We start from the raw sequence: 53,692 nt of genomic DNA on the forward strand, positions 1-53,692 counted from the left end.
ATGAAGAGTTTTTTAAAAAAGGTTGTGGTTGAGTCTTATGCAGTGTTGAGTTATGTGAAAAACACAGGGGTTCTTTTACTTCCTGGAATGTAGTGGTTTTGTAGATAAAGGTTTTTGCCTGATGGTGACAATATCCAACTTTATAAAAGTGTTCTAAACCTTTTCATGAAAAAGAACATACACAAATCATGATAATTCAAATGCAAACCATGATGTTTCAGGTCAGCTTTCATTGCCACAGTAGCAGCCTCTTGCACAATTTTCCAACGAAAGAAGGAGGTTGATATTATCGCTCGTCATCACCCCGCTTTTCTTGAGAAATAGAGATGGTCCGTAGTGACTAAACCTCCACGTGCTGCTTAAAATGTTCATATTTTTGTCTTTGTATTTTTCTGTTTTTCCTCCTTACTAAAAACAGGCAGGGAACCAAGTCGATCATAACATTAATAATCAAGTATGAGTTGTGTCAGGTGTTTAAGTCATTCAAAGATCTCCAGGTTTCTGGTTTTGAGTGCTCTACTATGAGAACTGAATTCCATAGATGGTGGTGTACTCAGGTGTCGTCTATGGGCTCAGTTCTTTTGGTATGGTACAGCTGCACAGCACAGGACAGCTTGAAACATGGACGACAGATTACATTAAGACGCTAAAGCTTTTTTGTGAAATATGTATTAAGTTAATTTTTCTGCTCTGCTGTTACTTTCTTTAAGTGGTGAACAAGGTGTTCATCCAAAATAACAAATTATATTCTGAACTAAATAACCATATTTGATCAAAGCTGGTGTTAAGTGTAATGTAAAATTCTTAATAAAGTAACTCAAACTGAATTATTTCCCTCTGCAACTTCTTCATTCTCTTCACATTATATTTGACGTTTCAAAATGTGGCTTCATTATACTTCATTTCCTGAAAAAGAGTGAGAGCATTCAAGGTCAATGATTTTCAGAAACACAATAAACGACATATTTTATACACACGTGAGCTCTTTTTTTCAGATCTTATCTCAGCTTTAGTGCCGTAAAATATGCGGCCATATTGTTGGCAGTTAGCTAGATTTAACAATGAGAGTAGGCGTAGCTGCCCACATCCTTTACAACTACAGTATAATGGGAATCTCACAAAATGAATCTTTTGAAGTATTAAGTAATCAGCGCATTGTGATATGAGCTGTTAGGAAAGCTGGACTCAGTCACTGATAGATTTAGTACACCATTCAGGGACACCAGCAGGGATTAGTCTGTCCCTTTTCTTGTTTAAAGCAGTCTCTTATGAATAACTGTGTCTTTTGTGAATAGAAATAGATCCTAATTTTTCCAAAATGGATCGAGCAATGTAACAGGAGAAGGTCCCTGAAAGGTTTTTTTAAAATCACCATCCTGGTGTAGTTGCGCCTGGTCAGGCTGCACGTACAGTAGTGCTGTGTTTACTTTGTGATGGTGATTTTGTTTAACTGTGTGCAGGGTGAGGTCTTTTGTAGCCCATAAAGAGTTTTTAAGTAGAAAGTCAAGAACAGCTGGCTCTGATACCTGACAGACCGGCAGGTTTAATCTATCTTTGTCTATACTGTAAAACTTGGTCCCTGCTCTGGTGTGGAGAATTATAGAATATATTAAATACTCTGTCTTATCCTTGAAATACAACAATGAAACAACCATAGTTCCTCACCTCAACTTATTTTTGTGTTTTTCTCATACGTGTTCTGTCATGTACATTTGTATGTTTATGAAAATAAATCATTAGTCCTCAACAAACTGGCAGTTTCTTGTTCTCATTCATTCAGGATATGATGAGGCCTCTGGTACGCGACCCAAGAGCAACAATTTGAAGGTATTGAAGTGGTAGAAAGTATGGTAAAGAGTCCTCATATAAGTATCTCCCACAGATACGTACTAAACTGCAAACATCTGAGATGTTGAATGTTCTAGTTTTTCAAGATCATCTGAAACACGAACTCTGCACTACATACATACTTCACACAGGGATAAGCAATCTGTTGGCTGCACAGTCATTATGAAACTGTCGGACCCCAGCCCTACCACATCCCCCTATGTAAAGGTGGTGTCACCGTGACTTCCTTTGAACAACATCCTCAAAGTGAGAATGTGCTCTCTTGACTGAACTCTGACTCATCAAGAACGGTTAAAAACTCTCATTGAGTCATCTCTGACTGATAGACCCCATCACCTTATCTGTTCTTTCAAATAAAAACTCCACTGGAAAACAACTTTGTATTTTCTATTATTTTTGGACCAAGAGATGATGAAACCACATCAAATTAAATAAAAAAAACATAAATACATACTTATATGGTTATAAATGTAATAATAGATGTTTAAACTATGAAATGTACTCTTACTTTACATAACAGTTTTGGGAGGATTTTGCAATTCATTTGTTTATTCTCTATGTTTTGCTAACTTTAACCAAACATTTTAAAATAAACTGTTTTACTTTCACTTTGTTTGTAGTTGCAGTTAATGCACCAGATTGTAAAATGTGATGCACTGATTTAGTTTTTGCCCTCTATCCACATACAGTCAATGCCTAAAGAAAACATTACCTCCTCTTCAACCAAACCACAGCATGTGAAACTCAACTCAACTCAACTTTATTCATATAGAACCTTTCATACATTAAAACATGCAGCCCAAAGTACTTCACAGAATAACAGAGACAGAAAACAACAGTAATGGTAAAACTATAAAAGGCATGATTAATAAAGACTATCTTATCTTATCTTATAAATGAAATACTTAAAAATACAATAAAATCAATACAGTAAAATTAATAAAATAAGTTATAGTGGAAAGAAAAGTTAAAAATAAGGTAGTGTTAACAATATCAGATGAAAACAAGAAATAAATAGATACATAAATAATTAAGTAAGATAAATATATGTTGAAGCAATGATTAAAATAATAATAATAATAATAATAATAATAATAATAATAATAATAATAATAATAATAATAATAAAAGACACTAAATGTCATTACATACATTAGTATTTACAGCCATGGGGAATATTACAGAAGCCATTTTTTGGTGATGAATAATAACATTTGTCTGGTAATATTTCTGTTACTGTATCCCAGTTGTATTCAGGACTGAAATTAGACATGTTTGAATTTTAATATTGCTATTTTCCCTTTAATACATATTCTGATTAATTCTTCATCCACTTCTTACCTTTCTTGGAGGAGACATTCCCAAATATTCACCATTTGGCCCTTGAAAACTTTTAGTCTCCTTACTTTTTAACAGACAGAGTATCAGCCAATAGAAATCCCTACTTACCAGAAATCTTGTCCCTCATTGGGCACTGATAGCTGTCAATCACTGACGTCATCACGCTATCCAACCAATCGGAAGGCCGTTTTTTTTCCTGCAGAGGGATGCGCAACAGGCTATGTCCCTGCTGAGTGTAGCACAACGAACTGGGTTTAAAAACCTCTATTTCTTCACTCAGGAGGACCATAGGAAAACTTTTATGATATAAGAGTTTCACCTTTTTTGTTCAACTGTGTGTGAACAGAAGAAGACAACTTCACAGCCGTTGTCTTTGACACAATAACCGGGTTTGTTCGAGGCCTGCTTCGCATGGATGAGGTGCGGCCTACCAGTGGAGCTCCAGCCCACGGGCTGGTGCCGCTGTTTCCCCCTGGACTGCAGGCTATCTACGGGGAATGCCGGCGACTTTACCCCGAACAGGCCAACCCGCTTCAAGTCACAGCCATTGTGAAATACTGGTAGGTTGCCCCATGTTTCTATTGTGGGTCTGACACATCTGCATGCACTGAACTTGTGTTGACTAAGTTTGTGAAGTGATGTTAGCTAACAGTTTAGCTAACTTCATACAGAGTGTAACTAGCTCTTGTAATGTCTTATGGGACTTTTGAGGACTCAGTATCAACTATTAAAGCATAACTAACAGTGATATACTTCTAATAATGTCTTCCTCATACACTGTAATGTGTTGTGCTGCTGTATATAAGTCCAGACCTCCAAGCTAAGCTATCAGTCCTGCATGGGTGTGATGGGAGTAAACAAAGTTCAGTGTTTTTTGACATTGTGCATGTTTTTATTTCATGTATCCTTCAGGTTAGGTGGACCAGACCCGTTAGACTACATCAGCATGTACAGGAGTTCTGGCTGTCCAGCTCAGGACGTCCAGGAGCATTGGCACTATGTCAGCTTTGGACTGAGTGATTTATATGGGGATAATAGAGTTCATGAGTAAGTACAATGTAACAGCTATATGAACCATATAATATGTTTTTCATTGACTACATTTTAAATACAACAACAACAACAACAGGGGGTTATTTAAACCACCAAAAGCCCTTTAGGTATGCAACATATTCGCTTAACAAAGAGTAGACCACCTACCGACTCCTCTGTTAGTTTACTCCCTCCTGTTTATTTTGATAAGCGCTCATTCTCACATCCCTCATGTGTATTACAAATGACATCCAGCTGATGCTCTGTTCACCTGATTTCTGACTGTATGTGTCTGTGTGTTAGATTCACAGGGGCGGATGGACCCAGTGGGTTTGGCTTTGAGCTCACCTTTAGACTTAAAAGAGAGGTTGGGGAGACGGCACCACCGACCTGGCCGGCTGAGCTCATGCAAGGCTTGGCTCGCTATGTGTTCCAGTCAGGTAAGAGTTGGGACTAATTAGTATTTCTGTTTTTCCTCTCTGAATGGAGTAATCTGCACAGTTTAAAGTTATATTTTTGGGGCATTTTTTGCCTTTATGGATAGGACAGCTGAAGAGAGACAGGAAATGTGGGGAGTAGAGAGAGGGGGAGGACATGCAGTAAATGGTTGAGGCTGGAATCGAACCTGCGATCTCTGTGACAGGGACTATAGCCTCTGTATGTGGGGCGCTTAGACCACTAGGCCACCAGTGCCCCACAATCTGTTGTAAAGAAATGTGAATTAGGTTGATCATCTATTTAAGTGATGTTTTGGGGCATGTTTGGCTTTATTGGATAGGAAAGCTGGAGAGAGACAGGAAATGTGGGGAGTAGAGAGAGGGGGAAGACCATAGACTGTATAGAATATGGACGTAGTATCCGTGACGTCACCCATCTGTTTCTGAAGCGCTGTTTTGAGGCAAATTGTTGGTGGCAGCCATATTGCTGCTGTCGAGCGATTGTGACGTAAAGAGGCGGGCTTTGAGTCTCCTAGCCAACAGCTACAGTGTTCCTGCCTGTCAATCAAGTTAGCTGTGCCTCTCATTGGAAGACTCGTAATCTCAATATCTTTGAAATTGCTGCGTTAGAAAAAAAATCACTCCCCTGTACAGTGTGTGCCGATCGAGAAATGAGCTATCCAGACTACACTCGTCTTTTGTACCTGGCTGTAAACATGTTTATTTCTGCTGTAAAGATCATCTTTTTTGAATTGGTGTGTATGTGGTTTCCGGTACTTCCGGAGCCTGCCTCAAGCGGATCCTCGATGAACTGCAGTTTTAGCATTTCTGAATTGGACCGGTTTTTGGTTTTTAGACCGGAGGTTGCCGCTTGGGGAAGACATGCTGCAAATGGTAGACGCCGGGAGTCGAACCCGGAGCACTGAAACTAGCTATAGCCTCTGTATATTAGATTGGTAGCCACAGGATGAAGCAATTTTTGATGATAATATTGAGAGAAGGGGATTAGTGATAAGGGAGCTATTTAGATATAAGTTATCTTCTTCAATCAGAAACTATTTCAGATTTTTTAAAATATAATTGAAGTATAATTTTATTTGCTATCAGTGCGATACAGGAAACTGGTCTTCATGAAGGTTGGGTGTTATTTGTAGTTAAGTTTTTTTGTTGGTCTGACTGAGACATTGAAAATGTAATTTATGATATTGCGGACAAACCAAAGAGGAACCGATTGTTTGAGAAACTTTTATTAAAAAGTCCATGTTTTGTTTGCATTCAGTCCCAGTGTGTTAGTAGTTCAGTTCCTGATTTATCCTCCTGGGCTTTGATTGAACAGCTCCCTGTTGGCTGCATTCGCCATGCTGCCTCTTTCTAAAAGTGAATAATGTGTTCTTTCTAAAGGTGGCTTGATATTGCAGTCATCTATTTATACATGTGAGATAGAGGAGTTGCTTCAGGCAGCAGTTTTCAGTTAAGCGTACATTGTTTGTGCTTGTTGGAGCTCTGGGTATTGACAGGAAGTCTAATTTCCCCTTTCTTACCCTTTGCAGTGAAAACACTCTTTTAAAATGGTAAACAAGAGCATTGCTGTAATGTGGTACTGTTTGCTCTGTGGGTATATTCTCTCCGGTGCTCGGTCTTTTAAATCATTCAGCCATGTGTGCAGAGTGCATAAGAAAGGGTGGTTGGGAAGGGAGGAGGTATTTAAAAGCCATGAGGAAAGAGAAGAAGGCTGCTCTCCCCTCCTCACTAACCAGCCCTTCTCTGCTATCCAGCTGGGGTCAATTTGCGCGTGGGTGGGCTGGGCTCCTGAGCGGAGTCGATGCTGATTCTTGGCCATCTCCCCCCCCCCCTCGCTTTTCTCCTACAGCAAATCTGGATTCAGTACATGTTACCTCCCAAGCAGACACATTCCTTAAATGGAAATGTAGTATTAATGTTTCTCATGTCACAATTCGGTCTCTCTTTTCTCTCTCTTACTCAGTCTGGTGGATTGTTCCCCCTCTTTTCCTGTTGATGCAACTTTGCTTCAGAATTTCTGCTCTGACAGAACAATGGAAAGAGAGGCTGCCTTCCTCTGGTGGATGGAAATGCCCTCTGCAGACGAACACTCGTGACAAACAAAATTCTTGGCATATTCTGTAATACTTAAAAATAAATGTGTCCTTTCTGTTCTCTGGTACAGAAAATACATTTTGTAGTGGTGACCATGTGTCGTGGCACAGTCCACTGGACAACAGTGAATCCCGCATCCAGCATATGTTGCTCACAGAGGACCCACAGATGATACCGATTCAGACGCCGTTTGGCACAGTGAGCTTCCTCCAGGTGAGTCCAACTGTGGAATATTCATGTGGTGTTTGTTATTTCTGAGCAAGCACGTTTGGGACATTTCGCTTCTTTAACCACTTAAGAGTATTTTGAATTTGAATTGATGATTTAGACAAAACATGGACCAGCATCAATTAATCAAGCTTTACTTACATAGCATCTTTCATAGAAGTCAAATGCAACCCAAAGTGCCTTACAGCAGTCGAAAACAAGAAAGAAGCAGAAATAAAATAATGGCAAGAGATATTAAAAAACAAAAAATATTTTTTTTCCCCAACATTGTTTTTTATTGATTTTCAACAATTTTAGACACACATTTATAAACATTCATACACATAGCTTCACATATATGTGCATAAATACAATACAGAACACACACAAAAACCTCAGGTGCATTAAGAAAGGACATAATATATATGTATATACACACACACATTATTTACATACATACATACATACATACATACATACATACATACATACATACATACATACATACATACATACATACACACATACACACATACACACATACACATAAACAAACAAACAAGTAAATACATAAAATAAAGGATAACAATAAATAAATATAAGTAAGTAATAAAAATAATAATGTTTAAAATAGAAATAAAATAGAATAAATAAATAAAAGAGGGGAAGCATTTCTTGTACTATGTCAGTAGTAGGTGTTGAAGGTGATATAATTTTTCAAATAGAGATTAAAATAGAGACTAATGCTTACCAAAAACAATAAAATATATGGAATTAAAGTAAGTTTAAAGCATTAAATTAATATTAGGAATATAGAGAATTAAAATTTAATACATTAAAAAGGGTAAGGATAAGAGGTAAAATTAAGGCTAAAAAATATCAATAAAACTGAGTAGATGAATACAAAATAAATAAATAAAAATAAAATAAGCAGTACAATTTAATAAAATAATAAAACAACATTCAAATCAATATAATGGTAAAAAGTAAGTAATAAAATAAAATTGTTAAACCCTAAATAAAAGCCAGACTGAATAAATATGTTTTTAGTTTACGTTTAAAAGTCTCAGTATCTCCAGCATGAGAAGAGATCATGTTGAAAGGAGCTCTGCAAATTAATATCAATAAAAATCAGACAACATTCAAGTGACATATTTTAATTAACATTTGCAAATTGAATCAGTAGAATTAAGAGAATTATTACTATCTGTCTTTTATACAAATAACAGCATCAATAGTGGAAAGAGATTCACAGACATGAGTGAGATTGGAGAGCAAACCTTCTCACGCGCTGCACCCTTCTCTCTTAGATCGTAGGTGTGTGTACAGAAGAGCTACAGGCGGCCCAGCAGTGGAATGGCCAGGGCATCCTGGAGCTGATGCGTGGAGTCAAAGTGTAAGTATAAAAAACGGCGTTGCTTTGAGTTATCGTTGGTCTTGTATTGGTGTATCTGTGTGAATTTGTTGATGAGATTTTTTCCCTAATCCACCATAACAAGACAAAGACCAGATCTCTTTCCATTGGTAGAAAATCAGATAAAGATGACTTCATCATTACTGTAACTCAGTGTTTACTTTCCCCTGGACTGAGTGGAGACAGAGACCAGAGTCACAGTGATACTACTTCAGTGTAAAATGTATCCAGTTCCAGTTAAACAGATGTGTTGTGTAGCCGTCAGTAAAGAGTTAATTATTTCTTTATTAACCTGGTGTGTGTTTTGCTGAAGTGTAGCGCTGTGTGGGAGTAATGCTGATGATTTTCTGTGCACAGAGCCGGTGGCCCCTGGCTAATCACAGACATGAGGAGAGGGGAGACCATTTTCGACATTGATCCACACCTACAAGTAAGGCTTTATTAAGTTCTGCACTGGGAACTATATTTTATTTGCACCTAAAACTCATCAGCTACTAGATTTTACAGCTTCAGACATATTAAGCCATATTTAGATACTTGTTTGTTTGATATTATCACAATCAGACATCATCCAGTAAATCCTTATGCCTCTCAGAAGAGAGAAGAGGGTAAAAATGTTGAGCTGAACTCTGAAGAGTTAAGCAACTATGAGCTGAGGCAAACTGATTTTCCACATATAAAAGATATAAATAGATAAAAAGGCTCCATAATATTCACTTAGCACCCCCTGTTGGCTCATAAATTGTGTTTCAGCATCTCCTCACATCAGAAAATGTAAAACATGTGTGGGTTTTCTGTGAGCTAGTGTTAATGATTGCGTACATTTCTTGCTCATCCAAGCAGGAGAGAGTGGATCAGGGAATCGAGACAGAGGGCTCCAACCTGAGTGGGGTCAGCGCTAAGTGTGTGTGGGACGATCTGAGTCGACCGCCAGAGGATGAGGAGGACAGCCGATCCATCTGCATAGGATCACAGCCACGCAGGCTCTCAGACAAAGGTACGCCAAGTCCAGAGTAGATCTTAAAATAAAGACGTAGCACGTCCAAGAATGCTTAACCGATCTTCACGGAGGAGTTCTGGTTTCATGCTGTCAGCAGTGCATGATGGGATAATTCCGCGCTGATCTTTGTCTGTGTGTTGACAGACACGGAGCAGATCAGGGAGACTCTGAGGAAAGGACTGGAGTTTAACAGCAAGGCAGCACTACCACCCATCAACAGCCAGAGACAGAGCCATGAGAGACCTCAGTGAGTGTTCCTCCCACACACCAGCACACACTTTAACACGGGTTCAGCTCAGCACAGGGTTTTCACGAGGATAACTCCCTCCAACATGTGCAGTGACTCACAGTGAAACTGACATCTGAACCGCTATCACCAGTGTCATAGCTACCAGCATAAAACAGAGGTGTGTCACTAATCTGGAGCTTTTTCTGGGGAACTTCCTGCTTCTCCCACTGATATAGCTAACAGAGTTGTGAAATCTGGATATATTTTTAGAGCTGAACTTTTCTTTTACATGAGGGTTGTTTCACACACAGCCTTTTACATACTGTTGGCTTTACCATGTATTCAAGGATTCCAGGTTTTTTTATTGTGATACCAACACAAGATATCCATGATATGGAATGAAATTTCAATTCTAAGGTCCCGTATGAAGCCACAAAGAACACACAATTTAAAAAGGAAGACAACAGTAATACATTTAAAAATATATATATATATATAAATACAAATATAAATATTGTGCATGGACTGATAATAATAATGCATTATATTTATAGCTGCCTTTCTTGACACTCAAGGTCATTATACAATATTAAAACAAACAGAGTTTAAATAACAAACAGTAAATAAAATACAATTTAAAAAGTTTTAAGTGAATGGACAGTGGAGTTGTGGTCCGATGGAGTAAGCCAGTTTAAACAGATGAGTTTTGAGTTTGGATTTAAAAGGTGGGAGTCAGTCAGTGTTACGGAGGTCAGGATTGGAGAGATTGATTGATTGAGTTGTTATGTCATGTGCAATTGAATGTGCAAGAATCAGGTGTACAGAGTGTCTAAGGATGTAAAACAGCAGTACTCTTACTGTAAAGAAACTGACTAAGAATAAAATAAACTACTAAACATAAATAATGGCAGTGGAGGAGCTGTGCAGATGTGCAGGAAAGCACAAGACAGCACTGAGAGACCCAAAATATACACAGCTGCCTCAACATTTATATATTATAATGATTTAATTTTTTGGCTAGTAGCCTTTATTGAAGGGACAGTGGAAGAGCGACAGGAAACGTGGGCAGAGAGAGTCAGGGATGTCACGCACCAGAAGTGGAACCTGCAGCTAGTGCAACAATGACCGTAGCCTCTGTGCTAAACCAGCACTGATCTAAAACACAATACTTTTCCAGTCTTTCATGTAATTTGAGATAAATATGTTCATAAAGAAGTTATTATTAGCCAAAGAAAGGGCTTGTTTCTGCCGTGACTGTGTCCTGAAGAAATCCATAATTTCTGTATCTGCACTTCTGTGAAGATAAATCCATGTGTACTTTTCCATGAACTGCTTTTCATTCATGCTCTGATACAAATACCATACCCACCAGTACACAAGGCCTTACATACTAATGTGTACTTACCTTCACTGGTTTGACTCATAGATTCCCCTTGTGAACACCTTCAGATTTATTTATTCATTTATTTATTTATTTTTTAAACTTTGTTTATTGATTTTCACACAGAAAAACAATCATATCCTAAATTAGAGGTTGGTACATTTTCCTTTCCTTTTTTTTTTTAGGAACAAAGAAACACACAGACGACATATGAAATACAAAACAACAAATAACCCCCCCACCCGAGACATACTCCCTCCAGATTAACTACATAGAACTCTAAAAATAGAGAACATAAGACAAAAAGCAAGTATATTAAAAATAAACAGATGAAAGCAATAATCTAAACATGGTAAGACACACAATGGTGATGCTCAATCTAAAGATATACAGCAAGCTGAGCTGTTCACATGAGATGTTAAAGGATCCCATATTTTCTTAAAAGATATGAGCTTTGCCACTCAGGGTCGGCCTCATCTTTTTGAGTTTCAGCAAATAAAGCACACTCTTAATCCAGCTCGAATGGGTTGGTGGGACAGAGGACTTCCAATTCAACAATATCAACCTTCTGGCCAACAGAGTCGTACAGGCTAACATGTCCTTCTTGGCTGGAGAAAGAATAGACAAAGAAGGAGACACACCAAACAAACCAGTACAAGCATTAGTGACCAGTCTTACCCCAGTTACATTAGACAATGTTCCAAACAGTGTTGCCAACTTGGCGCCTTTGTTGCTATATTTAGCGAGTTTTCAGACCCCTCTCGCAGCTCTTTTTCAAAAAAGCAACTAGCGACAAATATAGTGACTTTTTCTGGTGTTAAATGGAGACTTTTGGAGACTGACGTGAAAGCATGTATCGTTCTGACTCTACTCATCGAGCAGTGGATGCTGCTGTGAGTCCCTCCTTCCTGCATTCCCAGCAGGACGCGTTCACCCCTCAGCATCCACACTGTAAATGTATTACGCATGCATGAAGACACCTCTGGCCGATCCCGCCTACTGTCTCTTTTTGGTCCTTTTAGATTGTTAATGTAGATTATATACAAGAAATATCTTGCACATGTTCTGGTTGAAAAATGTCATGTTTTACTTTGATTTGTTGTAGGTTCCTAAGTGGAATTATAAACATATTTAGGGTGTTTTTTAACCTCTTTTTGTCTTTCTCTCAACGTTACACATCTCTCCTACAGCGTCTATAACAATTCGATTATGCAAATTAAGTGGTGACGTCACTTAGCGACTTCTGGCGACTTTTAGGACAGCCAATAGCTACTTTCCTTACTAAGGAGTTGGTGACACTGGTTCCAAATACCTCAGACCAGAACACATTTATAGAGGGACAGCTCCAGTACATGTGTGTAATGTACTGATGCATGTTGACATTGATCACACAAAGAAGATACAGTTTCAAATATCTTTGCCAGATAAGTTTTAGTGTAGTGAGCACAGTTTAAAATCCTACACACACCTTCAGATTTAAAAATGTACAGTAAAGCTAAGGGAGTGAACATTTCTACAATAACCTTCAAAACTGGGATTAGGGCTGTGAATGAATCTGTTTCTTCCAAATGTTTCTTTTTGTATTCTGAGAAAGTAAGTCAACTTTTCCAGTCTCAGCTGATGTCTGTTCAACATGAGTATGATATTTCTTCTGAGGTTTCTACTTAATCAGAAGAAGTTGTTCTTGGTGCTGGTTTGGCTCATTTGGCAGGGCAGGCACACCATGAACAGAGGCTACAGTCCTCCAGGTCCTGTCAGTGTTGGTTGCTAGTCATCCCTCACTCCCTCCCCACATCTCTTTAGAGCTGTCTCACCATGTAAAGAAAAAAAACAACCAAATAATTCTAAGAAAAGGAAGTTTTTCCTTCACACTGTTGCTAAATGCTGTCAGGTGCTTGATCATTCTGAACTCATGATGAGTCTGGTCCTGCTCTTTTGTTAACTTTTGTTATGATTTGACACTATATAAATAAAACTGAGCGACTGACTCTACTTTTTAAGTATGTCTAAAATGATTCCACTCTTTTTCTCCTCTTCTTTGTTTCTCAGGAGTCGGAAAGACAGTTTGGAGAGTGAGAGCTCAGCAGCCATCGTTCCTCACGAGCTGGTCCGAACACGACAGCTAGAGAGCGTCCATCTCAAGTTCAACCAGGAGTCGGGCACACTGCTGCCCCTCTGTCTGAGGTACCACCCACTCTCCTTCTCCCACACACCATGTTCACTCTTTAGGAATGTCCCTACGGCGGACAGATAAAGAGTAATCCAAACACTTGTGTTCGCTGGGTGTGGCAGAATGTCTTTATAAATCTTCAGAGCAAAAATGAAGATGACTGAATTCGTAGAGGTTTAAAAGGCGCTTTTGGCAAGTCAGCCCCAAAGCTTGATTTTACTCCTCCTACTTTCACTTTGATGCAACTTCAAAGTGATAGATAAATGAAAAGTCAGCCAGATTTTCATGGCCAGGAGCTTTTCAGAGTGTGCAGGATGGCTTCTAAGTAATGATTAAAGTAACATGAGTGGTCACCTGAAACGTGTATATTATACTCTCATGTATATGTCTGCATGTTTTCTACCACTTTCAGTTCCCTGACCAGTAAAAGAAGTCAACAATGGTTATTACTGTGTGAAGTTACCGTAAATGAGCTGTTGGGTTAACAAAGTTCACTTGCAATGACTGGCTTTCTTTACTGTTTGCCTCCTGAATCAGAAGTGTGTCAAACTACAGGAAGTAGCTTGTGAGGGCAAAGGTCACTATGTACCAGATTAAAACATAGTCTCTCAAAGGTCATTCATTTGATGATTTGTTAGCTTAATCATAATCAAATGATCCTCAACATGTCATACAGCTTATGTCGATGTTTCAAAGTTAAGTAAGGACATTTAAATATACGGGCAAGAGACAAGACTAACTTTACTTTATGTCATATCTAGGGATGCTCCGATCAGGTTTTATGCTGCCGATTCCTATACCGATCAGCCACAAGTGCCGATCACTGCCGATCACTGATACCGATCACATGGACTTTCTGTAAATGTTTCTATTTAGTTATGGTGAGTGCTACATCATCTGGGAAAAAAGGAACCATAAAATCACCTTAATTTAGAAAAAAAACATGTTTTTTCTTACTTCTTCAAGAGAAAAAATACAAAAACGTTGCAGGCACAATGTAGCAACTATTCAATTAAAAGGACAACTGAAAAACACTAAAACGTACCTGCTATCAGTAACACAATCTTTAACAGATTGGAAACATTAAGGCTCTCAACAGGCTAAATAGTGCAGAAAGTCTAATAAAAAAAAGACTAAGTCTCACAAGTTTGTCTTTCTGAATATGCCATGTTTGAAACTCGTGAAACTTATAGAGAATGGGATTCCTTCTTTAGGGAGATGTTTGATGTGAGATTACACTGCCTGGTGGAGCTCTTACAGCGCTATGTCTGTGAATTAATTACGTCCCGGTGGCACGTAGCGGGGCTCCAAGTGAGAGAGCAGTCGGCGGAACCCGGTGTCTTCCACCACTGAGAGAGGCTCATCTAGCCCGATGAATTCAATTATTTTTCGGGTTATTTGCTTAGCCTTCTGACTGTCACGCTCATACGGGTGACTGTTGCCACCGTGGGCTGTGTTAGCTGCCGTCTGACCGTCTGCTCCAGCTGTCTTCTTTTCATTCACTGCCGTGAGCCTCAAAAACTCACCATACTCCACCAAGTGTTTGCTCTTTAAATGTCTTATTAAATTGGTTGTGTTGAGGCTTTTTTAACGTGCTTCCCCTGTGAGGTATTTTTTCGTCGCATGTGTTGCAGGATGCAAACTTTACATCACTCTCACAGACCGTATAAAAGTTCCACACAGCAGACATGTTTGTTGTGGTTTGCCGCTGCACGCCTGCGCAGTGTGAAGGAAAGGGGGAGGGGGCACTCTACACACAGGTCCTCTTCAGGCTGCAAAGTATGAGCTACAGGTGATGTTTTTTTGTGATCGGCAATGAGAGGCATTGATCGATCGGAGCATCCCTAGTTGTATGAGTAGCGAACTAAAACATAGGGAGTGTACAGTGAGACCTTCGTGAGAAACGATTGTGAAAGAGTAAATCCTTCTATTATTCTTTAGAAGCTGCTGCGTCAGCCTGATCACTGATAACTAATAAGGGTCACTGGCCTGTGATCGTTTGAGTTTGTTGTCCTGAAGCCTCTAAGGAAATGTCTGTGTGGCAATAAAGAAGATTTTTAAGTCATAGCAGTAATTCTTGATAAATCCAATAATATCAGAAATACAGAAATACTTTATTTATCCCGGGGAGGGAAATTCGGTAAAGAAGTATTTCTGTATTTCTGTTTTTTTTCTATGACCTATGTTTTATTGGATTTTAAATTTTCAACAGCACATATCCACAACATACAGGACCAAATAGTGCCAGGCCGAAGAGTGAAAAAAAATAAAAATAAGAATAAAATGTGTGAGTTTGACCTGCATGAAAAAAACAAACAAACAAACAGACAAATAGACAAAACAACAAACAGAGAAGACAAATACTGTATCAGGCAATAAAAAGAAATAACAATAATGCACAAATAATGAGAATAACAAAATACCAGTAGTAACAAGACATTTTGGGCGAGTTAAAAAGATGTCCATTGTACCACTGTCAAATGCCCTCCACTCATACTTCACATATAAATATTTAATCAATGTCCATCCAACAGTGTCCACACTGCTTTCTTTCACCGTGCCATCACCACACCTCCTGCATTCAGTTCAGAGACCAAACAACCGCACCGCAAAGAAAATGTCTCTATATGTTTACAAATACAAACAACTTGTTGTACAATGTATACAAGATATAGTCTGGCATTCAACAAAAACAGTCAGCTGGTGCCCAGAAGGTTCCCCTGTGGTGAGTGAAACCCCAGAAACTTTCCCCATTTATCATTATACTTTCCTACCTCATTCATTAGGCTGTAGGATGTTCTCTCAAAAGCTACCACCTTGCCCAGTTCTGAGATCCATTCCCGAAATGATGGGCCTTCTACCTCTTTCCATTTTCTCGTTACGTATTTCTGATATTATTGGATTTATTTATTAAAAAATACTACTATGACTGAAACATCTTCTTTATTGCCACACAGACAATTCCTAAGAGGCTTCAGGACAACAAAAGCTTCTATAAAATCTATATAAATATTAAACTTAGCCTAAATATGAAACCTGCACAAGGTGTGATTTTGCAATTTTATTGGATAGGACAGCTGAAGAGAGACAGGAAACGCAGGGAGCAGAGAGTGGGGGGAAGACATGCAGTGAGTGGTCGACCGGCCGGAAGTCGAACCGGCGACCTCTGCGACGAAGACTATAGCCTCTATACATGGGACGCTTAGACCGCTAGGCCACCTGCGCCCCTATTTTCAGCAATTTAGGAAGAACTTGCTCTTTGACTTTACTGCAAAGACACCATGTACTGTCAGTAGTTTTTTTTCTTTTGCCACTTACACATAGCAGTTCCCCAACAGTGCCGTAACAAGTTCCCCTTCCCTCTTTTGCACTTACACATTGGACCACACAGTGGCGTAAGACCGATGTCCCAGTGTGGGATTTCACATTGCATTACAGCACGACAGGCACGCCATGTAAAAGCTCACTCAGACATGCACATACATACAGCACACAACACTATACATAACCAACGTTACGTGTCTTTTACTCCCTCCGACGATGCATCAGAGACGAAGAGACTTAGCTCGACTAAGTAAGAGCCTTATTGAACTGAGGTTAACTGATAACTGGGACTGGCAATACATCAAAAAAACTCCTCCAGTAGTATCACTCAAGGAAACTAGCACAACTTCCAAATGTCAAATAAATCAACGTGCATCATTAGGTTTCCCTTTCAGAATAACGTTCTGAAACATTCAGTGTTTGATACTTTTTCTTTTCAAGGATGAATCTATGAATCTCTTGTGTTTGGTGCTGAACATTCAACCCTCGTCTCTAACATTAACATGATTTTTAAAGGTAAAATCAGAGAGCTGGCCTTCTTCAGTCATCACCAAAAGTGTCAAGACTTCAGCACTGAGTTTAGTCTTCTTAAGTTTCCTGTTACTGGCTCATGAGAGGACTAACTATTCTCTTATATTTAGTACAACTAAAAAGCACACTCTCATGCACTTGTGTTCATACTGTACTGTACTTAATGTGTTACAGGGGCCGGCTGCTTCACGGGAGACACTTCACTTACAAAAGTATCAATGGAGACACAGCCATTACCTTTGTGTCTACAGGAGTTGAAGGAGCTTTTGCTACTGAAGAGCATCCATATGCAGCTCACGGCCCCTGGCTTCAGGTAAACACACAGGCGCACATATAGCGTCAAAGCTTTATGTGGTGATTTCATATTTAATGCATTTATTTGACCTTCTTTTCTCCCTGTTTAGATATTGTTGACTGAAGAGTTTGTGGAGCAGATGCTCGGGGATTTACAGGAGCTTAACACCCGTGAGGAGGTTAGTAAAACTTGTATTTTAATGTTTTTAAGTTTGTTCACCTGCGTGCCTGTTTGACTTTATACTTCTCTTTATTATTCAGACAAAGTTACCAAAGGAGTACAGCTGGCCGGAAAAGAAGCTGAAGATCTCTGTACTACCAGACTCTGTGTTTGATAATCCGTTACAATGAAACAGAGACACCTTATCTCTAGAAATGACCCACCAGCTGCAGACACACTTCCAGAGTGGACCACCATGAACAGGAGACCTCCCTGGACCCTGAGCTGTCAGATATGTTGCTCCTGCTGCGGATGGCCTGAGACTGTTTCACTATGTAAATGATCTGAGGGATGATCTAAACACTTCTGACTGTTACTGCATTCTAAGACAAGCCCAACTGTTTACAACATTTCTCTTAAGGCCTGAATGCTTTTGAGAACGCCGAATCGGCCTGAAAACCAGCCTGTCCAGATGCTCGACCTGTAAGAACAGTCATTACAGGTAACACATTAGCTGAAGGGCAAAGTAGGATGTTGTCATTCCTCTAGTAAGGCCTGCCAAAGTCTGAGGTTCAAAATATATGTCACTAAAATACAGGCGAGAATGCATCCGAGCAAAGTGCCCCAAAAGGTTGCTGGGTTGGATGGTTCCTGTAATAGCTCTATTTATTCCATTGGCCTTAGAAAGGACAGAAGAGTCAAGTTTTACCTTTTTATTTGTGCGTTTCTTCAGTTGGAGCTCCTGTGTTTATTATTAACAAATGCTGGACATTTTTCTTTTGTGTGTTTGTGGTCATACCAAAGTTTTAGATGTTGGCTGTCTACTGCCAGAGCTGTCTGCGTCACTAATGTGTCATGGTTTTGTAATAACGACATGACAGGATGATTACTGTTCCCCTCCGCCTGTTTGTCTGAGAGAGTCAGCCAAACATTCAAACTGCTTTTGAAGTCATCTGGAAAATGCTGCAGGTGTAACCTCCTCTTCTCCGCTGTGCCAAGGACATGACTCCTCTCTTAAGTAATAATTTTTGAATGTGACTGCTCAGTTTTCTCACGCATTTCAAAGTCATGAAATGAAATCAAGTCCGTTATAAACATTCAAAGGAAGGAAAACTTTATATCACTCTCTGTCAAATGTTGTCTCCGGTGGCCACATAAATCAGATGTTTCTTCTTTTATCAGTAGGACCTGCTTGAACATGTGTTGGAGTAGAATTCCTCAGTGCCTTGAGTTGAAAAGGACCACATATTCTGCTCACTCTCAGTGTGACAGCTTCTCGATGGTTAAGAGGTATCATTTCTAATCCAGGCTGCTGCATTAATTGTTTCTGATTCTGTCATTCCATATTAACACCAAACAGAGAGCAGACTCCCTTTACTACAGTGTCTTCTGACAAATGTGTTCTTATACTTTATGTGAACGTGTCTTATCTTTGTTTGTCTTTTTTATTCAGTGACATGTAAAGTTTAGTCAACCTTTATGTGATTTTTTTTTTTTGTAATTACTATCTTATTGACTGAACTGGCTGATTGTAATCCCAAGTGCATTAAAGAGTGTAGATATTTACACAAATAAAGCTGCAAAAGGAACCCAGAGTTACAGATTCTTTGACGGTTGTTGTATGTTGTGAGGAGCTGCATAGTTTGCACAAGGACTCTGGAACATGTGGACAGGAGGTGCTAGATGGGCAGGTGCTCAAACCAACAAACCTGTGATTACTGGACAAATTGTTCTACCGGCTGAGCCACAACTGCTCCTTAGAGTTTACCATAAACTGAGGTGAGTGTAATGTGTTTTTTATTTGTTTAAATGAATGCAAACATCATGCTGTCATATATTTCAGTCATTGTCCTTAATAAGGAGATACTTTTATAAGGATAAATGGTTCATATGATTCCATATGAATCATAGGCACATGTTTTAAAGAGGCTAAAAGCAGTAATCAGTTGCATTATTAATCATAGATATATACCAATGCTTTATAGAATCTAGTATAAGCCATGTGTATGAATACATTTAATCTGCTGGCTGTAAATTAACCTTATTGTTAGTTTTGACCCATGCCGATATGGTAATAAAGTACTGATTTATGTTAGTCATATATTATTCATACTCATGGATTCCCCTTTGTAAGGATCATCACATGCAGTTGTAAAAAAAAAAAAAAAAAAAGTAGGTCATCAATAATGGTCATGAGTCTCAATTTCTGGGAATCCACGTAGTCTGAAATTTAAAAGAATACTAACAATGCTGGTAATAACCTAATTTATAGGTCAATCTTTGTGGGAAGATGGAGCTAAAGGTGCGCGAAAGGAAGCATCATTTTTGGTTGATTTGCTCCACAAACCCCTTGGATAAGTAAGTGGTTAAAAAAATATATTTAATTTGTCTTCTTTGGGCTGAAGACCAATGCCTGGAGCCCTTTTCACAGCTTATTTTTTGTTATTGAAGTCTGAAATGTTTATTAGACTTTGGACTATTTAAGTATCAAGATAAGTCTCTATAATAACAATAATAGTAATAGTAATAACAATAATCATAATCATACTCATAATAATGATAATAATAACAAAAATAATAATAATAATTGTTATTATTTATTAATAATAATAAGAATTGTTATTATTATTATTATTATTATAATGCATGTTATTTATAATGCACTTTAAATTAAGAGCAAATCGAAAAGTGCTACAAAACAACAAAGGTAAAAACAAACAAAGTACCCTACTACATTACATTAACTCCTGTTGTCATTGTTTTGTTTTTCATAGGGGGAAACAGCCTACTTGATATTGTGCTCACAAGGTCAGGGGTGTCTAGTGGGGGGAAAAGTAGGACTGACTACCTAGGGCCCATGTGGGAATGGGGGTCCCTTAATGGGCCTGAAATAAAATTTGTTTTCTACTACACTTTTCTTTTGTTTTGTTATAGCTGCAATAAGATAACTAAAATTGTGTGAATAAATAAACAAACATTCAGAATTCCATGGCTCCGTGAGATGCGTGTCTCATGCCTAAAGTGGGAAATTGTCATGTTCATAACATCAAGTGTGGCTGAATCTAATTGAAAGTAAACTGTAGGTTTTTAGACTTTTATTTGACTTCATGAGGTTAGATGATACCAAATAATGCCCCCTTGTTGTTATTCAACAAGCCACTTGGCTTGAAATAGTCTTGTTTAAAGATGTGGACAGTCTGAAGGGCAATATTGTGCAGTTACATTTGGAGAAATTGATATGTAGCTTCGTTTTGAGTCAGTTAACCAGGATAGAGTTAAGCAAATATGTTTTGTTTATTGCAATAAACCAGTATTATAGCAGCAATGTTACATTTTGTAGGGTTTGCTGTAGGGATGGGGTCCACTGAGTCATCTTTTCAGGGGGGGCAGAATTCCTGGTGACGCCCCTGCACATGGTGCATTTTCCATTTTCACTTGTTCACTTGTAATGACCTCATTTCTTTTTGTGTTGTTATTATTGTGTGTGCTCGCGGCTGCATCTTTACATAAATGAAACAGTACAAATAGAGTTATTATTGTTATTATCATTCACAGGCAGGTATTCTTACTGCCTTATATTTCCTCCATGTGTGATTCACTGTTTTAATGTTTCTCCTCGCACTGACCCTCTCATGGGCCCCCGAGGGCCTCTTATACCCAGCCAGCTAGGACTCCACTTTATGGGAACTAGTGGTGCAAAGGATGACAGGTCACACAAATGTCTCTCGGTCATTTACAATCTCTCCGGTAGAGTTTGCTGTGGCCTGCTCCCAGCCTTACTCCTCCTCCTCCTCCTCTTCCTCCTCCTCCTCCTCCCTTCTTTGCTCCTCCCCGTCTATTTATCATCTCTATGACGGGTCACGTTGTCGGAGGGGGGCTGTTGGTGTGAAAGCACTGAGCTCCCTGCTGACGAGTCAGTCTGCCCGCACTTACATTAAATATTAGTCAAAGAGTTGACGGGAAAGAGAAAGCAGCTGGAGAACAGCCGGTGAGAAGAAAAGCACGCGCTCGGCTGGATCGTTACGTCGGTACCGAAATCTAATCGCACGAGCTGGATTCGCTCGCGGAGCTCCTCGGCTTCACAGCGCTCCGGAGTCCGCAGACCAAATGGAGAATAAATAGTTGGTAATGTTGTTTTCCTGCTATAAGAATCCGCCTATTGTGTTCCCTTGAGCTAGTTTAACGCGTATTAACAGCAGGCTGTGGTGTCTTTAGAATAAAGCCTCAGCGCAGCTCAGGCAGTGACATTTGATTAGTCCAGTTTCCAGTCTTATTTATTCTGAAGCAAGTTGTCACTTGCTTTTTAAACGCCACAGCTTGTATTGAATTACTAAGCGTTAATTGGCCGGATAACTATTAGAAAGTCATTGCGAATTGTTGGATTTATAATAGTTTGGGATGTGTTGTTGAAGTTTCGATTTAGTTGCGTATAATAATAATCTTACCTTTTGAAGTTAACCCTCCTGGTATGTTCCTTTCTTAACCCTCCTGTTATGTTCCTTTCTCTGGAGCAGCAATAATGTTCCTGGGTCAATTTGACCCGGGGCATATTCAATTATCCAAAAGTGTCAGAACCCCCCAAAAAAACCAATACACATTTTTAAATCTAATTTTTAACTCCATTACTAACCATTTAAATTAAAATTTAATCCATTGCTGTTCTTTAATTCTCACAGATCATGGTTCAATGAGAAGGGTTAACCCTCCTCAAATTGACCCTTTTTAAAGTCTATTTTAGGCAGTATATGCCTTCAAACCAGCTAAATGCAGCAGAAAAATCTGGACAGCATGTGACAGAAGATGTGTCGTGTTAATTTATCAACATCACTTCATAAAAAAATATATTTCAAAATGTAAGATTAAATAAACAGAAATCTAAGTCATCTAAAACTATTGTATTTATATTTAGGGCTTTCCAATGTACATTAAAAAAGTTTTTACAGACATTTTAATGAAAAACGAGTGAGTTATCCTCATTGAGCAATGATCTGTGAGAATTAAAGAACATTAATGGACTAAATCTGGATTTAACCCTCCTGTTATGTTCCTTTCTCTTGAAAAGCAATAATGTTCCTGGGTCATTTGACCCGGGGCATATTCCATTAACCAAAAGTGTCAGAACCCCAAAAAATCCCAATACACATTTCTTTTTAATCTGATTTTTAACTCCATTACTAACCATTTAAATCAAGAATTAGTCCATTGGTGTTCTTTAAGTCTCAAAGATCATGGTTCAAAGAGGATAACTCACTCGTTTTACATGAAAATTCATGTTAAAACGTTTTTAAATGTACATTGGAAAGCCCTAAAGACAAATACAATGGTTTTACATGACATAGATTTTTGTTTATTTTATTTTAAATTTTATATTTTTTATGAAGTGATGTTGATAAATTAGCATGACACCTCTTCTGTTACATGCTGCCCAGATTTTTATACTGCATTTAGCTGGTTTGGAAGGCATATATTGCCTAAAATAGACTTTAAAAAGGGTCAATTTGACCCGCAACATAACAGGAGGGTTAAGGACAACAATAATCTTCCCCGGTCAACTTAACCCGGGGCATATTTAACCCTCCTGTTATGTTGCGGGTCAAATTAACCCATTTCAAAGTTAAAAAATCTTTCACTATGAAACTTCTTCTGCTTGGCTTAATTAGCATATATAACATATACAATGAAAATGCCTTGCCCGAGGACTCTTTAACATTTGACTGCAGGAGCTGGGATCAAATAGAAACAAGCTGGCAGCCATTGGTACAGTGAGGGACAAGTGGGTAGAGCAACTTCCACTACTCTATAACCCAGGCCTTAATGTCATAGTGGATGAAAGGCTAGAGGTATTCAGAGGTTCCTTCCATTGTAGTAATATATGCCTCCCAAACCAGCTAAATACAGCTTCAAAACCTGGGCAGCATGTGACAGAAGAGGTATCTCTTGTTAATGTATCAACATCACTTCATAAAAAAACTATAATTAAAAAAATAAATAAATAAAATCTAAGTCATGTAAAACTATTTATATTTAGGGCTTTCCAATGTACATTAAAAAAGTTTTAACATGACTTTTCGTGAAAACAAGGGAGTTATCCTCATTGAACCATGATCTGTGAGAGTTAAAGAACACCATTGCACCCGATATTATATTGATTTACATGACACATGGTCATGAGGTATTGCACCAGAAATCAAAGTATTGCACATGTATGTGAGGTATCACAGGAGTCTTTAGTGGTTTACAGTGTAATTTAGTGCATTGGTATTCTTTAACTCTCACAGATCATAGCTTAACAAGGATAATTCACTTGTTTTTTTTAATGAAAATTCATGTTAAAACTTTTTTTATGTACATTATAAAGTGATTGGGGTAAACTATGTCACACAGTTGCAAAGAAACATTTAGTATTTGACACTTCTGACTCCTGTTAGCCTCCACTTTGACTGCCAGGTCAAATTTCATTTCATATGTTGTTCACATTAACATTTTTACTTTTGTATTTTTGAACTTTAAAATGGGTCAATTTGACCCACAACATAACAGGAGGGTAAACCTGCCAATACTCAATCTGTTAATTGTTGTGTTATTGTAATTAACTCTTTAAAAACCTTTTATTTTAAGATTTTCTCCTTTAGGCTTGTATGGCTACATCTCTTTGTGCTACTTTCACCAGATTTGAGGGAAGTAAAAAAAAGACTGAGGTTGGATTTAGTTTCATAGACTATTCTTTTATTTAAAAAGTAGTTGTTTCCAGAATATTTAACTCTTTTTATCTGACTCCTGACTTCAAATGATCCGTTTGAACGATTGTGTTATTGTAGTTAACTCTTTATAAACCATACCTCTAAGACTTTCTCCATTAGACGTGTGTGGCTACATCTCTATGTGCTACTTTCACCAGATTTGAGGGAAGTCAAAAAAAGTCTGAGGTTGGATTTAGTTTCATAGACTATTCCTTTTATTTAAAAGGTAGTTGTCTCCAGAATATTTAACTCTTTTTATCTGACTCCTGAGTTCAAATGATCAGTTTCTCTTCAAGGCATTTGTCTCCTGCTGTATATCAACTAGCTTATGAAATGCCCCTTTAATAAATCTTCACCTGAAAGGATTATTTTCACCTTTAGTTCTTATTAGCTGTCACATTTCGTGCCATTTGAAAAAGTAAAGTTGGAGTCAGGCTTGATTGTCAAAATGGTGTTTCCTTTTAAAGTAATGGTTTAGTTTTATAGGGTTTCTTTGATTCTTGAGTTATTCTTACACGTTTCTCGTCAGGTCCGCCTGCTAACGCTCCATTTCACTTTGTTTTGGACTCTTCATAAGCTTTCAACATAAGATTTTCTCCACCTGTGATTTTGCTTGGCTCACATCCGTGACTCATTCCGTGACATTTTTGACAGTGGAGTTAAAATAAATATCTGGTTGGTTAAATTTTTATGGGGTTTTTCTTCCAAAAAGTAATACTCTATTTATCTATTCCTGTTTTTCTCTTACTCTTGAGTTATTCTCTGAGGGGAGCCCACTGGTACTCCATTTGCTGTTGCAACATACTCTTAAGCCTTCACTTAAGAAGAGTTTATAGCCTTTCCTGAGATTGAGAAAGATTTAAGCAAAGAAAAGGTAGGACTGTGTTTATCAGTTTAGTTTCTCACTTTGCTCTTTCTTCCAGTTGTCATCAGTTTGGATCCATCTGAAGTCATGGATGAAAGTTGGAAAAACTGTTTCGAAGAGGAGCTTCTGTGTCCCATCTGCCTAAATGTTTTCGATGAACCCATCCAGCTGCCATGCAAGCACAACTTCTGCAAGAGTTGCATCTCCGAGGCATGGGCCAAAGACACCGCAGGGGTCCGCTGTCCCGAGTGCAACCACGAGTACGACCAGAAACCAGCGCTGGAGAAGAACTTCAAGCTGGCTAACATAGTGAAGCAGTTTAACGCGTTGAACTCTGAGAAAGTCCCCACCGTGCTGCACTGTGTCCTCTGCAGACGAGGCCCACCGCTGCCTGTGAGGAAGGTCTGTCTGCGCTGTAAGGAGCCCTGCTGCCAAACGCACATCCAGACTCACCTGCAGCAGCCATGTGCCGCTCCGGGACACCTGTTAGTGGACGCTGAGGAGCTGAGCGCTTGGACCTGTCCCAGTCATGAGGAGTACAGGCTGCTCCACTGTGAGGAGGAGCAGGTGGCTCTGTGTCCGTTCTGCTGCATCTCTCACTGCACTAACCAAAGACACACAGTCTGCGATGTGGACACGCAGCGCATACAAATGCAGGTATATAAATCACACCCACACACACTCTCCTACTCACACATTCACTTCCAACTATTAGCTGGCAGGATGGTGACTGTCAAAACATTTAAAGGATTCACTTCTTCCTGGATTTTTTTTTTCAGCCAACACTTCTTTGAGCTCAGCAGTCTTTAGAGGCTTCCTCTCTTTTTCTTTCCCTTTATCTGATGTGAAAGGACCGGACAGGTGAAAGCCAGCCCTCAGGGTAGATAATAGCACGCACACACATGCGTGCACACACATGCAGACATTCGTCACACATTGCTTTTAACCTTGATCAGACCAGCCGTTCTTCACAGCCACGCCTTCACATTAGCCGCCCTGTGCCCCCGGGTAAGTGCTGTGATGCAATCTGCAACCACCGGAAATGATGACCCCTGTGTGAAGGGGGAGGATCCGCATGTAGTTTGTTTATCTTAGCCAGAGTTGTTCAAGACCAAGCAGACACTGGCAATCGCTTTTTGGCTGACATACTTTTTTTGAGACTGAAATGTGATTTGTTTACAAGTTCATAAGCAAATAAGATTTGAAATTCAAATCCCAGGAAACCCTAAAGTAGTCAATACATTCCTGTGACATTTCACTCAGATAGATACTCAAAGAAAGAAGAAATATGCTGTATTAGTTTGTTTATCTTAGCTAAACTGATCGCTTCTAGGAGTTGCTCATGAGGAAATGAACTTTGGTAGTCCTTACTCAAGCTGATAAATTAGTTGGCATGCTGTTTTTAAAAAGACAATTTGTTGATATTGGGAGCGAGCAAGTTTCTTTTGTTGCATTCAAACAATTTCCAGAAGGAGGAAGAAGATGAATCTTGTAACAAATGTCATGTAGACAGCTTTGAAAAGAAGGGAGGATTAGTATAGATTCACAGATATTCAGCAACACGTCGTTTATTTGAGTTAGCTTGATCAGTTACAGAAGTTGTTTCAGAAAGAAATGCAAAGCAGCGATTATTTTCAGGCTGATTAATTGCTTGACATTCTGTTTTTGAGAAGACGATGTTGTGTTTGTGGAGGAGTTCAGATAGTGGTTAGTTTATGTTGCATTTTCAGGATTTTGGATAGATTGTTGCAGTGGAAGCTTCAGAAAGGCAAAACTTAAAACCACAAAGTGAATATAGATTTAGAGAGGGCTGTAGCAGTTTGTGTATTTTATCTTGGTTGATACATTTCAGGAGTTAAAGCGAAGAAATCAACACTAGAAATGCTTTTCGGACTGATCATCGTGCAGACATTGTTTTCATTATGTTGAAATGTGGTTCTTTTTGAAGCAGGAAACTGTATAATGTTTCATTTCAACCATCTCCAGGAATAGGAAGGGGATCTTGTGAAGTTCTTAAGAAGACAAAGCTAGAAACGAAGGGACGAATAAAGATTCACGAGTTGTTTTCTAAAGAATGAAACACGAGCAGTCCATTGGAGACTCATAAAAAGGTTTGTAATATTCAGTTTAATGATTATAGGAGCAAGTCAGTCTGACAGAGTTAAAACCAGAGAAATATAGACCCATTAAAGACACTGTGAGGAACTTTCACGTTGTGTTGATTCTGGATGAAGACTCCATTTCCCATGAGCACTTTCACCCACTGTGGAAAATATGTGGCTCTTACCAAAGCTTGTATTTGTTGTGGAAGCAAATGAAAGGACTACAGGTCTTCTTTTTAAAACAGCTTTTCTTTGTTCAAGACAACTTGAAACAGGATGCAGTGATGAGGTCTTGTTTTGATTTATAGACACGTTAAATGATCAACTGTAACGGAACAACAAATCTTTGTAAACTTAGGCCAATTGTCGGCGGCAGCCATATTGCTGCTATCAAGTGATTGTGACGTAAAGAGGCGGCCTTTGAGCCTCCTAGCCAACAGCTACAGTGTTCCCGCCTGTCAATCAAGTCAGCTGTGCCTCTCATTGGAAGACTTGTAATCTCAATATCTTCGAAATTGCCACGTTAGAAAAAATTCACCCCCGTCACAGTGTGTGCCGATCGAGAAATGAGCTATCCAGACTACACTCGTTTTTTGTACCACGCTGTAAACATGTTTATTTCTGCTGTAAAGATCGGCTTTTTTGAATTGGTGTGTATGTGGTTTCCGGTACTTCCAGAGCCAGCCTCGAGTGGATCCTCGATGAACTGCAGTTTTTAGCACTTCTGCATTGGACTCATATTTTTAGACCGGAGGTTGCTGGTTGGTATCAGCCAACAGGGATAAACTGTGTGTGAAAATGCATCTAACGAAGGAAACTCCTGCTTGCTAGCTTACTTCTCACTAGCAAACGTTACCAGCTGAGTTGTAAACAAAGACACTTCTGGGTGAGTGTTGAATATCAGCTGAGCTTTTTTCCAACCTGGATACATGCAATATTTTGTATGAGGGAACAACCAATCCTGTGATAGTCTTGTTTTACAATGAAGCTTATGAAGAAGCATCAGCATAAGAGTGAGACTATTTCAAAACCAGTTGGAAATCACTTACAGTGCCTTTAATTTGAAGTAGTAGTGTGTTTTACTTAGCTGGACTGATCAGATTTAGAAGTTGTTTCATAAGGACATGCACACCGACAAAATCATTTTGGGCGTGTAAAAGAGCTGAGTTACACATTTAGGAAGGAAATGTGAAGATTTTGGAAGGGTTCACAATCGAGCAAGATTTCCGCATTTTACATTTTAACATGAAAGGAGGAAAAAAGATTTAGAGGCATGTTTGTGTTATGAGCAGACTTCTGTGTTGTGTTTGTTAACAAGGAGGGACGTTGTGGTACTGGTTACTCTTTATGGTTAACCACTGTTTCATTTGATTAGCACAGTGAGCAGAACCTCCATGTTGATTTTACTGCCCCATCCAGCTTTTACACAAAACATGAATACTGAATAAACAATACTGAATAGCTAGCTTAGTTAGCTGTAGCAGCATCCCTCTGAAAACGACCTTTATTCAGTGCCAGTTGTGATTTTGTGGGGATAGACATATTAACATAGAGGTATAATAAATAACAGAATAGATAAGGGTAATAATTGAGCTAAAATAAATGACTTACCTCTCTGACCAAGGGGGGTCGAGTTTCAATTTCCTCAGAAGAAGAAGTGAATAAAGGGAGGGTCTAAAGTTCCCAGATTTCAGAGATCCTCCTCATCAAATATTAACTTTAAATAGATCAATTTGGTTTACTTATAGCAACAGGAAAAGAAAAAGGCACATATGACCCTGTTACATGTGTTTCTAAATTGACATAATGTGAGTAATCAGTCTTGCCTCGGTTGGACTGATGTGTCATGGCGGTGTTCACTTCCATCTCTCCGCTCAGTTTTAGACTTGATTACAGTCCGCTCTTTCTTCACAAGTCTAATAAAAGTGGCAGGGTGTTAAAAACAGCCTCCCACACTGCCTTATAAACATTTCTTCCCTATCTGTGAAGGGGCAGGAGTGAGAATCAGATTAGTTTTAGCATCTGCCATGTTCTGCTCTTGTTGACAAGTTTCTTTTGATTGAATCTTTCCCGTCGTGAAAGTTAGAGATGCATTTTTTCTCCAGCGTGTGGATCCCAAACTTCTAACTCTGCAAACTGTTGCTCTGGTCCAGAGCTATTATTGGGACAAAAGATGTCTGTTCAGCCTTTTCCACAGCTGCCCTCTACACACACATGCACACGCCCACCCATCTTTCTTTTTTTCACAGCTGTATGTTCGCAGGCTAAGTGGCGTTACCCAGGAGTCAGAGGTCCTGGCTTCTCTCAGATTAACACCCCCCATGCCTGCGCCTACAATGCACTGAACTCTAATGTTGATAAATGTAGCAGTAGCCAAAACTTCTAATTCAAGGCTGCAGTGGCTTCTCAGCTTTACTTACTGAGAGGTCGTTCTCCTTGACAGAGCAGCGGCCTATTTTGGTAAAGGATTTTTAAATTCCCCTGGCAGCACTCTTGTTGCTTTTGGGATAAACAAAGAGGGAAAAACCAATGCAGCTCTGTTCATATCTTTTAGTTATCTTTGGCCCTCGAAGGAGACTTTCACAGTAACCTTTTGCAGGCGTGCTGGTAATTTCAAGACGAGAAAGGAAGGGTAATATAATAGTAATGTTGTCCCTGGGACAGGCGAAGGGGGAGGAGGGGCCCTCCCACACAGCCTCACCTTGGTTTTCTCTGCCACCTTAGCAGGAAACTATGGTTGTGGAGGCTCTGTCGTTTGCATTTTCTTGTCTCTGGGCTTGAGTGAGTCAGTTCCCCCAGAATGCTGAGGGCAGTCCATTGACATCAGTCGTGGGGAATAGTTGTCAGTTGATTGTGAAAGAGGCTCTCTGTTCATTGAGCCCGAGGCTCCTCATTTAAACATGAGCTTCCTGGCAACCCGCGGGTGTCTGGATGCCTAAATAGGACAGTGGGGAAAGTGATCATTGGCGGGGTTTAATCTTGATAAAGGTAGGCTTTCACGCTGCTGCAGAGAGATCAGCAATCAGACTGTTCCCTCCTGTCCCACTCTGCTATTTCAAGCACAAAAAGGACAAAAGGGAACAAAAGGAAACAGAAAAAATGAGAGAGACATACAAGGCAGAGAAAATGAGTGTCCATAAAGCAGTTCATACAACATTCACTATAGAAGTAACCCAACAAAGTCTTATTTCCTGTTCTAGTCAACACAACAGTCACACAGAAGGTTTGAGCAACCCTCGAGCTCTAGTGGACTGAGATAACACAGCCCTAGTTAGGATTGAGAATCACAGAGTAAGTCCACGTTAGCAGTGACATCATATCACTGTGATTCTGGGATAATCAATAAACTGCAAGACAGTCATACAATGACACATCATGATGAATACAACAGAAGATATCGTGTCCCTCCCCGAGCCACACTACAGTTTGTGCAGATGTGCAGTCTGCACTTTGTCCACACAGCACATTCAAAACAAGACGTGACTAACTTGGTAAAAGGCAGAGGCAGTTTGTTACCCATCAAATCAGACTGAAACTGTTTGCGTGTGAGATGTAGAGTAGAGATGTGGTACAGGTGTGGGATGTGGGATGTTTAATAAGTACATGACCTAGAAGTAAAGACCACTTAGTTGATTTCAGATATGAAAAACGGTTTCATGTAAGAGGACAGGAAAATACAAATATGTATTAAAAATATTCAGTACTACAAATAACACTTCACTCCAGTGTACTAGTTCTTCATTGGTACTTTATTTTAACAAAACTACATTATAATAAACCAGAAAAAGACAGTTACTTTCTCAGGGTGGTAAATAAAAGCCTTGGGGCTTGTAAAAGGAACCCAGCTAACACTAAAATTAAAGCATCCGCTGAGGTGTTTCACAGATTTATAAGAAGAGTCCAGTGATTTTAGAGTCTCTAAAAGAGGAAGAGAAAACACTTACTCACAAACTACTACAGACAAATCGATTTTTTTGTACTGTAACGTACATATTGTCACATTTGCTGTCAAAGTTAGCGAGTTATCAGACTTAGTTTAGATGTTTACTTCACCTCTTATAAACCTTGGGGTCAATTGGACCCCATTCAATGTTTAACGTCTCTAATATTTCATGACCTTTCCTAATTGAATGGGGACAACTGGGAAAACAAAAATTAAAATGTTGATATGTTCCAATTTCCTGTAAAGAAAAATTACGCATCTGTGTTCCTTGGGGTCAGTTTAGTAGCTGTATATAACATAAGAAATATCAACATTTTACACACATTTGTTTTGGTTGTTTTGGATGATATTGAGGTCACTATAACCAAGGACACTTCCGCATGTGACTGCAGGAGCTGGGATCGAACCGCCAACCTTTAGATTGAGATATAATATTTCCAGCCACCATGTCTCTAAAGACATTCACTGATGTGTCCTGTGTCAGACGTTTTGATAACATAGAAACAAGGCAGGGCCGACGAGAGCAAGACAAACTCACAGCAGTTTGATGTTCTGTTTTACAAATACAGTCCCTCTGAATGCTTTAAATTGTGTTTATGCTTGAAATATATTTTAATTAAAGGGCTATTTAGGTAGGCAACAAAGAAACATAAAGTACTTGACACATAAACCTGGGTAACAATCAGTTTCTGGAGGGTCAAATTGACCCCAAGGATAAAAGATGTTAGTAAATTTGAGGATAACAGGAGTTTTAAAGGCTGGCAAACATAGTAAGTCCATGTATATGATGACCACGTTACTTGCACTAAATGCAATGTTTTCAATGAATCACTGAAAGCTTTACTAATCAGTGTCTTTAAATGAACAACACATCAAACACCTGACTGTTTGGGACATAAACACAGAGCGATCACTGAACTCTGCAGTCATCCTCTGCTCTATCACACTGTTTGGAGGTTTTCATTGAATCCTTTTGGTTTCATTTCAGCCTGCAGTGATGTGCAGAAACACTGCAATGAGGATCTGACTGAATACATAAATACAACTGAAACATGCACACTAGCTTTAACTTCCAGTTCCTGCCTCTCTCTGCTGTTCTAATGTGTTAAACAGTTCAGGCATGTGCAGGCGTCAACTTCTCTCCAAATAGTGCCGAACAGCAAACTGCTCTACAGTTTCCCCACAAGGTCTTTATCAACCACATTTCCATCACTGTTCTCTTCATCCTCATCCATCTTGCAAGCTAACACCAAGCTAGCATTAGCTGACACAAACTAGCTACATGGAACAGTAAACTTTGGCTTCATGAGAGCTCCAGAGAGTATGAATGCATGGTGTATGACATTAAAGTGCTTCTTCTTCTCACTCCCTACTTTCAGTCAGGTTTCTTTTTATCTCCTGCACATGTTTTATGAACATGCCGGCACATGAAAAGGCAGTTTATTATGCAGCTCTAGTTTTAGGGCAACTTAACTCAGTCTCAACTCTCTTTAGCATTATTATCTGCCACACCTGACAGCGAGACAAAAGCACTGATTATCCAGAAACATGACTCCACATGGATCTCAGTGCTGGCCCTGTTCTGTTGGGTGTGTTGTTGGGTTGTTCTGTTGCTCCTAAGTGACTAGATAAACTGTTTATGATGCCTTAAAAGTTTGACAACCTTTACATTAGCTTTTCCTCCTTTAGTCCTAAATGTGTCTCAAATATTAACATTCACAAAGCAGAAGAAGAGCATTTAAAGGCCAGGGCTTGATGTCATTTGTTGTCCGTTTTGCTGTGCTGCTGCAGAAACTAAATGCACTGGTGAAAGTGTTCATTGTGGTGTAGTTTAATGGCCAGCCAGTTGTTGAGCATAAGACTTCATGAGTGTTGTAAGCAGCTGAAGAGGCCGGTTGCTGTGATACCACAATGTAGCTACCCTGAAACTCACTCACTAGAGACCACAGGAATGTCCTCTTTCTCCCTATCTCTCTCTTTTTCTGCTTCAAACTTTCTCTCTGTTGGTTTCAATCTCTTTTTTTTGTACGCTTCCTTTCTGTCCGTTCTTGGCATGTGCAAGCAGAGAGCCCCCACAGCACTTTGCCTTTCCTGCCGTTCCCCTTTTTTCTCCCATGCACACTCATGCGGAGGGAGAGAGCCGACCCCGGCGTTGTGCACACAGACGTGACAATCTGTCACTGACACAGAGGCCAATGCAAACAATGGGAGCGATGCATGTGGCAAAATGAGAAAGCAGAGAGGGGTAGTGAGACTCCCCCTTTACGCAGCTTTTGCTCCCTCACATACACATTAGCTCTCACATATAAATACATACACAAGGCTTTGTTGCCATGACAGCGGGTTCTCTTATTTGGGCATGGTGCCTTTCCCATGCAGAAACAGTTCATTAAAAAGCGTACCTGCCCTCCCCTGCTCCTAGTTAGCTGTCAGCCTGTGACTGCAGATTGATTTCCGTCTCCTGCAGTAAATGGAGAGGGATTGTGTTTACCGGCTCTTTTTGCACTCCGATTCAGCCCACAGAGGAAGTAGGCAGGTCCCAACAATGGACTTCACTTGATGTAGCACAGTCCCTGATAAACTTAGGAGCAATCACAGATGGATTTGTGCAGTTGTGTTTGCCTAATGGACAAATGCATGTGGTCGTAGCTAGCAGCTGTTGTTTCCTCCGTCTCATCAGGGTTGTGGAGGAGGTTGTCTTAGGGACTAATGAACAGCACCCAGGTCTGCTGAGGTCACAGCAGAGGCCTGAATATTAAGACAGACTCTATGTGTGTGTTTATTATTTCCATTTTCAGTGTACCTCATTGAGGTTCATCTGTCTAATCCATCTCTCAATATGTCATCTCTCCACAGGCCATGCTAATGAGGCAGCAGGACAGACTGGAGGGTCGTGTTCAGAACATCGATGAGCAGCTAACCAAGCTGGAGTCAGACAAGACGCTGATGAAGGTACAGTACGACACACACGTTTGGTACAATCACAGAAACACAACCCAGAACACTATAAGCACTGGTTCCTCATTTCTTTGTCATCATGTGGGGTTTTGTGTGGTGGTTTTGAGTCCACTTGGCTGTGATAAAATTACTGCACCTTTGTTCACAGTTTGAAAATGAAGAGAAAATGTAATTAAGCTTGAAGTTCGAATGGATCGTGCATTTGCCTGGAAAATGCATTTAACAAATGACTTCCCTATCTCACCTCTGAACAAGAAAAGCTCTGATTCCACAAAACAAAATATGAAATATGCATATAATATCTAATGTGCATAATTTAATATGCAAAAATTAAAACCCAGCCATTATTGTGTATTGAAGCATAATACTGTATGTGTTTTGTTTTTAATCCTAGGTTTTTATTCGTTTTCTGCTGGAAGGTGTTAATGCTAATTTATGTAGATTTCATGCTTATGCTAAAAACTGCTGAAACAATTGGAGAAAAAGGAGGCAGAGTTGTTTGGTAAAATTGGCACTCCAGCTGTTTAATACTGCACTGAAGACACTTTAGTGAAGAAAGATACTCAAACTTCAAAAGTTTGAACAAACAGACATATTCAAAATAATCTGAAGTCCACCAGAGCCACTGAAACACAGTACACGCATTAGGGTGGAGTGGGGGTTGGGGAAAATGGGTCTCTGGCCACAGGACATCACATTTAAAGCATTCAGTGGAAGGGGCTGTGTCCACTAACGCTGTTTTTTTTTGCGCTGACAGCACCCACAACCTCTATTTCACAGCGGTTCTCACTGGTTCTTACTGTTGCTAGGTTCTGCCACACTTCCACTTCCCTTGGTAGTTGTTAAAATGCTCTATATGCTTCATAGTTGCTGTTACTCAGTGGCCTTTAAAAAGATACAAAATCAAAACAAATGATAGACATCATGTCGTAGCATTAGCAGCTCTACTCCTCCTCTGTCTCCTCCGTTCAGGCCTCCAGCATTTTTGTTGTTGACAAAGATGATATCAGAATTCCTGCCCTTTCTTGATTCTGATTGGTCGATGATCACTTTTCATGCAACAAAAAGGTAGCACATAGTGCTTTACTTAAACAGAAAATAAATCAAAAAATCAAAACCCTGATTCATGTGTAAGGTGTAACAAAACAAAACAAAGGACAAAGGAATAAAACAAAGCACTCAATAAAACAGGAAGTGAAGGACTGAGGAACTGAGGAAACGCTATCATGAGTTCATAATGATGAAACACTGGAGGAAAGATTAATATGTGAAAAGTCAAGACAGAAAATAAATAATTAAATACATAAATAAGGAATAAAAATAAAAGATGAAGCAATAAATCATAAAATAAAACAATAGAAGATAAAACACTAAAAACAGAATAATAAAATAATAATATATAACTCAATAAAACAGATGAAAGTTAATTAAAAAAGGAGAAATAAGTAAATATATAAATATGTAGTCATTGTAAATAAAGTAAAACTCAGATTAAAGTTAGACCAAAAAAACACAACTGGATTCCCTGACAGGAAAACTTCGGAATAAAGACAAGGTGGCAAACAGCTGCAGAGTGTATGTACACATGTTTTTAATGACTTGTCTTGCTGCCTCTCCACAGGACGCAGTGTCTGAACTGAAGGAGCGTGTCAGAGCTCAGTATCAGAGGATGCATGCGCTGCTAGAAGCGAACCAGGCCGAAACGGTGCATATGTTGGAGAGCACTTTCACTGCATACGTGAGGAAGAACTCCCAACAGGTCCTGCAGCTCAACGAGAGGCGCCATGAGGCAGAGAAGCTCCTGAGCTCAGTACAAACGTTATTCCAAAGAGCGGACAGCGTCAACTTCATGAAGGTACGAATTATAACATCTGTTAATCTGCACAAAGTTGACTAAGTATCACACAGATACCTCAGGCACATAAGACACTGAATGAAACCTCTGCTTGTTTTTTCATTTCTCAGAACACAAAACCTTACCAGCTGCTAATGGACCGGTACGTATCTATATTCATATTCTAACTCAATGAATTGTAGAGGATTGAGTTTTGTAATTGCCATATGAAAGACAGTCAGAATGTGAAGGTTTATAAAAGGGCAACAGAGTTTTGTGTATCTAAGGTCTTCATTATTAGCAACTTGTTTACAAAAGTGGCAACTCGGCAACTGGTATTATTAGGTTGTTTAATACAAAGTGCCTCTAAGTGTTCTTTCCTACCATGATTTAAGTTTCCTCTCCCTGCAAAAATATTCTCCTGGGTCTAAAAACATTGAATTGTCCAATCAAAAATCACCTTTTAAAGTATGCATTAAACAATGCTTGTTATATTTCTGCTCTTTATTCATCCGACCTTTGTGTGTAGGGTTAAAAGAGAGCTGTATCAAAGTTTAAATTCCGGCCTTGTCTCTTTTTCTCTTTAGGTCAAACTCTCAACTGACTAGTGCCATCCCTCCTCTAAGAGTGGGTCAACTTAACTCTCATCATTTACTATCCGAACTCTCAACAAGGGAAAAGAACCTGCGTAAAGTGTTGGAAGGTAAGGAGAATACAACTGATAGAAAATAGTCTTTTGGTGGTATTTAAAACTATTTTGTGGATGTAGTTTCATCAGAATCATGTTATCTCTTTCTTTTCTCAGAACCGTTAAATGAGGCGTCCATTCTAGAGCTCGTCCCGTCTCACAGCAGTTCTGCCAGCTCCCACATGGGAACAAGTTCAGGACTCCAGAAGAGGAAATACAGCATGGCTTTCCTGGAGAGTAACTCATCAAACGCCGCCTCCCAGGATCCGCCACCGTTACTCTACAGCAGCAAGAAACCCTTCCTGACTGAGCAGAGCCATCGAGTGTCATCCATGTACTCCACTGAAGGCCTCCAACAGAATCCTCACTCCGGCCCTGGACACAGCAGACTCCTTGACTCTTCAGCTCATCACATGGTTGGTCTAGGGTCCAGCTCTAGCCACCACTCAGGGACCATATTCCCCCCCTCGCATTTTCCAAGTGGAGCTGCCTCGCAACAAGCCATGTATGAAGGCAGGAAAGTACTCATGTGCACTCTGAATAACTGCTGCTGCTCCAGGACCCCTGCTGCTGCTCGTGCCCGGCCTCCGTACTCATCGGCGGACACCTTCCCCTCCATGACCTCTCAGGAGTTTCCTCCTCATGCACCGCTACCTGCTAGCCAGCCCCTGCAGCATTTCCCCATGAGGGGGCTGATGGAGGCCTCGCAGACAGCCAGGCATCCTGACTTCTACGGGCTGTACGGCCAGCCTTCAAACAAGCATTACGGGACCAAGTAATAAACCAGAATCACCATTTGTTCTGCTACATTAAATCAGAATTCGCATTAGGATTTCCATGATTGCTTTCCGTTTTAGTCCAGAGGTACAGTATGTTGTTGATTCTCCAACGCGCCTGTATGATAATGTTGATTTGACATGTATCTGACCACATAAACCATGCTGTTAACCTCCTGAATCACAGGGACAGACGTAATGCTCTTATTTGTATCTACATTTATTTTCTGTTTCAACTCAACTGGAAGTGCTAATGTGAATCATGTAGTCTTAAATCCATTCAAGCAGAGAACTAAAGAACCAACATATCTTCATCATGGGTCCTTGTTGGTGGGACTCCAGAGACTTCAGTGCCTAAACAGACTGTTAACACTCTCTTATATTACTTGCAAGTTCCTGGCTCTTGATTGTTTCCTGTTTGCGGCTGAAAGCATGCAGGGAGCCTCTCCATGCACTCCAAAAGTCCACGTGGCTTTAGAAACACACTGGACTACAAGCGCTTGTCAGGTTTTTCATGAATTTTTATACAAGATTATGAATAAACCAAAACCAGTGGAAAATAATGAATAAAACAGCATATTAATTTACCTTTTGTTGTACTTTAAGAATGGGTTTACACATTGAATGTCATGTTGTGGGTGTGGCTGTTGAAACATAGACGTAGTCTCAGTGACGTCACCCATGGGTGTCTGAAGAGGCCCAATGGTGCCAGTATGTTGGAGGGAGGAAAGGCGAGCCCTTCTTTTGTCTTTGGCTCAGATTATTTTGTACTTTAGGGACGTCAGAGTACCTCTGCCTTTCTACACAGCTCTGCCTTTCACATGAAAAATAAAAACGTATGGAAAGCACAACAAGCTGAAACTGGATCTCTCTCTGTAGCTGAGATACTTCAGAGCAAAGTAGCCGCATGGAAAATGCTGAATAATAGTAGAAGAAAAATCACACGCCCATTATAAAGGTGATAAGGCAGCTTTATTTGTGTAGCTCATGTCATTTACCAAGGCAATTTAACATGCTTTATAGAGTTATAAAGCAAATGAAAGACAGAAATATGGTTATAGAGTGGAGGTAAAGGATTAAAAGTTCAAGTGTACTGAAATTGCAAAAAGTTCAGTTTAAAAGATAAAATCTAGTTTGAAAATGTTTGCAGCAATCAGTGCTAAAACACATTTTTTACAGTGAGTAGTTTTAAGAGCTTGGAAATATCAACCATATTAGTCCCCAATTTTTTTAACAATAATAAATTAAAGCTCAAGGGAGGAGTTTTTTAACTGTAAGAAAACAGACTGAAATAAATGAAAACTGATGCCTCCTAATGAGCTACAAAAGCAAGTACCAGAGGTTGTTCAGAACGAAGCAGCCAAATGGAAAATGAGTTCTTTAACTGAATATTTCACAGACAGCCAATCACCCAATGTAAGCCAATGAAGTATCCCTTCTTACGGGCTTTATCAATAACTGGTGATACTGAATTGTAGGCAAAACGTATTACTGAACTGCAACATATTTATGTGTTTTTCATATGTTTGTTACTCCTTCCAGAAGCTGGGATGATAAATTAGAAATAGTTTTCTTGAGGATATCAACCTCATTTAGTTTTTATGTCAAATAAAGAGTTGTATATGACAACCCACCCCCCAAAAAACATTGATGGTGGTCACTGTGTTGGAAATTTGGACTCCAACTTACTTTTGAGTGCACAACTCTTAGCCTTGATATTATTAAAATAGATGAGTAATTAAAAAATGAATCTGACGTACTTTGTGTATGCTTAAAGCTGGGGTTGGTAGTCAGATTTAGATACACTTTTTGTTATGCTGGTTCAAATGATCTTTCTGTCCCGATGGCAATCAATACATAATGTGTTCTTAAAAAAGAGTGAAAAAAACTGCTATCTACAGCCGGAGTAAACCTGGGAAAACACCAACCAATCCCTGCCATCAGGAGCCAAATTATGAAACCAATCAAATCCCATCCTGCCGTTCAGCCCGCCTCCTGCGCATACATTTCATGTTTGTTTGTGTTTGTAACTTTAAATATGATAATGTTTGGGTGTTTTCTTACCGCTGAGTGAGACATGAGTTGACGTAATGCAAAACACAAACTGAGTCCTGAGGACATGCTACATTCAAATTCATGCTAGTTTTCCATGACTACCAACCCTAGCTTTAAAGAAAGTAGCCGTTTGGACCAGAGGCATTGTTTGTACTAGGCCATAAACCTGTTTTTTGGTGTTGTAAAAATGGGCGAGTTAATGATATGGGACCTAATGAGGAATCCCTGTCTTTCGGAGCCAGCCTCAAGTGGACATTGGAGGAACTGCAGATCTGCATCTCTCCATTTTTCAACACTGAAGGCTGCTGCTTTGTGTATATTCATGTTTTTAACATGTATTTAAACCAAGAGACACATTTGTTTTTCTTTTGACTCTAGTGGAGGTCTGTTTGTTTGAAGAGGCACCAAGTGTGATTTGTTTAGGTGCAGAGGTTTTACAGTTTGAGTCACTGGGTTACAATGAAATGTCAGAGCTAACCATGAAAGAAGAACAGCCATAATGGCAGAGCATCTCACCCACGGTCTATTCATAGGTTAAAGCCTGTAAATGGAAAAAAACGCCCAGCATGACCACATGTTTGAGATCTACAGTATTCAGAGGCACTCTGAGCACGGTGGAGGAGGTTTGGACAATGATTTGCTGCAGACCGGCACACAGCAGGCCCATTATCTGCCAATTTAGGACAGTTCACTTCCTTGTCAACATCCTGGTCTCAGGCAAAACCTCCGTCTCATCCCTCTTTGTCCCATTATTGGAGCTTGTTGTCGAGTTAGGTCAGAGAACGGGAATCACTGATGAGCAGCACCTCCCTCCCCTCCTCGCCTCTCTCTCGGGGTATCATTTGCAGGGGCTGGATGCAGAGGAGGAGGAGGAAGAAGGGGGTGAGGGCGGTGGATGATATAAGTGCAGAGTTTTAATGAGGGCTGGGACAGCAGAGTCATCTACTTATCTGTCACTCAGACTCCTTTCATCGCTCCCCTCCCCCCACGCGAGACGGTGAGATAGACTGAGTGAGCAGAGGGGCGGGGAGGAGGGCGGAGAGGGAGGGGAATGGTTAGAGAGGGTGAGGCAAGAGAGGCACATCACTTATTTATTTATGGGTTATAAAATGTTCTGCCCTCCTGTTCTGTTCCCCTTTTCTCTCATGCAGTCTTTTTTTTCCCTCTTCATTCAAATTCAAGAGGGTGAATACTGAAATATCTGATATCCTTTTTCAGAGGACCCGGCCCCCTTTAGCATCGAGCACGAGGCAGAGGAGGAGGAGGAGGAGCTGAGGTTTAGTTACAGTGTGGCATGAATCTGACATTTATTATATGTGTGTGTGTGGGTGTGTATATGTGTGTGTATGTGTGTGTGTAAGCCTATTAGCATTCCCCTTGAGCCCGGTTCCTTCTGTGTGTGTTATTAATAAAACATGCAGTAGATATCCTGAAGGAGGCCATACCATTAATTTAATCCATATGAATGATTGCATTCAGAGCTGCATGTTTTTATACATCAGACATTTTAAACTGTGAAACCATCAACATATGACAAAAGTTTGAGTTCCAAAACATTTATTGAGCCAGTATTTTATAGATCTTATGCAAATTTGTATTTTTTTATTCATTTATTTTTCTAGAAGTCGAGAATGCTGTGAAAATAAAACTTTAAAACATGCCACTTTGCTTTAAAGGAATCATGTTAAAAAGACAAAAGAAGAATATTATTTTAAAGCTCCTGTGAGGAGTTTTTAACAAGATAGGAAACAGACTGCAATTAATACAGATGGCTCTGTTCGTCCTATACAAGCAATTCCACCGGGGAGGTGTGAATATTTCAGAATATTAATTTGTAATGACTTTAATCCACTGCCAGGGGGTAGGTGTCACGTGTGGGGATAACATATACATGTTACAAAATCACACACTGGGTGATTTGTTTTGGACTATATTTCAGAAAACACTTCTCACACATGTACAGGACAAGATCAGCAAATACTCAACTCAACTCAACTTTATTTATACAGCACCTTTCATACATAAAAACATGCAGCCCAAAGTGCTTCACAGAATAACAGAGAGACAGAAAACAACAGGAATGGTACAATTATAAAAGGCATGATTATAGGTTGATTGATCACTCTAAATTGCCTGTAGGTGTGAGTGTGTGCATGAATGGTTGTCTGTCTCTCTGTGTTAGCCCTGTGATAGGTTGGCGACCTGTCCAGGGTGTACCCTGCCTTCCGCCCGAAGCCAGCTGGGATAGGCTCCAACCCCCCGTGACCCCTAACGGGATAAGCGGTCAAGATAATGGATGGAAGGATGATTATAAATGAAATACTTAAAAATAAAATTAAATCAATGCAGTAAAACTAATAAAATAAGTAATAGTGGAAAGAAAAGTTACAAATAAGGTATGGTTAACAAGATCAGGTGAATACAAGAAATAAATAAATTAATAAATAATTAAATAAGATAAATTAATGTTAAAGCAATAATTAAAATAATAATGGTTAAAATTATAATAAAAATAATAAAAATAATAAAAATAATAAAAATAATAAAAATAATAAAAATAATAATGAAGCCCATGGCTAAAAGTAGGTTACTCCAATTTAAAAGCTAGATTAAAAAGGTAAGTCTTAAGTTCACTTTTAAAAACACCCAGAGAGCTCACTGTTTTGATGTCCAGAGGCAGAGAGTTCCAAAGCTTAGGGGTGTAAAAACAGAAAGCTCTCTGGCTTTAGAGGAAAGGAATCACTTTCTTCAAATTCAAGACAAACACAAAGTTCCTCACAGGAGCTTAGATTTAACATGACACAAACCAACCTAAAGATGAGACTGTACAAAGATATGGACAGCACAATACAGCACAATAGCTCCCCCAAGGTGAAGCCAAAAACTGTTGGCGCTCCCCCTGGTGTCCGGCTGCAGTATATGTCTTAAAGCCTGCCTCCTTTATGTTAACAGATGGACCATGGCTCAAACTAAAAAATACTAAAGTACATGTTAAATACATTTTTCTCAAACATGCTCATGCTTCAAGCATTTTGCTCTTTTAATGCTGATTAATGTGATAGTGTTCTTTTTTTTGTTTACTTTATATATGAGTTGATGTTAAAAGGAGTGGGTGTGCCGTCATGATCAATAGCTCTGTTGACAAATGCGAGCTTCTGAGCGTTCTCTGCTGGATTGGCAGAGTAGAGGGGAAACAGTGAGAGAAAACAGAACTAACACTGAAGAGTCATTGAACTTTCCATAACCGTGGGTGTGTGCTTCAAACCAACACAAGAATCTGTTCTGCTCTGGACTGCACCTACCAGGGGGATCCATAGGTTTTATCTGTGAGTTTAAAGTGTGTTGTGGTTCCCTAAAATGATACCATACAACAATACAAAAGAGTCAGTGATAGTACAAAAGTCATTATTCTGTTCTGTAAACATGGAGAAGATGAAGAGCTGGACAACACCAAACAAGCCCCTGAAGTTATAACAGACATGTCACGTGTTACACTAGATCATTACAGAGTCTAAAAGCATCATCATTTAATGGTGTCAGTATTTTCAGAAACACAGCAGGTGGAAAAAGTGTGTGTTTGTGTGTGTTTAGCCTCAAGAGCAGGCTTGGTTCAAGTCCAGTCCTGTCGTATGAATGAGTGTGTGCGCAGGTGTCGTCGCACAATCAGTCAGTTTCTGTGTGTTCTCATATATGTGAGAAAGTAAAATGTATAGGTGTGTGTTTGTGTATGTATATGTATGTGTGTGTGTGTGTGTTCCGTTGGGTTACATAAAGGGTAAAGGCGATGCTCTCGACAGCTGTGCTCTGTGGTGGCAGGTGTGTTAGGGTTGTATATGTATGAGTACAACACGCCCCTGCCTGCAACAGGACGTGGACCTGTTTTGTGTGTGTGCACTGTGCGTGTGTGTGTGTGTGTGTGTGTGTTCAATGCATGGGGAACTGTCAGCTGTTGTGCAGCTGTTGTTTGTGTGCTTTAGTCACTGGCTGAGGAACTGTTAGAGCTACAGTGGGCACTGTTTCTCTTAGTTTCTTTCACACACAGATTCTTGCCCAGCGTTTATTATATAACATGTTTCTTTGATTTATTTAATGTTCGTCTATAAAGGGACAATTTATAGCATTTAAACCAATACCACAGCTTTTACTGTCAACGCCTCCTCAAGACTAACCCCTCGATTGGCCTTTAAAATAAATTAAAATAATCCACAAAGAGTGGAAAAACAACTAAACAATAAAATATAGAGAGAACAACAAAATGTACAGACTTTAATACGATAAGCAGCAAAACAAGAAGCTTTGGTTAAAAGAAGTCAACAAACCCTCTTTAAAAACTGTTTAAAACTGGGATTAAAATGATCTAAGTTTGAGCTGGTAGGGTCAAAATTTCACATTTTAATACCCTGACCCGAAGAAGCTTTTTGTACAGGTGCAGCAAATATCAGAGTAAAGTGAGGGTCAATGAAATGTCCATGTAAGAGATGTTTGCATCCTCACATGTCCGTCATTACTCTGCAACATTTGCATCACGGTCCAGGTATTAGACAGCTCAAGCAGACAAAGGCGGTCCAATAGCAAAATGATGACTACAGTTCCTCAAAGCTCCTGTTAGGAGTTTTTGAATGGTGATGAAACAGACTGAAATGAATACTGATGCCTTTTTATGACCCACGAGTCATAGAGCAAAACAGACCATTGGGAAGAAGTTTGAGTATTTCTGATTATTATTGTCTGATGACTAATATTAACTGCCACAGGTAGGTGTCACAGGGAGATAAGCATCATACAGTCAAAACAGCCTTCTGAAATTAACCCTTGGAAAAGATTTGTTGTGGGTGGTGAGTTAGACATTCAAAATGAAGTGGGATGACATCTTTTTGTGTCAGATGAATTGAATTACCAAAGAAAAGCAGAGGGATTCTGCCTCAGTCTGGGGGTGTCCCAAAAACAACACAAAACAAAGGTTCCTCATCGGAGCTTTAAAATGACAACCTGTCCCTTTAAGAAAAATACACTTCAATGGCCTAAAATGTAAATGTCCAGCTCCTTGGTACCGTATCTTTTCACCAAATCTAGACCCTCATTGGACCCATCTAAAAAACCTACCCTGAACATGAGACTTATAAACCCAGGCTAAATACAAAAACAGGTTTCAAAGAGGGGCGTTTGAAATTAAAACATTTGATTACTAAGGTTTTCTTTTACGAAAATAACAGATGTGTTAAAGCACATTATCACAGAATGACTCCTGGACTGACTGAACATCTGAGTGATGATGAACAGCAGCTGAAGAGTGTTGGAGGGTGGAGTTTTCCACTATAACTCACGTCTTTGATGGCTAATATTGACAAAGGCCCAACACATTTTCACAGCTTATAGCTTATATAACCACCCTGTCAGTTCAGTGCTGACATGGCAGTATTAAGTGTTATAGTCTGTGAAACATATGTGGCTGTTGGTGCTGTTGGACTGAACATACACTCTCAAACACACACACACGCAGCTCGTTGTCATATAGAGCACAATGCACATACAGAGCGGCTGTTCGTCGCTGAGGCTGAATGCTAACCTTCATCTGATAATGCCTTTGAAATCAGTGCCAAAACTCTGATCCAGGAGAGCTGCTCACACAGTCTGACACACACACACACACACACACACACACACACAAACACACACACACACACGCACGCACACACACACACACACTGACACACTCATACACAGAAATACATCAAAGACACTTATCCGTGTTTACTGATCTCCAGGTTTATTTTTGCTCATACAAACCATTGTAATATAATCTGGTCCTCTGTTCGGCTTCAGATGAACAACTTTAAATCAGTTTTTACGGGATAAATAACCACACATACACACACACAGACGCTCTCACACACACACAAACACACACAGAGAGAGAGAGGCTGTGTGCAGGTGGGCTGTATAAGCAGATATGTGTTTGTATACATGAATATTGAACATGTCTGAATCAAAATTAAAGGGCAGTTTGGAGTCACTCGGTTGGAAAACAGCTGCAGCAGTTTATGAGTGAGAATACAAAGTGGCGTGCTTCACCTGTTGCCATGGTAACTTTTGACTGCTTTGCTGTGAAACTTATAAAAATGAATTTATTACTTTTTAAAGTTTAAATTTACAGTGGAGCAGATTCACGTCTTATTTAATTTTACAACGTGCGTTACTTTCACTTTTAAAGCAGCTTATCCCTGTAAAGACTAAAGGTCTTAAAACTGATCAGTGAAAGAAATATAGTCAGTAAGCTTTTTATAAACATCTTTTTAACATAATCATATGTTTTGTGTAGCTTTGAAGATTGCAGGAGTGACAGATAGAAGCCTCAAAGGTGGAAGGTAGGCCTAAAGAAACAGGTTTCCTCTCATATATACTCTTAAAAAATATTAATATGAGCAAGTTCTTTTATTTATTTATTTATTTATTCTTTTTTTTACTTTTATTTTATTTTTATAAAAAAAAAGTTAAATTTTTTTGGCCTTTTTGCCTTTATTGATAGGACAGCTGAGGAGAGACAGGAAAAATGTGGGGAGTGGAGAGCGGGAGAGACCTGCAGGAGATGGTCGCAGCCCAGAATCAAACCAGTGACCCCTGTGACGAGGACTGTAGCCTCTGTATGTGGGGCGCTTAGACCGCTGGGCCACCAGCGTCCCCATCTTTTACTTTTAAATGAGCAACTTTACGTTTTGGCTTTTTCGTTCTTTAAGAAAATTGTATATTTTCATTTTTTTAAATTTCAGCTTCTTTCTCTTAACGCTAGAGATGATAAAACTCGATGTTTCAAACGTAGAAAATGAATTAACTTTTTTCCATCACATAGTCATGATCCTCTTTGTTGCTCAGCTGAGGGATTCATTCATGTGTTTTATGTCTTTGTTTGACGGGACAAAGAGAACGAGTCCTGATTCTGTCTCATAATAAAGTCATGATGAAAAACAGAAACCTGGTTCTTTCCACAGGATCATTTGTAACATGTCATATAAAAGCTCCCTCAACATTCACATCACAAGAAGCATCATTCTTTGACAGTAACACAGGTATGTCCGCATGAGTCAATAACTCCTGCTGTTTCTGCTTCTTCAGAACTAAAAGTGAAAGAAACTGAGCGGAGGTTTAGTCAGAGAGGGAGAAGGTTTAAAACCCCACACAGCTGTTTTTATAGAGGCACGCACAGGCACCGTAAATCCCCTTCAAGTGCTCACTCCTCCAGTTCATCACAACAATGCTGATTCTCTTTCTGTTTCAAAAAGGAATTAAAAATAACTGTACTTTCCCAAGTCCTCATAAGTGGAATGAAGAAATGACTAGGTGGAGTTTAACACCTTTGATCACACGGTGATATGAAATGAAAGGAAGAATCAGACACACATGCTTTACTTTGGTACAAGAAACTCTGAAATGTATACAAGTAAAAAGAACAATATGAGGGACATTTATAAATATGATGTCTGAGCCTAGATTACTGAACCTCCTGTCATATTTGGGAGAACATTAAGTTTTCACCAAATCATCTGAACGTTTAAAATGCTCGTACAGATGTTTTATTGAAATGCAGGGGATAAAAGAAGTGTGGTAAAAAATAAATACCCAACAAAGTACAGCTACCATGTCTGAAATCTGTCATCAGGTAAAGAAACCATGTGTTTGCTGATGACACAATTCTGTACTGTACTGCTGCTAATGCACAGTCTGCTGTGCATTCTGTCCAACACTGCTTCTCTGAATTAGAAGCTGCACTCACCCAACATAGGTTGGTTTTAAATGCTGAGAAAACAAAATTCATGCTCTTTTCCAGGTCCAAACATATTAATCTGAGTAAATTCATCATCAATTCCAATGCAGGCACCGAAATAGAAAGGGTGAAGATTTACAAATATCTCGGCATCTGGATTGACGAGAAAGTAACTTTTAAAAGTCATATTTTAAATTTGTCAAGTAGACTTCGACAAAAGATTGGCTTTTTTTACAGAAACAAGTCCTGTTTTCCTCTCCACTGCAGGAAAACTCTGATAGAGGCAACATTTTTATCAGTCCTCGATTACGGTGACATCATGTACAGGCATGCTTCAGCCTCTACATTAAAGCCACTTGATGCTGTATTTCACTCTGCCCTACGTTTTATTACTGGTGATAGTTACAGCACTCATCATTGCATACTTTACCAAAAGGTGGGATGGTCTTCTCTGGCAGAAAGACGTGATTTGCATTTTTACTTGTTTATTTATAAAGCACTTATTGGAATGCTACCGTCATATTTATCTTCGATGCTAGTTTGGTCTTCTGGGGCAAAACATACCAGATCAACTGGTTGGCTCACTCTCCAGGTTCCCAGAGTTAATTCTGAGCTGGGAAAATCTGCCTTTTGCGTATTTGCACCATCTGCATGGAACTCCCTGCAAAGCACTTTAAAAATAAATGCACTGGTTTCTTTTAATCATTTTAAATCATTAGTTTTAAAATGTTTAACCTCTGATTGTACCTGTTTTCACTAACTTTGTGTAACATTATTTTTTCAATGGTTGTAACATTACTTTTAACTGTCGTCTGTTTTTAATTGATCATCATTCTTTTAGGGTTATATCTTTTATTTGCTTGTCATGCATTTTAATGTTTCTTTTATATACTCGTCGTCATTGTAAATGAGGGCTTGCCCTCAATGATTTTCGAGTTTAAATAAAGAGAAATAATAAAGTTTGTAAACTGTTACTTTCCATCTGTGGTTAAAAAATGAAGAACTTTTGGTGGATTTGACCTGACCCAGAGCTACTTCATAGAAGTGTTGAATGTCTTAGTTAAAACATATTTTCTAAAGTTCCTTTTGTTAAACAACAAACTCTTCACTAAAGAACGTCTTAATTCCCTAGAATGCAGAAGTTTAATTATTATCTTTAAGGCCACTAATTATTACTTATTTAACGTGGTAAAGTAAGAAGTGAGGAGAGTAAACAGTTTGGACAGTCAGACTAAAATCAACGTGGTATATATCAAGCCACAAATCCTAAACAAATGAACATCTCATATTGACCCTTTTTAAAGGTGCAGTGTGTAGTAATAAGCAGTAGTATATCCAGCAGAGCACACTTGGTAGAAAGGGAATATAATGTTTAAATTAGTGTATAATAACTGGAATATAAAAACTGTTTTTGATCACTTAGAATGAGAAGGAGCATGGAGGCCGCCATCTTGCACCATCATGTTTCTACAGAAGCACAGAATGGACAAACTAGTAACATATGAATGTTTGTATTTAATGACTGGGTGAGCAGAATGCAGCATTTGAAAGAGGAAGATTAAGAGAGTGTTTGTTGTATGCAAGGTAATCTGTATTAATTGATGTTTTTGAGAGTTAAAACTCAACTAATAGAGGATCAAACTTATCACACATCACAGGAGCTTCTTGTCCTTGAAGGCGAGGTGAGCAAGGGGGCATTTCTACCCACTGTACCTTCAAACTGTCTTGCTTCTTCCAACCCACAGTGGCTTTAAAAAGTGACCTCAGCTTCCTGCTACAGAGGTGGAATCAGAGTATTTTCACAACTTGATTTAATAACCTTGCTTGCCTCAGCGCCTGATGCCACCCTGCACCAGGACAGAGAACTGCAGGACAGGTGCTGACAGACTCACAACACACCCCTGACAACCATGGCACAAATGCAGATGGAATCACTCTGTTGGTATGAACAGGAAGTGTTTTGAACTCTGATATGTTGTTAACCAGTGTGTGTGTGTGTGTGTGTGTGTGTGTGTGTGTGTGTGTGTGTGGGTGTGGGTGTGGGTGTGTGTGTGTGTGTGTGTGTGTGTGTGTGTGTGTGTGTGTGTGTGTGGGTGTGTGTGTCTGTGTGTTTATCACCCGGCACCGCTGAAGAGCAGCTGTTGTACACTGAGAAACCATGCAACTGTGTGCTCCACTGATGAAGTATGAACCTCACTGAATGCATGTCATTTCAGGTGAGAAGTACAGTCCACTCTGCACTTTAACTGTGATTCACTGAGGATGCAAAGAATGTGGTTCTTCAGGACAGTAGTGGAGACCAGGGACAGATGCAACACTTCTTGCATTTAGACGAGACCAACCAAATTTATATATTTTAGCCTTACGTCTGTCTACTTACAGCAAATTGAATTTAAAGTGGATGACGTATCAGATGTTCTCATTTATTTGAATGGAAGAAGTCAGGTTTTACAGCTGACTAAAATCTAACAACACTGATCTGAGCTGATTTGTTTTCAATGAATGCAGCAGCAAGTCATCACTGTGTCTTCAGTCTTACATATTTATGATCTGTGAAGGAAGACTTGTTGAAACCGTCCCCAGTCTCCTCTGCTTAATGAAGCATTCTGACAATGCTGCATTTCTCATATTCTCATCCTTTGCCAACAGTTTCAGTGTTAATGAATGAGCTACAAATGAGTGACTCAGCCACATTTATGACGAGCGACCCTCTGGCATAGAAGAACTTTGATTCTTTTAAATTTATATTGAATTACTCTCGCTGCACTTTATGGCACTCTGATTAATATCATTATCATTTAAAGCCCTTCCCCAAATTAAAAAAATTCTCATTCTTTTTCTGTTTGCTGCTTTAATTCTTCCACAAATCAGCAGCTCTCAGACCTCTCTTAATGTAATGAAGGTTATGAGGCCATCTTTTATTTTCAGCTGAAATAATTTGCAGTGCTGATTAAAGCGACCTTAATGTGTTCAGAGATAAAACCATTAAAATTCTCAGTAAACATTACACTCACGCCACATGGCTGAGGGATAGATCCGAATCATGTTTCAAAAGCTGTTTGGAGGATTGTGACAGAAGTAAAGAGGCGATGTTTTTGCTTTCATATGAACTGAAAAGGAGATTTTAACTTAAGAATTAAATACAAGTTCTTGGGCGATGAATGAGTTAGTGCATTATAGAAATACAAAAGGTTTAGAGCATAGGTCAAATTTGAAGAGGACCACAAATCTGCCTGTTTACAGCTGTGTTTCCATTATAGGAACTTTACCCATGGACAAGGGACTGTTGAAAGACCTGGATGTGGTGCTTCCACAACAGGGACCAGAGACTGAGGCCTTGCTTACACGAGAACGGCTTCATTTAAAACATCTTTCTTAAGGTTTGAAAACAATCTGTGATCACATGACAACACAAATATGACTGAAATCGCTGGAGTATGCATGCCAGACCAGAAGTTGTTGGTATAACTTTGTAACGAAACCATAGACTGTATAAAATATGGAGGTAGTATCCGTGACGTCACCCATCTGTTTCTGAAGCGCTGTTTTGAGGCCGGTCGGTGGCGGCAGCCATATTGCTGCTGTTGAGCGTTTGTCACGTATAGAGGCGGGCTTTGAGCCTCCTAGCCAACAGCTGCAGTGTTCCCGCCTGTCAATCAAGTCAGCTGTGCCTCTCATTGGAAGACTCGTAATCTCAATATCTTCGAAATTGCAGTGTTAGAAAAAAATGTCAACCCCCGTACAGTGTGTGCCAATCAAGAAATGAGTTATCCAGACTACACTTGTTTTTTGTACCAGGCTGTGTTTGGACTCATATTTTTAGACCGGAGGTTGCCGCTTGAATGAAACACCACCAAAGAGCACAACACATGTGCACACAAAGCTGTTCTTCAACAGAGCACAAACAAACAAACAAACAAACAAACAAACAAACAAGAAGACTATGGCGAATGCACGCTTGAAAACTGTTAACTCTGTAAGCAGCACAAACACCACTCTTTAGTCTGCCATTGTCATCATTTTCATACCTGCTCGTGACTATTTGACTAGGATCATAATACACATGTGCGAATCAGGCTGTGACGTCACCTTTGTCAGAGGAACTGTGTATCGCTTCATGGTGACGGAAGGGGTTGCATTGTCAACAGATTCCCGTCAGTCACCCAAAACGCTGTTTCCCTGTAAATGAACAGCCAACTTTTTTTCTATTGAAAACATTTCTCTGTGTAAACAGGGCTTTAAAATGTGCCAGGAACTTTATTTGACCCCCAAAAGGTTCCTGCTTTGGGGGCATTTACCTCCTGCTCTGGGGGCATTTTGGCTTTTCACATAGCACCAGACTACTTTAACACAACCTGAACCTGGGTGGAAGAGGAACAACAGTGGACTGAGTGAACTTGAAAAGAGAAGCGCCTGGAACTCATGAGGCTGTGTACTTTTGGTGGAAACGTGTCTTATGGTGCATAATATACAGTGGGGCAAAAAAGTATTTAGTCAGCCACTGATTTTGCAAGTTCTCCTACTTAGAAAGATGAGAGAGGTCTGTAATTTTCATCAGAGGTACACTTCAACTATGAGAGCTGGAAAGAGTGAATCTACAATAGGCAAGCAGGTTGGTGTGAATAAATCAACTGTGGGAGCATTTGTAAGAAAATGGAAGGCATACAAGACCATTGATAATCTCCCTCGAATTTGGGGCCCCATGCAAGATCTCATCCCCTGGGGTCAAAATGATCATGAGAACGGTGAGCAAAAATCCCAGAACTACACGGAGGGACCTGATGAATGACCTGCAGAGAGCTGGGACCAAAGTAACAAAGGCTACCATCAGTAACACACTACGCCGAGAGAGAATCAAATCCTGCAGCGCCAGGTGTCCCCCCCTGCTTAAGCCAGTACATGTCCAGGCCCGTCTGAAGTTTGCCAGAGAGCATATGGATGATCCAGAAGAGGATTGGGAGAATATCATGTGGTCAGATGAAACCAAAATAGAACTTTTTGGTAAAAACTCAACTCGTCGTGTTTGGAGGAAGAAGAATGCTGAGTTGCATCCCAAGAACACCATACCTACTGTGAAGCATGGGGGTGGAAACCTCATGCTTTGGGGCTGTTTTTCTGCAAATGGGACAGGACGACTGATCCGTGTTAAGGGAAGAATGAACGAGGCCATGTATCGTGAGATTTTAAGCCAAAACCTCCTTCCATCAGTGAGAGCATTGAAGATGGAACGTGGCTGGGTCTTTCAGCATGACAATGATCCCAAACACACCGCTCGGGCAACGAAGGAGTGGCTCCATAAAAAGCATTTCAAGATCCTGGAGTGGCCTAGCCAGTCTCCAGACCTCAAACCCATAGAAAATTTGTGGAGGGAGTTGAAAGCCCGTGTTGCCCAGCGACAGCCCCAAAACATCACTGCTCTAGAGGAGATCTGCATGGAGGAATGGGCCAAAATACCAGCTACAGTGTGTGCAAACCTGGTGAAGACTTACAGGAAACGTTTGACCTCTGTCATTGCCATCAAAGGTTATGTTACAAAGTATTAAGTTGAACTTTTTTTATTGACCAAATACTTATTTTCCACCATAATTTACAAATAAATTCTTTAAAAATCCTACAATGTGATTTCCTGGATTTTTTTTTCTCATTTTGTCTCTCATAGTTGAAGTGCACCTCTGATGAAAATTACAGACCTCTCTCATCTTTCTAAGTGGGAGAACTTGCAAAATCAGTGGCAGACTAAATACTTTTTTGCCCCACTGTATGAATATATAATAATAATCATGAATAAAGTACATTCTATTCTATTCTATTCTATATACACTAAAAATGATTCAAATAAGAAGTAAAATGATGTGAAGTGGATAAGGGATGTAGATCAGGAACGACAACATTTGATTTTGGGTGAACTCTTCCGCTCAGACATTTAACACTAAGGGATCCTCCTTTTAACAACATTGCTTTGAACAAACCCGTCTTGGTTATCAGGCAGATTGATGTTGCTTATGCTGCAGACAGGAGAGCTGCTCTGAACACGACTTTAACCTCCACACAGAGGTGAGGGTTTAATGCAGCACACAGATGCTGGACCATAAAACTCTTCTACCCAATAAAAATGGTGTAAAGGTTCACAAAACTCCCACTCAGCTCTCACCGGTCGGATGTGGTTTATGAGTCAGAAAATAAGAAGCAGAAGCACCTGCTCCAAGTCAAGGTGACATTAACTAGTAGGGGGGATTGTTGCACATTGATTTGATATCTGTCACATGACCTGCTCGGGTTTCTCTCTCTCTCTATCGCTGGTGATGTGTGATTCAATTATTCTACGGGCTAAATCTCAAGCTGACGCTGTCGTGTCGACTGAGGTTGTTTCATGTCTTGTTTCCTACTGCCTAGCATCACCTTGCTCACTCAGAGAGAGAGAAAGGGAGACAGGGAGAGAAAGAGGGGAGAGAGAGGAGAGAGAGGAGAGAGTGAGAGATAGGGAGACAG

At 39.6% G+C, this 53,692-nt stretch overlaps 2 protein-coding genes across 2 annotated transcripts; both read left to right on the forward strand.

The window, feature by feature from the left end:
• The first annotated feature begins 3,376 nt into the window (after positions 1–3,376).
• On the forward strand, positions 3,377–19,078 carry sufu (suppressor of fused homolog (Drosophila)). Its single transcript, XM_034682007.1, has 12 exons — positions 3,377–3,749; positions 4,102–4,236; positions 4,525–4,661; positions 6,844–6,986; positions 8,291–8,376; positions 8,752–8,824; positions 9,235–9,391; positions 9,539–9,641; positions 13,054–13,188; positions 17,204–17,342; positions 17,434–17,502; positions 17,585–19,078. The coding sequence occupies exons 1-12, from the start codon at positions 3,601–3,603 to the stop codon at positions 17,672–17,674; spliced, it is 1,416 nt and encodes a 471-aa protein (XP_034537898.1). The 5' UTR covers positions 3,377–3,600; the 3' UTR covers positions 17,675–19,078.
• Positions 19,079–21,324: 2,246 nt separating this feature from the next.
• trim8a (tripartite motif containing 8a) lies at positions 21,325–38,237 on the forward strand. Its single transcript, XM_034682398.1, has 7 exons — positions 21,325–21,608; positions 25,147–25,745; positions 33,990–34,085; positions 35,713–35,946; positions 36,057–36,088; positions 36,513–36,628; positions 36,731–38,237. Exons 2-7 carry the CDS (start codon positions 25,176–25,178, stop codon positions 37,390–37,392), a joined length of 1,710 nt encoding a protein of 569 aa, XP_034538289.1. The 5' UTR covers positions 21,325–21,608; positions 25,147–25,175; the 3' UTR covers positions 37,393–38,237.
• The last annotated feature ends 15,455 nt before the right edge of the window (positions 38,238–53,692 follow it).

This window comes from Notolabrus celidotus, chromosome 4, assembly GCF_009762535.1.
Source record: "Notolabrus celidotus isolate fNotCel1 chromosome 4, fNotCel1.pri, whole genome shotgun sequence".
NCBI lineage: Eukaryota > Metazoa > Chordata > Actinopteri > Labriformes > Labridae > Notolabrus > Notolabrus celidotus.

Excerpts from the sequence above, each read along its gene's own strand:
- sufu (XM_034682007.1), top strand. The coding sequence starts at position 3,601 with ATGGATGAGGTGCGGCCTACCAGTGGAGCTCCAGCCCACGGGCTGGTG. Across the intron at positions 4,237-4,524 it reads GGGGATAATAGAGTTCATGA|ATTCACAGGGGCGGATGGAC; the intron begins GTAAGTACAATG and ends TCTGTGTGTTAG. Across the intron at positions 9,642-13,053 it reads CAGAGCCATGAGAGACCTCA|GAGTCGGAAAGACAGTTTGG; the intron begins GTGAGTGTTCCT and ends TTTGTTTCTCAG.
- trim8a (XM_034682398.1), top strand. The coding sequence starts at position 25,176 with ATGGATGAAAGTTGGAAAAACTGTTTCGAAGAGGAGCTTCTGTGTCCC. Across the intron at positions 34,086-35,712 it reads CAGACAAGACGCTGATGAAG|GACGCAGTGTCTGAACTGAA; the intron begins GTACAGTACGAC and ends GCCTCTCCACAG. Across the intron at positions 35,947-36,056 it reads ACAGCGTCAACTTCATGAAG|AACACAAAACCTTACCAGCT; the intron begins GTACGAATTATA and ends TTCATTTCTCAG.